Source organism: Cannabis sativa, chromosome 3, assembly GCF_029168945.1.
Source record: "Cannabis sativa cultivar Pink pepper isolate KNU-18-1 chromosome 3, ASM2916894v1, whole genome shotgun sequence".
Taxonomy (NCBI): domain Eukaryota; kingdom Viridiplantae; phylum Streptophyta; class Magnoliopsida; order Rosales; family Cannabaceae; genus Cannabis; species Cannabis sativa.
In genome coordinates, this window is record NC_083603.1 from 15,242,896 (window position 1) to 15,314,984 (window position 72,089).

Here is a 72,089-nt window from a genome sequence, read left to right on the forward strand (position 1 = left end):
GGGGTCATTGTGCGTAACAAGGCTAGATTAGTGGCCCAAGGTTACAATCAAGAAGAAGGAATTGATTATGAGGAAACCTTTGCCCCGGTAGCAAGACTTGAGTCCATTAGAATGTTGTTAGCTTTTGCATGCCACAAGAATTTTATTTTGTATCAAATGGATGTAAAAAGCGCATTCTTAAATGGGTACATTATGGAAGAGGTTTATGTCTCTCAACCACCCGGTTTTCAAAATCATAAATACCCTAACCATGTTTACAAATTGAAAAAGGCTTTATATGGTTTAAAGCAAGCTCCTAGAGCTTGGTATGAAAGATTAAGCACTTTTCTTATTTCAAATGGTTTTTCAATGGGAAAAGCGGATAATACACTTTTTATAAAAAGAAAATCCAAAGACATTATTATAGTACAAATTTATGTTGATGATATTATCTTTGGTGCTACTAATGATGCTCTTTGTGAAGAATTTTCTAAGTGTATGCATAGTGAGTTTGAGATGAGCATGATGGGAGAACTCAACTTTTTTCTTGGACTTCAAATCAAGCAACAAAAGGATGGCATATTCATAGGTCAAACTAAGTACATCAAGGATCTCCTTCAAAAGTTTGACTTGGCAAATGCAAAGTCCATGAATACACCCATGAGCACATCCATAAAGATGGACAAAGATGAAAGCGGTAAGAATGTGGACATCACCAAGTATCGAGGTATGATTGGCTCTTTATTATATTTAACCGCTAGTAGACCGGATATTTTGTTTAGTGTTGGTCTTTGTGCTAGGTACCAATCTTGTCCTAAAGAATCCCACTTAAGTGCCGTTAAAAGAATATTTAGATACTTGATAGGCACAATGAATCTAGGACTTTGGTACCCCAAGAACTCAAACTTTGAAATAGTTAGCTACTCGGATTCCGACTTTGCCGGTTGTAAGACGGATAGAAAAAGTACTAGTGGAACTTGTCACTTTTTAGGAAATTCCTTAGTGTCATGGTTTAGCAAGAAACAAAACTCGGTAGCTCTATCCACAACCGAAGCCGAATATATAGCCGCGGGTAGTTGTTGTGCACAAATACTTTGGATGAAACAAACTCTTAAGGATTTTGATATTGATTTTGAATGTACACCCATAAAGTGTGATAACACTAGTGCCATTAACCTCTCTAAGAATCCAATATTGCATTCTAGAGCCAAACATATTGACATAAGGCACCACTTCCTTAGAGATCATATCCAAAGAGGTGATATTATGCTAGACTTTGTAAGCACCGAATTCCAATTAGCGGATATATTCACCAAGCCTCTTAGTGATGAGAGATTTAGTTTCATTAGAAGAGAGCTAGGCATGACCAACTTAAATGAAATATAAGGTTTGCTAGCTATGAAAAATTTCATATCTCTTTACTTACTTATTTATGCATAATTGTTCCAAATATGATATTAATGAGATTTATATGCATAGATGAGAAAATTTATTGATACTTGACCTACATGAACTATCCTTGTTGAAAAACTTAAAATTATAGGTCAAAATGTGGATTTTTGGTGAACTTTGGACTTGTTTTTAAACAAGTGAACATGTGAATTTTTGCATATTTGATTTTCTTGTGTGTCTATATGCTTGAATATGTGAAATAGAGTGTATTTAGTATGCCTATAGGTTTGCCTTGATTGAAATATGCATGAAACAAATTTTTGGTACCTCACTTGTTGAATTTTTAGATTTTTAGGCCTAAAAGAGTGTTTTTCGCCAAACTCTCTCATTTTTCAACATTTTTCGATTCCGTAAGTTTGTACACCTCACATTTTATTTTATAAAACTGCTGAAAAAAGAATTTTTCAATTTCGTTGCATAAAACTCATTTTTGGTACGGTTCTAGTTTTCTTGGCAATTTTCGAAAAACTTACCGTAAATCGTCATTTTTCATTATTTTTCAGATTTTCTTGTTTGAGCAATTTTGTTTTATCATATTAAAGGTATTAGAATTGGTTTGGGGTCATTTGGGTCAAAATTGGATTTTTTAGCCCACTTTTAGAAATTTTTTTTTGCTGGTCCTGTACCAACCGGAATTCCGGTTGTACCATCCGGAATTCCGGATGGCACAGGATCAGCAAAGGGGGCAGTTTTGTCATTTTATTGCGATTTTTTCCCTTTTTAAACCCTACCACCGAATTTTTTCTCCCCCATTCAGTTTTTTCAACCCTAAAACAGCAGCCACCATCTCCTTCTCTCTAAAATTCTCTCTTTCAAAGCCTCACTCTCATCTTCCAATAATTAAAAAAAAAGAGAGAAGTGTGTTCTTCAATGGCTTCCTCATCAAGAGCTCCCAAGAGAATGGCTAGTGCAATTCAACAAAGGGAAATAAGGGCAAAAGCAAGGCAAGAGCCCACTCTCTTCTTCAATGATGAAGATCACAACAAGTTTGTCAATGATTTCTCCTCTAGGAAAATTCTCAAAGGTAAAATTTGTGATCTCCCTAGCCTTGATTGTGTTGATTTTAGTCATCATTTTGATACCCTAGGATGGACATCTTTTATTCAAATTAATACTCCATTGTATCCTAGGCTAGTTCAAGGTTTTTATGCTTGTATTAAACCTACATTAGAACCTTTAGGTGTTAGAGGAACCCTTAGAGGAGTAGCTTTTGAACTCAATGTAGCATCTCTTAATGACATGTTAGGAGCACCAAATGGTGGCATATTACTTGAACCCAAACTTTCTCTCAAAAATGATGCCATTTTTAACTTTGATGAGTGTTCTAGGAATATTTGTGGTGATGGCCCTTTTATTATGAGACCAAAAAGACACCAACTCACTTTAGAGGCTAAAATCCTCCACAAATTTATTGTTGCAAATCTTGCTCCTAGAAGTGGCCGCCAAGATGAGATCAATTCCATTGATCAATTACTCATGCATCTCATTATAGCCAAAACCACACCCATCAACCTAGGCTATCTTATTTTAAAATTCATACTTGATGTGGACAAGCCTAATATGATTAAGGCACTTCCCTTTGGTTTTCTTCTTAGCTACCTTTTTCCTCTCTTAGGAATTCCTACCCTACATGAAAAGAAAAATGATCCTACCTCTAGTGACATTCTAGGATCCAAAACTTTCAAGGCTATGGGTTACAAATTCCTTAACAATGAATGGGTGTTCACACCCAAAAGAGGGCAAAGAATGCAAATTGATTTGGAGAGTGATGATGAAGAAATTAATTTGCCCGCAAGTGAAAGTGAAGAAGAAGAAGAAGAAGAAGAAGAAGACATGCCTCCTCAAGCTCCTCCAATGCCTACTTTTCCCCAATTCAACCTTGAGGAAGCTTTCACTCGTCTTCACACTTCGGTTGACAACCAATTTCAAACCTTGCGAAATGATCTCAACTCACAACTCTCCAACCTCAACAATGACATCAACACCATGAGGAGTGACATGGTGCATGGGTTTGCTAATGTGCAAGAGGAGATGGCACAATGGAGGGCATACATGGATCGCTTTGGCCCCCCACCAAACTAGTTCTTGCATTATTTTTTTTGGCTTATTTAGTTTCCTTTTATTTTATTTTTTTTTTTGGTTGTGTGCAAAGGCTTCATGCCTTGTGACTTTGTGTTAGTTGGTTTTTTTTTTTTTTTATTTGTTGTTTGCTTGGTGTGTTGAATGTTATTTTGGATGTTATGTTTTTTTTTAATGCATTGGCTTGTTGCTTTGTTTTTATTTTTTTATTATTTTTTTTCTCTTTTCTTTTATTTTTTGTGAATTCCTTGCCACCCTTTTTGATGAATCAAAAGGGGGAGAACAACTATTGATTAATTTTTGGCATCACCTCAAATTTTTTTTGGTATCTAATCCTTTTATCATAAGTAAAAATTGAGGGGGAGTTTACAAAATTCATGCAAGGTAAAATTAAAAGGTAAATTTTTTTCTTGCACACATTAAGGGGGAGCTAATCCAACTTACTTTACTTAAATTTTTTCTTTCCCTTTCAAAATAATCAAATATTTGATATCATCAAAAAGGGGGAGATTGTTAACTCAAACTTTTCGATCTCCTTGTTTTGATGATTAGCAAATATTTGATTATTATTTGTTACTAATGATTTATTGATTTTGTAGCAAATTTAAAAGAGAAAATAAATATTTTGGTATTTTTACCAAACTTTTAAAAGCAACACTAAATGGACTCAACAAGCATGTCAAGAGCAAAAGATTCATCAAGGGATCAACAACTCAAGACCCTATTCAAAAGAGGTCTTCAAAATCCCAAAGTCAAAAAGTCAACCCGAAAGTCAAAGTCAAAGTCAAAGTCAAGGTCAACTCTCGGGAAAAATCAACTTGGGATCAAAAAACATGCAAATCAAGCTAGGAGGCTCATCTACATCAAGACTACTCAAAATTAAATGGTATAAATCTACTTTAGTCTTGTTAAAGTGATTTGCATAGCACACTAAGTTTTTATAAATTTGAATTTTGGCCCATTCACTAACTTGTGCAACAAGTTTTCTCACACGATAGTTCAAAAAATTTTTTGATTGAATTTCTAAATCACATTTTGTTTAACTAAGAGAACAAAGTTGGAATTTCTGAAATCGGATAATCGAGTAAGAAGTTATGCGCGTTTAAGTCCCGAAAAGTGGCATTTTTGCCACTGGTCAGCCATCCGGAATTCTGGTTGGCAACCGGAATTCCGGTTGTAATCAATCCGGAATTCCGGTTCCCATCCGGACTTCCGGTTCATGGCTGACCTCACCTCGGGAAACGTGCTAACGGCTATAAACGGCTAGTTTTTTATCAAACTCTATATAACTCGATTTTTCTTTCAAAAAACAAGTTGGTTGAGCATTTATTACATATATCTAACCTATCTAAGTGAGATTAAGGAGCTTCTAAGTTTGAAATCCAAACCAACACATTTCACACACTTTGAGCCAAAATTTGATTTTATTCATCTTAAGTGTGCTTGCTTTTCACTCTAGGTTTCCATTGTATCATCATATTTCTAGAGTGATTTTAGCTTGTATATCAAACACATTTCCATATTGTGATTGAGGTGAGGTTGGCACCGGTTTTGTAAACAACCCAGAAATAGTGAGATTGGCACTTTAACAATCCGAGAAAGAGGTTAATAGTCCTCGGGGGTGTGAAACTATTGTAAGAGGTTTGGAAATACCTTGGTGAAAATTTCCCGGTTGTAAGGGTTAGTCAAGCCCGTTAACTTGGCTCGATATTGGAACTCAAAGCTAGGTCCATAGCTTTGAAGACCAAGGACGTAGGTGGCATAGTTCTACCGAACCTTGTAAAAATCGAGAGTTTGCATTTTCTAATCCTTAAACTCTTTACTTTACAAGTTTAATTATTTGTCTTAATATATTGCTTGCCATACTACTTGTTTTTACTTGATTAATTGACTAATTGCATAATTTTGTGTTAAAAGTTTTAATTTTCCGAAATTAGTTTAAATTTCCAATTCACCCCCCCTCTTGGAAACATATCTTGGGCTAACAATCTCTATGCCACTAACCGAGTTAACTAAAAAGAATCAGCGATTCATAAGGTCAGACAAATGTGAAGCAAGTTTCCAAGAGTTGAATCAACGATTGATAACAGCACCAGTGTTAGCTTTGCCATCAGATCGAGAAAAGTTTGTTGTTTACTGTGATGCGTCCAGACAGGGTCTAGGATGTGTTCTGATGCAAGCTGACAAAGTTATAGCCTATGCCTCCCATCAACTAAAAGGTTATGAGCAGCGCTACCTAATGCTAATTTAGAGCTTTCTTCTGTAGTATTTGCTCTAAGAATATGGCAACATCATCTTTATGGTGAAAAATACGAGATTTACACTGATCATAAGAGTCTCAAGTACTTTTTCACCCAGAAAGATCTAAATATGAGGTAGATAAGGTGGCTGGAACTGGTTAAGGATTATGACTGCGAGATTCTGTATCACCCCGGGAAAGCCAATTTTGTGGCTGATGCACTGAGTAGAAGAGGTCCCAGGAAAATTTTCACCACCATTATGATAGCTCCTCAACTGGCCTTAGAGATGGTTAATGCAGGAATTGAGTTTGTAGTTTGAAAGTTGCATAACATGGCACTCTGATTGGATTTGTTAGAGAAAATCAGATTGGCACAGTTAGAAGATCCTGAGCTAATTAAGATTCGAGATAAGGTGATGGCTGGTCAGCTTAAAGACTTTTCGATCTCGAATAATTAAATGTGACTATATAAAGCTCGAGTTTGTGTCCCCAATATTGATGAGCTCAAGAAAGAAATCCTCGATGAAGCTCATACCACACCTTATTCACTGCATCCGGGAACCACCAAGATGTACCAAGATTTAAAACCCTACTTCTAGTGGTATGGGATGAAGAGAGATGTGGTAGATTACGTGTCTAAGTGCTTAACCTGTCAGTAAATCAAAGCTGAACATCAAAGGTCGGTAGGGTTATTGCAACCATTAGCCCTTCTTGAGTGGAAGTGGAAGGACATTGCAATGGATTTCGTGGTTGGTTTGCCTAGAACCACGGGAATGTATGATTCAGTATTGGTCATAGTGAATCGATTCATGAAGTCAGCTCATTTTCTGCCAGTGAAAATTACCTATACAGTGGATCAGTACGCTGAATTGTTATGTAAAGGAGATAGTTCGTCTCCATAGAGCTCTTAAATCCATTTTTTCAGACAAGGATCCAAAGTTTACATCGAAATTTTGGGTGAGTATTCAGAGGGCTATGGGTACCAAGCTGAAGTTTAGCACAACTTTTCACCCTCAGACTGATGGGCAATCAAAGAGAACTATTCAGATACTAGAGGATTTACTACAAGCTTGTGTCATGGACTTTGAGGGTTCATGGAGTAGGTACTTGCCTTTAATTGAATTCTCCTACAACAACAGTTACCAAAGTACAATAGGGATGGATCCTTGTGAGATGTTGTATGGTAGGAAATGTCATTCCCCTATTCATTAGACGAAACTAGAGAAAGGATATACTTAGGTCCGAAATTAGTTCAGAGGACCAATGAAGCTATAGATAAGCTCAAGGCTCGGATGCTTGCTTCGCAATATAGGCAAAAAAGTTATGCTGATCCGAAGTGAAGAGACATTACATTTCAGGTAGGAGAACATGTTTTCCTGCAGGTTTCTCCAGTGAAGGGAGTAAGATGCTTCGGGAAGAGGGGTAAGTTAAGCCCTAGGTTTATTGGACCATTTTTGATACTCGAGAAAGTCAGGTAGGTAGCGTATCAGCTAGCCTTACCAACAACGTTATTGATTGTCCATAATGTATTTCATATTTCAATGATGAGAAAATATGTTTCAGACCTGACTCATGTCTTGAGTTACGAACCCTTGAACTAGTGTCAGACTTATCCTTCGAAGAACACCAAGTTTAGATCCTTGATAAAAAGGAAAAAGTTCTTCGAAACAAGACCAACACTTTGATCAAAGTGCTCTAGAGGAAGCCACCTGGGAGTTCAGTTTGACATGTGGACTCAATATCCAGAGATATTCAGGTTAGATTTCGAGGACGATATCCTTTTGACAGGGGGATAATTGTAATGACCGCATTTATAATATGGATCAGTAAAGGCAATTAACAATAATTATTGATATTTTAATAGTCATTTGTGAATTTACTTAATTATGGGTCCCATTATCAGAAATTGGCATTAGAGTTATAATTTTTCAATTCCAGAGATTTTATTAAACTCTAGGTGTATTATTTGAATTATGCAATTTTTACAATTTTTACTCGGCGACAACGAAAAATGTGATGGATTGCTAGTTTTATCACATGGGTAAGTCTAGAACCTTATTTCTTAGTGGGATGTATATTTGAGAAAATAGGATACCGAGTTTGAGCGAGGTTATGCTTTTTGAGCATTTTACCCCTAGACTTTAAAATGCCTTAGTTTAAGCTTAAGGGGTATTTTAGTAATTTCAAAGCGAGGGTTAGGTGGCTGATTTTAGAAGGTGGAAGCTTGCCACTTAGCTGTTTTCAGCCAAACGAATTAGTTTATTCATTTTAGAAAATAATGGAATTAATACAAAAGCCAAAAATCAAGAAAACCTCTCTTTCCCTTCTCTCTCTTCCAACCAGCAATAACTAGGGGGTTTTGCTGCTGATCTTTGTTGTTTCCAGCAAGGATTTCAAGTGGAATTCAAGTTAAAGTAACCGTAGAATCCATAGACTTGTGTTTTTGAAGCTTTTACTTTGGTTGAGTTTGCAATTTTGAGTTATAGGGGCTGTTAGGGTTTGATTTGTGTATGGTTCGAATATTGAGCTTTATTTGAGTTTATTTAAATTCCGAATGCTAGTGTTGATGTGTTGTGATGGAATTGATCAAGTTTGAATTTTTAAACTCAAACTTAGGACTTTAATGGCACATTTTCATTTAGTGTGTTTTTCTGGTTTCTGTTGGTTGAAAAATATTGTGGAAGGTTGTTTTAGGTACTCTGGAAGGTTTGGTGTAAATTGTATGAGTTTTGAGCAAATTCAAAATTCTTTGGGGAAACCTGGTGCAAACTCATTAATCGGTTTGCCAGGTTCTGTAAAATTGGTTAACCGGTTTTGGAAGATTCCCTGAACAACCTGTTTTCTCAATTCTTGCCCATTTCAGTGCCTTAGTGTGGTGTTTCCCTATTTCTTAGGATATTGTATTCCCTATTAGTAATAACAGAACCTTAAGTTGTGGGTTCGAATTTCTCAAATTAGGGTTTTGACATGTGATTTACCCAGTTATGTTATGTGATTAGGGCATCCATCCAGCACCAGACTTTCCGTTCAGGTCGGCCAACTCACTTGAATTCAGAAAGGAGGTAAGAACTGTGTATAATATGTGATATGAATATGCGAATGTATGTATGTGTTAATGTATATGCATGCTTGTTATAATTATTACACTACAAACACTTGTATAGAAATGGTAAGGAGTGCATTGGTATAGTGTGTATTATTAAGGAGTACATTACGGTGTTACCAGCACAAGTACGGGAAAGTACAGGGTGTGTGTGGTATATCACTCATTGGTACTCATGGTACGAAACAAACCCTACCAACACTCGTGCAATGAGGTATGCAGTGTATGTGGTACAGTGGTTGTACCCTAGTATGGAACGTTCTTACTCATCTGTTAAGCCTTGTAAATAGGTGTATGAGCGCCTAGATACAAGTCGGTATTATATGATATGTTATATGCTTTTCTTACTGAGTCTGTTAACTCACAGTTCTACTTCCATGTGTAGGTAAAGGAAAGGCAAAAAATGAGCAGAAGTGAGCCTATGCTGGGATGGGATTGTACATGTCATGGCAGCGCGACCTAAAGTGTTCGGTCTCAGGACATCTGGTTTCTATTTTGTAGTCGTTGTGCGACCTGACATATGTATTTTGGAATATTTTGTAAAAAGTTTAGAAACAGGATCCTGGCTTTTGTAAATAATTATGTAAAGTTTATAAAGTTTCATAATTAAAATAAATGGTTAAATTTGACACGATTTTCGGAGAACGTTCTTTGATTAGCAAAGACAACACTATAATTCAAAAATCAATGTAGTGTGCCTTAGCATTAGGGCGTTACATAACATCACTTAATTAAACCTTATTAAAAAAACTAATTATACGTGCATTTTACGTAATATTAACCTAGTATAAATATATATATGTGTGTGTATAAAGGAGAAGAAGATACTAAAAGAACAGAAGAACAGACACCCAAAGTGCAGTTGGGGATCACCAAAAGTTTCACTACTAGAAAAATGGGCTTTAATCTTAATTTTTAGGGTATTTTATCTCGGTTTTCTCTAAAATGAGAATTGGGATATATGACAATGGAATAAAAAGTCTATATGAAAACCGAGATAATACGTACACTTTTAATCTCGATTTTTTTCTTAAAAAGCGGCATAAAAATGTACCCTTTGTCCTTTTTTTAGAAAAAAAAATAGAATTAAACGTCACCTTTTATCCCACTTTTTTTTTTTTTTAAAAAAAAAAAACTAGGATAAAATGTGCTACATATCCCAAATTAAAATTATATTTTGCTTTTTCTTTTAAATTTATTATATTATTCAATTTTTTTTTGTAAATATAATTAGTAAATCTAATTTTTATTTTATAATTATATGAAATATGTATATTTATATTTTGAATGATATTATGTAAAAAAGTTTAACTAAAAAATAAATGATTAAAATAATTTTTAGAAATAACAGTAGTAATTAGTAACTTTAATTAATAAATAACCTTTTATATTGTGCACATATCTTCAAATACTACACATAATAGAATACTTGTATCTAAAAAAATACAATAAAATACTACCGATCAATGACAATAAATTAAAGAAAGCAATTGACTTAACTACTATTGTTGAAGCGGTAATTGATGTTGTTTCTCTGAATATTTGGATAGACCATCAAACTGTCAAATTAGAAAATTAAAATTAATTAAAACAGAAGTACTTTTATATATTTGTATTTAAAGCGAAGATGAGTATACATGCACTTACTTTTTGTTTTATGACTAAAATAGGAGTTTAATATTGAAGGATATCACGAAAACTATGTATCTATGGTCCCTTTGTGACACATACAATAGTATTCGAGCTAATATTCTTGTATGCACTATTGAAGTTATTATGAGTGAAGCTACTGAAATTTAGTAATCATTATTTAAAAAAATTAGCTTAAAGTTCTAAACCTATATTTCTACTATTGAAACAATTTTTGGCGGGGGTAGTCTCTTAAGCGGTTTAGGAATACAATTGTTCCCAATATCATATATAGCTATGATCAACCTCCAATGTTTGCTAAAAAAATAATAATGTTATTTAATATAAAATAAAATATTATAGTGAAAGCTAAATAAGGTGTAACTCTTTCTTCCATGATAAAATAATATTGTCCAAGTTGATTTATAGTATTTAACCACGTTGATAAGTGATAGTGGGTATTTAATTGTTTGGTACTTTTCTTTTCTTCTTTCGCCAGTGATGGATATGAGGAAGAGTTCCACCTTCACACGGTGGAGATCAAAAACAACTCTGCCGTAATACCTTTTGAAGGAATTACCACTGACGGAACTCAGGAGGAAGTTCCTGGAGGGAAACTTCAGTTGGTTGCTATCCAGAAGTCGTTTCAGAGATTATTTCAAGAGAGGCCTTGGAAGCTATCCCGGAGGAGGATCCATCTGGGACCCCCAAGAAAAAAAAAAAAAAAAAAAAAAAAAAAAAAAAGCTAAAGCTAAGGCCTCACCTGCCGCTCAGGAAGTAAATGATTTTGTCTGAGAGATGGATCAAATAGAGAACTACTTCTGTAAGTATGGATTGCTTAAGTCGTACACTACCTAAGTTGGACTACTCAACATTCTAGGATTAATGTGGCATAGGATGGCCACTATTGAGGAATCTGTGTCTGTGAGCACAACAGGTTTCAGTGCCAGGAGCTAGTCACACATTCAGAGCAGTGCACACCTCCTGCTTAGGACTTACTTCATGGAGCTCATTTCCTGCATCGGGCTTGCCCCATTTCAATTAATACCTCTGTCTTATAAGCTCTTGGTCAAATGGTATATTTTCTGGAAGATTAATAAATTCGAGGTGCCTTCCCTTGAAGAGATATTATTCTTCTACAAAGTGAAGGCTCAGTCGATGAGGACTAGCTGTAAAAAGATAGGTCTTTACAAGTTAGAAAAATATTCACGCCTACTGTCCCACCATTCATACCAAGAACTCCCACGTCTTGAGGGAGTATTGGTTCTTCTCCTCTGTCTTCTCGGTGAAGAGGGTACCCACTCTCTAGCTTGACTTCCAACTTCCAAGTAAGAACTTTTATTCTTTCTTTCTTATCTATTTTCCTTTTTGCACTTTCTCTTGGTTTGGTCGGTGTGCTGATCATACTTCATTGTTTTTATTAGCTGAACCAGTGCCTTAGAGCACCGAAACTAAGGAATTGACCAAAAACGTGGCCCAGTACAAAGCTTTCACGGAGGACCAGCTAAAAGTTGAGGGCTTAGTGACCATATCCCTTCTCCATGAGCATGGGCTTATTACTGAATTCGAAAGCATTGACAATTTAACTAATAGGGGTCAAAGCTAGGATCCTAAGGAAATTAAGGAGGAGATCACCCATGATTTGGCCAAGATCCTCACAGAGGTGGCTAAAGAAGACCAAGCCTTGGAAGCTTGCTAGTTACCTCGCCATCTTTACCCTTTGAATGAAGTTATGGAAATTCGGGAGAGGCACGAAGTAGTGTACTCAAACAAGGGTGCCTTGGGAGCGAGCACTTGTGAAAGAGGTGACAGACCCCTCTGGATTCTTCATGCCCCGAGTCTTCCCCAGGAAGGATGTGTTTGTGACCCCAAAGTTCATGACCCCTCTGCCACCCTCTGATAGGGAAGCTAAAAAGGTCAAGGCGAGTCAAATTAGGCAGGTATCTTTGGGAGGGGACAATGATCTATGGAGAGCTAATGTCCCAACACCACCAAATTTTCCAGCCACAGTCACAATCCGTCAACAATAATAAGTTCACAACAAACAAGAAAAAATTCTTCAACAACAATAACAATAGTAGTAGCAACAAAGACAACAACAACAGTAACAACATTAGCAATAACAACAACTCCAACAACAACAACAACAACAACAACAGTAACTCAAACTCCAACAACAATAATAATTGCAACACCAACAACAATTACAATAATAATAACGACAAAAACACCTACAACAACCTCATTGGGGAGCCATTACCCCGTCGAGGAGATGAAAACCCACTTCTTGCTAGCAATAGGGGCTAGTCATTTCTCTCCCCCAAAATCCCATCGCTTGGCTTCAAGATCCCCCTAAAGCCTTCTTACTCCGACCACGCCACCATAAATACAATGGGGGAGGTTGAAGGCATCCTGAAGTGGAGGCACAAGAAAGAGAAGAGCATTCTCCAAAAGAGGGCCTACAGTCTCTCTACCGTGAAGAGGGTAGAGATTTTTGAAGGCCTTCATGCCACTGTACCGACTGGGTCGAGAATTGAGACTTAGGCCGTGGGGAAACGGTTGGTACCCAGAGTTAGAAGGGAAGTGGGCCCCTTTGCTACTGAGCTCTTAGATCAAGTGGTTGGTAGTGCGTCCGAGTTTTCCTCTAAAAAGTGGGTAGCTTGCAGCAGTGGTGATGCATTTTCCTTAGCCCATGCTACTAAGCAATAGGCGCTGCGGGTAAGTTTCATCTTTTTCACTTTCGTTTCTGTCATTGTATACTATTTTTCTCAAGTTTTTTATTGTGTCAGATGGTGCTGATGGCTGAGAGGACCACGCAAGAGGTTGGCAATTTAACTGTAGAGCTTGAGCAGGCCCATGCTAAATTGAATGGATGTACACCGAGAATAGAGGTTTGCTCACTAGGGTCAAAGAAGCCAAGGTTAAGGCCCTTATTGCGGCGAATGATGCCAAGAAGGAAGCAGAGGAGAAGCTGAAGCAAGTCTAGGCTGACTGTGAGGCAGAGATTAAGCATAGAGATAATGTGGCTAGCGATAAGCATTGGAAGTTGTTCAAGTTCACAAGGACAAAGCTGAACGTGGCATCTATAGCAAGGTAGGCCAACTTGAATCTCGTCTGTCTTCTCTTGAGAAATATCTTGCCAAGTGACAACGGAGAGGGGAAATAAGGAGAATAGGTTGGCAATTCAAGGGGCCACCCTAAACATTAGTATCCAAGAAGTTTCCAACTTTCAAAATGAAGTCCACGAAAAGGAGAGAATCATCAAAGGTGTATTGGATGAAAATAGTGCTTTTCCAAGAGAAAGTTAAGAAACTAAAGAAGGAGGGCGAGTCTTGGAGCATCAAATATGATAATTAGACACTCATCCTTCAGAGTACCCGTACTTCCAGCAAAAACCATAGGCCACTATTGCGAATCTCTAGAAGCAATTAGCCCAAGAACCAGCTAATGGTATAAAAGCTTTTATTGCTCTGGTGGCAATGCAGAGGGCCAGAGAGACTGTTGTGCAATCAATCAGCGATGCCATTAATGCAGAGGCTCACACTAAAACACATAGCATTTGATCCGTGGACATGTCTTACTCAATCTTGCTTCATCGCTTGTGGAAGAAGGATTCTTCCATCCATCGGCACGTTAAGGGAGACAGGGAGGAATACAGCCAGAGGATTCTCGCCATCGATGATGAGTCGTATCTCAAGAAGTACTTTTATAAAGACGATAGCAATGAGTCTAATGAAGAGTCAACAGGAAACTTTGAGCTGGAGCATTTAGCTTAAGTGGTAGTCTTTTTGGGGCCTGCCCAACATCTCCATGGCCCGCCCCAAGACAATCCAGCAAACCTTCTAGCTTTGACTCAGGATGTACCCCCAGTCAAGCCTCAAGAGCATCCCATCGTTCTAGCCAAGGAAGTCCCCTCAAGCTAAGCTCAGGAACAACCGATTGAGTAGACCAACAAATGACTTTATCCAACAACTCCTTCCCTTCTTCTTTTTTGTTTTAATTTTAGTTTTGCAGAAATAATTTTAATCATGCCCTAACTATGGGGTTGTCTATAATAGCTTTAGAGACATCTATTTTTCTCATGAATGCTTACTTCATTTCCACGCTTATCGTTTGCTTCCCTTTTCTACCTTTTGTTTGCTTGTTGTGCCACTTGATGGATTACTTTTTAGAATTTTGTGAAGTTTTTTATTCCAACAGCCAAAACTTGAAATCCTTTGATGTTTCTGTTGGGTTTTATGCCCTAAATAAAACTCATTTCAATATAATCAGATTTACTTATTAATATAGATCAGAAATAACATTTAATGTTGCATGGTTCACATGATTTATTTCATGATTATATGTACATAATGTATGAATTCATCTGAAACCCTTTTCATATACTTGATCCTATTTATTGTGTTGTCAACACATTGAAAAGTAAACATGAGTATGTGAATAAAGATTCCTAGATTTATCAGACATAGGATTTTACTGATATGATAATCTACAACAGAGTTTACTTGCATTTGGAGAAATGCTATGTTCTTTCCAGAGCATTGGTTAAACTAAAGCTCAGGTTGGATGCATGGAGTATGCATCGGAAGGGAACGATATTGAACTTTGACTTAGATTTATTAAACTTACCGTAATATCTATTCAAGTCAATATCGCCTAGTTGATCCTCGATCAAATGATCTTAATCCTGTTATGATTAGGCTCGATCTCGAGAGGCTATTCGTGTTCTTTGATTTGTTAGTTAAGCCTACTTTTAGGTCAGGGTGATACGTACATTTTGGGAACACGGTAGTGCAATTGAGTGGGAGCGCTAACATAAACATGGAATCTATAGCTTCTATGTGGCGAATAGTAAGTAAAGGATGATCTCCTTCGAGCTTGACCAAATGGTGGAGATCTCATTTCACATAAGCTGAAATATCATTTATACGGGGTTAAGTGTTTTAAGGATTAAATACATTATAGGGTGTAACGGTAATCTAATCACTTTACAGTGTAGATCATTGATATAGAGGATCATTGATCAAATTAGGATTATAACAATGGATAACTAATGATGTGTCTATATGGTGGAACATATAAAGCATTCTATATACTGAGAGTGCAATTCTAAGTTCTATGCGTGGATTCAACGAAGAATTAATAAGTTAGTGAATTTAAGTAATAAATTCTTGATCTACTTATTGGAAGCTCGGTTATATAGACCCATGGTCCCCCAACTAGTTGAGATAATATTGCTTGTAAGACTCATATAATTTGTTTTGATTAATCAATTATAATTCTCAAATTAGACTATGTCTATTTGTGAATTTTTTCACTAAGTAAGGGCGAAATTGTAAAGAAAGAGTTTTAGGGGCATATTTGTTAATTATGATACTTTGTATGGTTCAATTAATAAATATGATAAATGAAAATATTATTTAATAATTATCTATAGTTATTAAATAGTTAGAATTGGCATTTAAATGGTTGAATTTGAAAATTGGCGTTTTTGAGAAAATTAGATGCAGAATGGATAAAACTGCAAAATTACAAAAAGTGAGGCCCAAATCCATATTGTATAGGGCCGGCCACTTTTATAGGATTTATCATCTGATATTTTCATTTTTTTTAATGCTAAATAATTCAAACCTAACCCTAATAGAATGCTATAAATAGATAGTGAAGGCTTTAGGAAATTTACACTTAACTTTCTACTTTTTCCTTCAGAAAAAAACCTGAGCCTTCTCTCTCTATACCTAGCCGCCACCTTCTTCTCTTTCTTCTTCCTTGAAATTTCGAAATCTCTTTGTGATTAGAGTAGTGCCCACACACAGCAAGTGATACATCAATCATAGTGAGGAAGATCGTGAAGAAAGACTTTTAGCAAGAAGGAGTTTCAGTACTAAAGAATCAGAGAAAGAGATCCAGGTTAGATATCTAAACGGAAGGAGTCGTATTATTCCGCTGCACCCAATGTAAGGTTTACTAAACTTTATATGTGTTTATTTCATCGTTTTAGAAAGTTCATATTTAGGGTGTTAATCAACATACTTGTGAGTAGATCTAAGATCCTGGTAAAATAATTTCCAACAACTGGCCTCAGAGCCATGGTAATTGATTTGCTTGCAAGAAATTTGGACTTTAAAACGATTGTTTGATGTTTTGGATGGTATCATGTTGTATTGAGTGTTATTTGATGATTGATTGATGTTTGTGAATTTTTGTAAAAAATAATTGAATATCTATTTCTGGAATTATTTTTATTAGATAGTATGGAAAAAATTAAGCAAGTTACTTTTTTACAGAACTCAATTTCAATTTAATTTGAATTAGTTATGATTTTTTGAAGTTTCGAAAAATATCGAAGTCGTGCAACTACAGACGCGCGCGCGCACGAGGCTTGTGTTGGTATTATATTTATCCAGGATCTTAGATCTATTTGCAAGTATGTTGATTTAACAACCTAATATTGAACTTCTAAAACGATGAACTAAACACATAAAAGTTAAGAATAACTTACAGTGATTGCAGCGGAATTAATGTCTCCTTCCACTCAGATCTCTAACCCTTGATTCCTGTCTGTAGCAGAGTATAATCAAGATCTGAGCCCGAAAGTTCTTCAGTTGGATGTGATCCTTCACAGTCTTCCAAACTATGATGAGATACTGAATGATGTGTGTGGGCACACCTCTCTCACTAGGGATTTCGAAATTTCTCTCTTGTTTTCTCTCTTGATTTCGTGTGACACACTTTGCAAAGCAAAGTTTTCTCAAGCTAGCACACACTCACAAAGAGAGGAGAGGGGCGGCTATAAATAGGAAAAGGGAAGATCACAACTTTCCAAATAAACAGTTTCCTCTTTTACTGTGTAATTGAATAACTGCCTTATTTAGTGTGATTCACCACTTTCCTATTCAGACTAGGCTTTGATTAGCAATTAAATGACAAATTAAATTGAAAATAATAATTGGGAAAAAGCAATGATGTGGCCGGCCATGGTGTGAATGGGCCTCACATGGATTTTGCAGTTTCCTCAATTTTATTTCTATTTCTCCAAAAATGCAATTTTTCCAATTCTAATCATTTAAATGCCAAAACTAATTATTTAATAACTAAAATAGATTATTAAATAATATTGCCATTTAAAATTAATTATTAATTCAGACATGCAAAGTCTCATAATTAATAATTAAACCTAGAAACCCTCTTATTGACAATTTCATCCCTAAACTGTGAGAATTCACAAATTAGACATAGTCTAGCTTTTAGAATTATAATTGATTAATCATAAATCAATTATAGAGTCTTACAAACAGTATAGTCTCAACTAGAATGGGGACCATGGATCTATATTCTGAGCTTCCAATAAGTTGAACCAATTTACCAAGTAAATCCCTAACTTATTAATTCCTTGTTGAATCCACTCTTAGAACTTGGAATTGCACTCTCAGACTTATATAGAGCATATCATATGTTTCACGATATCAATATGCTATCTCATTTAACCATTGTTATAATCTTAATGTGATTTAGAGATCCTCTATATAGATGATTTACATCGAGACGGGACCAATATACCGTTTACACCCCTCAATGTATTTTGCCCATTTGAACACTTAGTTACCTGTAAATGATGTTTTAGTGATCTAATATATAGTCACTGAAACAAGAGCTCATCCATTTACTTCTATTTAACTAAGCTCAAAAGGAATCATCACTTTACTTCTATACACCAGTAGAAGCTATAGATTTCCATATTTATGTTTAGCACTCCCATTCAGTTATGTTATCATGTTCCCAAAATATATGTATTATCCTGACTCAAAGCAGGCTTTAACTAATAAATCAAAGAACAAGAATAGCACTCCTGAGATTGAGCCTAAGCATATCAGGATTTAGATTCTCTTAATCTAAGATCAACTTCTGACATTGACTTGGAAAGATACAACGGTAAGTTTACAATATCTTTAACCAAGTTCAATATCGGTCCAGTCCAATGCATACTCCATGCATTCGAAACCAGTATAGTTTGCCAATGTTCTGGAAAGAACATAACACTTACTCCAAGTGTAAGTATACTTCATCGCTGATTATCACATCAGTGTAAATCCAAAACACTGATGAACAGGGACCAAATCTTTTGAATCATATAATCACAATCACATTCCACTGTATTGACGATACTATAATTGTGAATAACTATATGTTCTGGATTTAACTGATTTTGTGCATATATCAAGTATATGTATTAAACCATAAACATGTAACATACATCTAAACATACTTCACTTCTAAATTGATAACTAATCAGATTGTAATGAGTTTTATTTAGGGCATAAAACCCAACAGCTTGTCCCTCGGACAGCACGCGCGCAGACAAAGATTTTGTCTGAATTCTTGGGGTCCGCGCGCGGAGGGGCTGCTGGCAGCCTCCTGCGCCGAGTTCTCTCGCCCATGCACTCCCTGTTGCGTGCGCGGACAGTATGCAATGCATACTGTCCGTACAGCTCGCAATATTTTCGTTTTTCTTCGATTTTTCATGCTATTTCATGGATTTAACTTCTGATTTTTTGTGTAGTTCTGTATTTATACATTTACTATTCCTAATTCAATTCTAATTATCATAATTAAATTAATTAATATTTTTTTTAATTTAATTCATGATATTAGTGTAATTTGAATTTGAAAATAGTAAATATCTATCTTTTTGCTTAATTATCTATCTTATTTTTAAATTTGATTATATCTTATCTTATTTTTAAATTTTTTAAATTAATTTTTTTTTTAAATAATTTGACCTTATTTAAATTTAAAATAAGATAACTATAATCTTTTATTTTGAATAGATGTAAGATATTTTGCTAACTTTTAAATTTTGTTATTTTATTTATTTAAATTACATTTAAAATCTAAAAAGGATATTTATTTATCTTTTTTAATTTTTTATTTAATTTTTATTTATAAAATAACATTAAATTTTTAAAAGTAGTTAGCAAATTTTGAAATGATATTTAGGTTGGTTGAAACCTAATTTTTCAAAATTGTAGGTTTAATTTTAAATATTTTTTTATTAATTTCGAAAATTTTTAAATTTTATTTTATTTTATAATTTTCGAAAAATAAATTTTTTATTTAATTATTTAATTGAAATTATTTATTTAAAAATTAAATAAATCCTACATCCAACTATCTAGCTAATTTTGTTGCAGGAATATATGTTTTAGCTTGTTTGTAAGTTTTTAAAACCTATTATTGCTAGATTGCAAATAGCCATGGTTAACTTGTTGACAGATCCAATGATCTGATTTTAACTCATGGCTCCCTTAGTCAAGTAAATAATTTGTAACAGGTATATTTACAATCTTCTTTCATCTGTGTATGACCTAGCAACATGATAGGATCCATCCAAATTGTATGCATGTGTGAGCCTATGTGTTTAATTTCATTATAGATGCATATAGGTTGTTGTTGCTAAATAAAATATCATAGTTTTTAATAGATTTTATTTAAGCCCATTTAGTTTTTGGGCCTATTCAATTAATAACAGTTGTTCATTTTAAGGTTAAATTCCTCTATTTTGGGCCTTGTGTGAGTGTTGGGAGCCATATAAGTGGGTACGACATACTGAACCCAGCACCCCCTCACATGAACCACCCCAATTGTGAAGGCCCATTTGCCTAATTTGAATAACTGTACTAGGTTAATTAAATTAGTTTAACCTAATAAAATTGATTAGCAACATAATTAATTTCATTTATTTTGAAATTAATTTAAGAAAACCATAGTTTAAAGAATTTTTTATGCTAAGCTAAACTATATGTATTTTCTTGTATTTAATTAAATATAAAATTATAACCATCTAGATTCTTTCTGAAGCTTAATTTAAATTTTTCATTAAATATTCCTATTTAAGTTGATATTTAGTTATCTATAACTAATCAACTTAAATCTGAATATCTTTTGGATTTAAAATTTCAAAATTAAGTTGAGAAATTTTAGGAATTGGTTATTAAGATTCTTTAGATATTTTTTTTTAAGTTGATATTTTTTCGAATATTAACTTAAAATGGAATATTTTCAAATTAAGTGGTTACAACTTAATTTTTGATATTTAATAAATTTAAATTTGAAAATATTTAAGTTCTAGATTTTTCCTAATACAACTTAAATTAGATTTTTTTTAAAATTTTGTGGAAAAGATACTTAGGCAAATAAAATATTTTCTAGATAGTTATTTGTAGACTACTTATTATTTCTAATATTAAATAGGAAAATATTATACATTGTGAAATTAATTATTTAAATAATTAATTTTGGTACAATTTATTTTAAGTATATTTTTTCCTAGTATTAAACTAGAGATTAATAATTAAGCCTTCTTTGCACTTAATTATTTATTTCTTGAATTTAATACATTTAATTAAATTAAAAATTAAATATCTAAGTTGATTTTCATCATGATACTTAAATATTTCTTTTTCATGACATTTAATCAAATAGAAAATTATTTTGAGTTGAAATTTATTTTTTTAACTTAAATTTAAATAATTTTCAAAATATATATTTTTTTTATTATATTAATCAAATTTTGAAATTGCATTTCTTAAATGCTGGAATTTCGAATTTTATTTGAAAATAGATTAAAGTTGTAAATTATTTATTTTAATTTTGGACCAACTTAAATCAATGATTTTTTCATTTAATGATTAATTAAAATAAATAAAGTAAAATATATTTAATTAGAAAATGAATTAATTAGTCCATGAAAATCTAGATAGATATTATCTGTTTTTGCTTGAAGTATTTTTCTAGAGTATTTAATTAAATAGAAAATTAATATTTAAGTTGATTTTCATCATCATACTTAAATATTTGAAATTTTTCTTATATATTTAATTAAATAGGAAAATTATATTTTTTGTTCTAAATTAATTTTATTAATTAATTTTGGGCCAACATTAAATTAGAATAATTTTTCCAGGATTTATTTTTTATTTTAACAAGCAATTTCGAAAATTGTATTATTAAATACTTCAATTTTTTGAAATGCAATATATATTCATAGAAAATTAAATTTGAGTTGTAAATTAATTTAAATTAATTTTGTAACAACTTAAATTGAATATTTTTCTAAATATTTATTGGAAATTATTACTAAGATGGAAATAATTCATATTATTTTCATATCCATCTAAGTAAAATTTATAAATATTAAATTAAAATTTATATTAAGAATTTTTCATTCTAAATTGGAAATTTTAACTAAATAAATATATATTTTAAAATAAATAGATTAAAATGAGAATCAAAGAAAATACAACTCTCTTGAAATAATGAGCTTTATTATTAAGATATTCAATCTCCATTGTTGGTTTTACATCGCGTTTGTTTTAGTGAGTAATCCTCCCTAATGGAGGAACGTTCATTAGCAATTTCGCACCGTTTAATCTCGAAAGATAAGTAGTTTGTAAGTGTTTTATTTGGTATGGATCACCCTAATGGTGGAAGCTCATAAGATAGAATTGCCTTGACTCTCGGATAAACGGGACAACGCTGAATTCCAATCTTGATCGAATGAAAGGTTGCTAGAATGTTTAACATTTTAGATGAGTTGACAACTCTATTCAATGGATGGTAGCTTTGACTCTCGCCTAAACGGGACACTGATATCAGTTTGTTGAAAACCTTGGAAATTATTTAGGATTGTATGTTTTAGTATTTTCACTTGTCATTCCTACTTGCTCTATGTTTAATAATTTCTGAATTGTGTATGAATTTATATTGAACCATGCTATTTTCTGTTATTAAGTTGTAGTTTAATTTCGAATCTTCATTGTTGGTCTAACTTGGTTTGTTTATCTAATGAGATAAATCCCTAATGGATTTTCACCATTAGACATACATAATAGTGTTAGATCTCGAAAGATAAATATTGTATATGCAACATCTAGCTGTTCATCAATGGATGACACCTTAGACTAGTATTTTTACAATATGAAACAAGAAGATTGTATAAATAATATTACTTTGACTCTCGTTAATCGAAGCATCATTGGATTCTTATTTATAAACGAAATTATCCTAATTCCTCTTAGCTTATTCATTTCGAATTAGCTCAATAACATATCATTGGATGAATGGTCTATATATCATTTCATGTCATTCTATCTCTTAAGAAATTGAATGACATTTTTTTATTATTTTCCCGAAATTTGATCCCAAAATGATATAAATCCTCAATTTTAGATATCTCCTACTTGTATGGGCAAATCAAACTTAGAATTAGTAGTGGTGGTCCAAGATAGAATTACTCATTATATTTGGTATAAATTTAAGTCTTTGATTTTCTTATATTTCTAATTCCAGGATGCAATACAGTTACACCTTCACAAGTGTTTAATATCCATCTTCTATCAATGGATGCAAACTGTATGGAATATGAGTTTAGTATTCTGTGACCAAGATCCACTTGCAATATTCTAAGAACTCTTTGATGTAACTAAACCTAAGTCATCAAATAGACACAACCACATTTTTATTAATCTATGGCATTTGTATCTTGTTCATAGTGGTTTTGACAAGGTCAATCTCTGCAAAGAGTTAATATGCCTATATCCACTGAAAGTAAGTTCATCTCATTCGTAGATGGATGTACATTCAGGGGTGGATATGAGTTTTTCGTTGTATTCTTAAAACGATAATCTAGATTATACCTTATGCAAAGAAATTTGAAATGTTTGAAAATTTTCATTAATTTCTAGCAATGGTTAAAACCATTAAGGTAAGTGGTTAAAGATCTTGCGAATTGATAGGGGTGGAGAAATAGTTAGTAGATATGCAGTTCAAAGATCATTAAATTGATTTTTGAATTATATCTAAACTTACCTCCCCAGAAATTTCGATTTGCATATTGATGATTAGTTACTAGTTGTTGCCTAAGACCTTCAATGGTAATACAATTTCAGAATGATGTAATGGTTGTATACTTAATGTAAATCATTACTAGATTCATGGATGACCTAATCAAAATCTTAAGAAAAGCTAGAACTGTTAACCATGGTTTGTTAGCTATTCTAAGTGATTAGGGGTGGACCATCCCATAGTCAATAGATAAGAAAATATTTGTTTAAACAAATATTACTTTTCTAAGAAAATGACTAAGTCTGAAAATAAAGTAGAAAATAAAGGAGATATTTTTCTTGATTCCAAAAGTGTTCTATAATCTTATATGACCTATGATGATCCCACTGCCTCTGTTGTCTTATCACAACCGAAGAGATCGATACCATTTAGTTTTCTTAGACATAATTCACGGTACCTTGTTGTAGTGGGAGAGTTTCTAGGAACTCACCTTCTCATGACTTGGGAGACACTAGTGATTAAAATCCATTGTAAGTTTAAACAAGTAATGGATTGTCAAGATAAGAAACTAAGAAGAAAAGCCAATAGAACTATGGTTTAATCCATTCACATGGAGCAACCTAAAGTTTTCTATTACAAGCACATAAAAGGAAATTTTCGTTTATAAGTCTATTCAATGGACTTAACAAAACTTCCTTGTTCCTAGTATTATAGGTTTGAGTTTATCTAAACCTATGGCTTATGGTATACCTGGTAATTACTTACTCTAATGCAAGTAACTTACTTTAGTAAGATGCTGAAGCATTTTCTTTCTAATGGCAATCTATAGAAGCTTCTCGACTTCTAGGCATAGATTTTATTTATCTAAGGAAAATTCTCAACTATTCCAGAAAAGATAAAGCCATGAAAGAATTTCTTAAATCAACAGTGAGAGGTCTCAGATATGCTTTAGTATGCCTTAGACCAGACACCTGCTGTTGAGTGGGAGTAATGAGTAGGTATCAGATTAATCCAGGAGAGGAACATTGGAAGACAATCAAGTAAATCTTAAGATTAAGAAGATGAACTATATGTTAGCTTATAAGGGTGTGTTTAAAACTCTTAGACTACACCACATCAAATTTCAAAATTTGCCTTTGTGCTAGAAAATCTTTCTGATAAGATGGTAATTACTCTGGGGGTGGAATAGTGATTTTGGAGAAGTGTAAAAACCTATCTGAAGTCTCTAGGTCTACCAGTAAGGGACTGAATGTTAAAGTTGCAGGAAAGGTACTTATTCAGTCTAAGGAAAGTTCTATACATCTTTGGCACCATTCCAAATTACCTTAAACTACTAGTGTTAATTTCCTGATTAACCAAAAGTAGTTGCCAAAGGTATAGAATCCAGTATCCCAAGAGAGTAGACATATAGAGAGGAATTTCACATTATCAATGATTTTGTGATTAAAGGAAGAGTAATGGTGGAGAAAAGGTTGTGTTTAATTCAACCTTTCAGATCCTATTACGAGGAGTTTACTACTACTACACTTGATTTGTATATCAAGGTGTTGAGATTATTTAAAACGCACTTTTTGTTTTATATTAGTGCAAGTGGGAGTTTGTTGGGTTTTATGCCCTAAATAAAACTCATTTCAATATAATCAGATTTACTTATTAATATAGATCAGAAATAACATTTAATGTTGCATGGTTCACATGATTTATTTCATGATTATATGTACATAATGTATGAATTCATCTGAAACCCTTTTCATATACTTGATCCTGTTTATTGTGCTGTCAACACATTGGAAAGTAAACATGACTATGTGAATAAAGATTCCTAGATTTATCAGACATAGGGTTTTACAAATATGATAATCTACAACAGAGTTTACTTGCATTTGGAGAAATGCTATCTTCTTTCCAGAGCATTGGTTAAAGTAAAGCTCAGGTTGGATGCATGGAGTATGCATCAGAAGAGACCGATATTGAACTTTGACTTAGATTTATTAAACTTACCGTAATATCTATTCAAGTCAATATCGCCTAGTTGATCCTAGATCAAATAATCTTAATCCTGTTATGATTAGGCTCGATCTCGAGAGGCTATTCGTGTTCTTTGATTTGTTAGTTAAGCCTACTTTTAGGTCAGGGTGATACGTACATTTTGGGAACACGGTAGTGCAATTGAGTGGGAGCGATAACATAAACATGGAATCTATAGCTTCTATCTGGCGAATAGTAAGTAAAGAATGATCTCCTTCGAGCTTGACCAAACGAAAATAAATGGTGGAGATCTCATTTCACATAAGCTGAAATATCATTTATACGGGGTTAAGTGTTTTAAGGATTAAATACATTGTAGGGTGTAACGGTAATCTAATCCCTTTACAGTGTAGATCATTCATATAGAGGATCATTGATCAAATTAGGATTATAACAATGGATAACTAATGATGTGTCTATATGGTGGAACATATAGAGCATTCTATATACTGAGAGTGCAATTCTAAGTTCTATGCGTGGATTCAACGAAGAATTAATAAGTTAGTGAATTTAAGTAATAAATTCTTGATCTACTTATTGGAAGCTCGGTTATATAGACCCATGGTCCCCCCACTAGTTGACATAATATTTCTTGTAAGACTCATATAATTAGTTTTGATTAATCAATTATAATTCTCAAATTAGACTATGTCTATTTGTGAATTTTTTCACTAAGTAAGGGCGAAATTGTAAAGAAAGAGTTTTAGGAGCATATTTGTTAATTATGATACTTTGTATGGTTCAATTAATAAATATGATAAATGACAATATTATTTAATAATTATCTATAGTTATTAAAGAGTTAGAATTGGCATTTAAATGGTTGAATTTGAAAATTGGCGTTTTTGAAAAAATTAGATGCAGAATTGATAAAACTGCAAAATTGCAAAAAAGTGAGGCCCAAATCCATATTGTATAGGGCCAGCCACTTTTATAGGATTTATCATCTGATATTTTCATTATTTTAATGCCAACTAATTCAAACCTAACCCTAATAGAATGCTATAAATAGATAGTGAAGGCTTCAGGAAATTTACACTTAACTTTCTACTTTTTCCTTCACAGAAAAACCTGAGCCTTCTCTCTCTATACCTAGCCGCCACCTTCTTCTCTTTCTTCTTCCTTGAAATTTCGAAATCTCTTAGTGATTAGAGTAGTGCCCACACACAGCAAGTGATACCTTAATCATAGTGACGAAGATCGTGAAGAAAGACTTTCAGCAAGAACGAGTTTCAGCACTAAAGAATCAGAGAAAGAGATCTAGGTTCAGATATTGATAATGCTCTGCTACAGAAAGGAATCAAGGGCTAGATATCTGAACGGAAGGAGTCATATTATTCCGCTGCACGCACTGTAAGGTTTACTAAACTTTATATGTGTTTATTTCATCGTTTTAGAAAGTTCATATTTAGGGTGTTAATCAACATACTTGTGAGTAGATCTAAGATCCTGGTAAAATAATTTCCAACAGTTTCTTGCTTTGTAACTTTTTTGTTGAACTTTTTGAAGTATGCAAAACTACAGATTCTTTAGGTACCAACTTTTGTCAAAGTTCTCATCGTAGAATTTCTCGAGGTCTTCGTGAACTAACTTACGCAGAGGAATTGTAATCATTGTTTCAGATCGCTACAAGAGTCGTGGAGCTTACCTTCTGTCTTTGTTTTTTCTAGTTAGTTGCCTTAGGCAGAACACTGCAACAGATCTATGTTATTTAGATTGGTGAGGGTAGGTGTAAAGACCGCTTAGTTTAATTTGGAAATTAGCAGTTAATTATGATTTAATTATAGAAAATTATTTATAGATATTTAAATAATTATTTATGCTGTTATTTTAGAATTTAGAATGCATTTTTATGTCATATAGTGAAATTTCATAATTTTGCTTTTTTAGTGCCCGACAACATGGAACTCGGTGTTTGGCTCAGTAGAATCATAACTTAGCATGTTAGTACATTGGGATAGTTTATTAGACTTTGGAAATGTCGGGATTGGTCGGGAATTTAGAATTTTCCAAAAATACCCCTTAGTACCCCTTTTATGTTATTGTAGTGTAGAGGGGCAAAATGGTTATTTTGCCCCAATTATATTTTGTCCTTTTGTGGACTTATTATTTGTTGTGAATATGATTTATGTTGTACCTTTTTGGCTGAAATAAAGATTAGTTTTCTACATTTTTATCATTTATTCAAAAGTTAGAAAAAATCAAGAAAAAGCTAAGCCATTTCCTCTCCCCCTCTCTTTCGGCCACACTTGAACCAGCTGAGATTTTTGATTCTTCCTCATCAATTCTGTATTTTGCTTCAATTCCTAGTTCATATCAAGCTAAGGTATCTCTTGTATAACCCCTTTCTTTAGTTTTTTGGAATTTCATGAAATAGAACTTTTGCATGCTTGATGAGTTTGGTATTGTGGCTGCTGTGTATGTTTGTTATTGTTTTCTTGGGCTTGATTATGTTTAGATGAATGGTTTAGATCAGGTTGTGGTGATCCTTAGTTGTGTTTATTCAAAGTTTAGAATTTTGGCACAAAACTATGATTTTCAAAGTGAAATGATGAAATCTGTTGCTGTACTTGTTGTAGATGTTTGTTGTTGTTTTCAGAGGCTATAATATGCATGTTTGGGTAGATTCAAGCAGGTTTGGATGCATGTTAGTGGGGTTTAACCAAGTTTGTTTGAACTCAAAGCTTCGAGCTTTAATGGTGGTTTGTGTATTTTTGCATGAAGCTCGATTTTATTGCTTTGGAAATGTTTAGTGGGGTATTTAGATCAGGTCTGGAGAGTTTTGTAGAGTTTGGGTTTGAATTGAGTGAGAAATGGATTTTTGAAGTTTCCAGCACTGAACCGGAATGCATCATCCAGTCTATCGGATGGGGCTTCCAGGAATTCCCAGAACCGGAATTCCGGTTGTAGAACCGGTCTACCGGTTGGGGAAAAATTGGGAACCCTAGTTCTTCCCATTTTTATGTTGTTTAGGGTATTGCCATGCTTTTTATCGATAGGAAAACTTCTAGTTTCTAGTTTAAGTCCTCGAGAAGTGATTTAGCGTATCACTTATCAGTGTTGTGATTGTCATGGTTTAGGAGCCTGTAAATCACCGTGCAGTTCGTTCCACTCAGGTTGATCGGCACACCTGAATTTGGAATCGAGGTAAGATTAGTATAACAGTATGCATATGTAGTTACATGTTTAGCGTGCATGTTAGGAAGCTTGTTAGATTACATTAGATATGTATGTTGGTTTCGTACCATCCGACTGTATCACATCGGTTAGGCTAGAGTCTGACTAGCAGCTGGAGTATGACTAGTGTACCGAGTATAGGCTGATACTGTATCACATCGGTAAGGCTAGAGTATGACTAGCAGCTGGAGTATGACCAGTGTACCGAGTATAGGCTGATACTAGGTTTGGTGGTATTGTACGGTTTGGCTGTATCACATCGATAAGGCTAGAGTATGACTAGCAACTGGAGTATGACCAGTGTACCGAGTATAGGCTGATACCATAACACATCGGTAAGGCTAGAGTATGACTAGCAGTTGGAGTATGACCAGTGTACCGAGTATAGGCTGTTACTTTGTCAAAAGTACCGTCGTACGAACGTTCGGGACTCAGTATCGTGTGGGACACGGCAGTTAGGGTTATGGTCAGGGGTATGGGCGTCTGATCATAACCCGGGATTTACGTATGATTATGATTTATGCTTTTCTTACTGATTCTGTCGACTCACAGTGCTATGTTTATGTGTAGGTAAGGGCAAGGCTAAAGCTGAAGAACCGTGAGGACGAGCCGATGAAGATTGTACATGTCGGGGCGGTTAGGCCTGGAGCGTACGATCCTCGGGACAACAGCGCTTTTGTAGTTAGTCGCTGGGCGACAAGTATTTTGTAATAGACAATATACTTTTTATAAAGTATTTTGTAAATGGGATCCCAATGTATCTTGTATGAAATATTGTATAAGTTTAATTAAAAGCAAAAATTTTAGTTAATCACGATTTTTATAAACGTCGTTGATTAGCAACGATTTGTACTGTACGTTTAAAAATCACTTAACACACCTAGTCTAGTTAGGGTGTTACAGTAGGGGGCCAAGCATGCAACAACATCCTAGCAAAGTTCCTTTCAAGGAGATGAGGCTTAGGTTTGTGCTAGCACTTTGATCATCCTTCCTCGATCAAAGTAGCAAAGCTAGCTCAACATTAGACAGGCTTTTCCTAAATTTGTGATAAGAGAGATGCTAGGAATACAGAGGGCTCCTAGACGTGCTTCTTTTTTCTCACTCCTTGAAGGAAACTTGTCTGTGTGGTCAACAGACCAAGGTGACTGCAATAGTATTTCAAACAATGTCCTCATTTGAAGGATCATGTTGAAAGCATATTATTTGTGCCTTTTGTGAGAAACAAGTTAGACATGTAACAAACTTCAAGCAGTTCCTCCTTCTAGGAAGGGGGGTTAGAAATGTACTAGAATCCAAATAGTGGCTTCTCTCCAAAGAATAAAGGTGAAAACTAAACTGGACATGCAATATTCTTCAAGCAATTCCTCCTTCCAGGAAAGAGAGTTCAAGATATATCGACGCCCAAGAAATGTTTCCAATGAACAATTTGAAATTTTTTTAAGTAAAGTACATGTACAAAATTAAATGCAAAAAAGTACAAAATTACAGAATTTATTTCATTAAACTAAGTGTAGGTTTTTAAATTAATTTTAAAATAATCTAATGAAAAATAAATTTCATTTATTTTAAAACTAGAAAACAAACCGCAATTCGCGTGCGGTTGTATCTTGTTTAGTTTCTAATTAAGTTATAAAAGTATATCAAATTTTAAATTTTGATATTTTTTAATATATTTTTTTAATAAGAGAAATGCTAAAGGGCACCAATGGTGCCTAGCACCGTCTTATGTGTCAATTATCGCTATTGGTTCAACTAAGTATCGAGTCCCACATAATTTAATATAATAGCTTTTAGAGAGTATCGCTAGCCAATCGCAACGCGACATGTTGAGAAGGTGCTAGGCACCACTGGTGCCTAATAGCAATGCTCTTTTAATAATATAAGTAACTATTCTCCTAATCTTTCATTTTTCACCTTTAATAATATAAGAAAAATAAATTAATATTGTACAAATTATTTTGAACTTAGGAAATAATAATTTAAATATTCATACTACAAAAATCACTATAAAATATAGTCATAAATAAATAGTAAACTAATTTTTAATTTCTAAGTCTAAAATTAATAATTTTCTAAGATTTAATCTTAATTTGTGTAAAAAAATAAATATTTTAACTATTAATTTGAATTGATTTTTTAATTAAATAAGTAATTATACTAAATTAAAGTCTAAAATTAATAATTTTTTAAGATTTAATCTTTGTGTAAAAAAGTAAATATTTTAACTATTAATTTGAATTAATTTTTTAATTAAATAATTGAATAAGTAATTATACTAAATTAATTTAATAATAATTAATACGTGATATATAAATATATTAATTTAATTAGTTATATATAAAAAAAAATGTTTAAACTAACTTATTTATAAAATAACTCAATTTTTTTGTTTTGCATGTCGTGAGATATTTTTATTTTTTTCAATTAAAAAAAATAGAGAAGTTAGATAAATACATTTATAATGATTTTAGACCCTCATGTCAAAAAAATAATAATAATTTTAATAAGGAAAAAAAATTACAAACAAGAGACATAATTAAATCATTTAAATATCACTATTTTATAATGTGAAAATTTGACCTCCAAAAGAAAAAATAGGTATGCATAATATACTGATACAACAACTGCTGCAACTAAACTAACTGTTTAGTTAGTTTTCTGTTAAAACATTTATTACTGTTTGCTTGTAACTACTTTTATAACTACTTATGTTATTCCTTTCTTGCTTTGTCAATGTATTCTCCCCTATATAAATGAAATCATTTCTAAAGGCTAGTTAGCTTTTGCTAGTCTTGAATTGCAATCTCATAGATTGAATTCGGTTAGATTCTCAGCATAGATAAACTCCTTCATGGTATCAGATTACCTCTGACTAACGTCTCAAATGGATCCTCATAATCCTGAAATTCAATCTCGTTCCTCCGCTCCAACAGCCACCACCACCGCTGCTCAAGCTCCGGCCAATCCTCCATGGAATCCGTTCCAGAACTCCCTTCACTCTTCTCTCACTGTGAAATTGGACCGATCCAATTTCCTCGCCTGGAAATCGCAAGTTATACCACCGTTATTGGTCACGGTCTAGATGATATACTTCTTGGAGGCATTTCTCCACCAGAAAAATTGGTTAATGGCCAATCCAACCCCGAATTCACTATCTGGAAGAGAAAAGATCAGCTTCTCCTCAGTTGGCTTCGTTCGTCGATGTCGGAATCTGTTCTTGGATCGCTTGCTCATTTCCAAAGCTCCTACTCTGCCTGGCGCGCATTAGAGCAGAGGTACGCAAGTCAATCCAAAGCACGCATTTTACAGATCAAGTCCCAACTCTCTACAATCCAGAAAGGAAATCTTTCAATTTCGGACTACCTTGATAAGGTAAAACTTCTTGCTGATTCTCTTTCAGTTGCTGGTACTCCTATGGAAGAAAGTGATTTAATCATGCACTTGCTCAATGGATTAGGCCCTGAGTTCGATCCCGTTGTTGTTCATGTTACTAGCCTTGTTGATGACCTTTCTCTTGAGTCTATTCAATCTTTATTACTAACTCATGAGAGCAGATTGGAAAGACACTTCACCATAGTTGATTCCAACACCAAGATCTCAGCAAATCTTGCTGTTGGTCCTAACAGATCTGCCCATGGACCACTAAATCGATACACTCAATCTGGCAGAACCTCCAACTACCAGTATAATAATCGTGTTCCCCCCAGGAATTTTGGCCGAGGTACTTCCTCAACACCACGATTAATTTGTCAAGTTTGTCACAAACTTGGACACACGGCAGCTGTGTGTCATTACAGGTTTGACAAAGGGTTTGTTACCCCAAAGATTGGTGATTCTCGTGCCTTTCTGACAGAACTTGACGAATCTGAAGAACATCAGGCCTATACATCCTCCATGATCCCTGATTATGCTCTTGATCAAGAATGGTATGCTCATACAGGTGCAACGAATCACATTGCTCTTGGCATGGAAAATCTTGAACATGAACAACCTTATTTTGGTCAAGATGCTCTCACTGTTGGCAATGGTGAGAAACTTACTATATCTCATCTTGGTACTCACTCAATTCCTACTGTTTCTCAACCTCTAAAGCTTAATTCAGTCCTTAAAGCTCCTGACATAAAGAAAAATCTTGTTAGTATCTTAAAACTAACCAATGATAATAACGTTTTTCTTGAATTTCACTCAAAATGTTGTTTTGTTAAGGACAAACTCACAGGGAATGTCCTACTCAAAGGGAGAGTTAAAAACGGTTTGTACATGCTTCCCCAACAACATACTTCAGACCCCGATCTGGAACTTCAATGTCACATGGCCACTACTTTGTCATCTGCCTCAGACTATACTGAGTCCAATGTCCCTAGTTTAGAGTCTAAGAGTTGTAGATCTCATTGTACTTCAGCTGTTGCAACAGCTGCCCCATCATGTAATCCTACTGCTATAAATAAAAATGAGATAAATTCTGATGCTCCCCTTTGTCTTTACACCAGTTCTAATGGAAATACTGATGTTAATATATGGCACTCAAAGTTATGTCACCCAGCACCTAAAATCTTGGCCAAAATCTTGTCTAAAATAAATATATCCCACAACCTCAAAACTCTTAGATTCTGGGAGGCATGAAAAATGGGAAAAAGTCATAAGTTACCTTATTTTCAGTCCAATTCTCGAGACTCTCAACCACTTGAGTGGCTCCATACTGATCTTTGGGGCCCCTCCCATGTCACTTCTATTGAAGGATACAAGTACTATATCATCTTTGTTGATGATTTCAGTCGGTTTACATGGATCTTTCCCTTAATAGTCAAATCTCAGGCATTCTCTATCTTCCTAGAGTTTAAAAAGCTTGTTGAAAAACAGTTTGAACTTCCCATTAAAACTGTCCAATCGGACTGGGGAGGTGAGTACAGGATTTTTGCTAAGTTTCTTACCCAACATGGCATCTCATTTCAACACCCTTGTCCCCATGACCATGAGCAAAATGGTAGGGTCGAGAGAAAGCATCGACACATCACAGAAACTGGACTCACTCTCCTTGCTGAATCTGGTCTTGACTTAACACACTGGTGGCTAGCTTTTCAACATTCTGTATATGTCATTAACCGGCTTCCTACACCTGTTATTAATGATCTCTCACCATATGAATGTTTATTTCACAAGGAGCCTGACTACAACTTTCTTAAGCCCTTCGGATGTTCTTGTTATCCACACCTAAGACCATATCAATCTCATAAACTCGAGATTAGATCAGAAAGGTGTACATTCGTGGGCTATTCGATGCAGCACAAAGGATATTTGTGCAGAAGTCCAACGGGGAGAACGTATATTGCTCGCAATGTCATTTTTAATGAGCATGATTTTCCCAACAAACATGCATCAGCACATCAACAGGTACAACAATCACCCTCCATCTTATTTCCTACAACTTCATTTTATACTCCTCCTCTGGACAATGTTGTAACTAACTCTTTTGTTACGGATGTTGTTACACCTACTGTTGGTGTTGTTGCTGCAAGAAATCCCAACAATATGTCTCCTGCTCCTGCAACCATACATTCCCCAGCTGCAACCATTCATCTGCCACATGAACCCACTGCCCCAGATGCCACCATAAATGAACCCAATGCACCCAATGTTTCAGCTGCCCTCTCCACCAATCCCATATCCCAAGCACCATCTTCATTCTCCCAAATCCCCACACCTCCCATTCTTCCCACTCCTACTGAGATATCCGCCCCTACACCACCCACAAATTATCACCCAATGACAACAAGATCCAAAAATGGAATCACTAAACCGAAAGCCTACCTAGCCACCAATTATCCTTTACCTGAATCTCTCACCATCACTGAACCTAAAACACTCAAGCAAGCTTTAGCCGATCCTAAATGGTTTAAAGCCATGAATGATGAATACATAGCTCTCAAGAAAAATGGGACATGGACCCTGGTTCCTTATGATTCCTCAATGACATTGGTTGACAACAAATGGGTGCATCGGGTGAAACTCAATTCTGATGGTTCAGTCAACAAACTCAAGTCCAGACTTGTAGCAAAGGGCTATCTACAAACCCCAAGGATTGACTTCACAGACACATTCAGTCCGGTTGTCAAACCAGCAACAATTCGCATGCTTCTCACCATTGCTGTAACTAACAAATGGCCAATCAATCAGCTGGATGTTTCGAATGCCTTTCTAAATGGTTCACTACAAGAAACCGTGTATATGCCCCAGCCCCCTGGTTTTGTTGATGATGAAAAGCCCACTTATGTCTGCAAGCTTCATAAAGCACTGTACGGACTCAAGCAAGCACCCCGTGCCTGGAACGATACTCTCAAACAAACTTTATTCAACAAAGGTTTTTCAGCTTCTAGATCTGATTCATCTCTGTTTATCCGAGGCTCTGCAAGTGATTTGGTTGTGCTTTTGGTGTACGTTGATGATATAATCATCACAGGGCCAAACACTACTGTCCTACACAACCTTATCAAGGAGTTGAATCAAGTGTTTTCCATCAATGATCTTGGGCCATTACACTACTTTTTGGGAGTTGAGATTGCTCGAAACAACACTGGCATGTATCTATCCCAGACGAAATATATCTCTGATTTGTTAGTGAAACTTCACATGGATGGTGCTAAGCCTTCTCCAAATCCAACAAGCTCTGCCCATAAGCTTTCACTAACCGAAGGAGAACCATTTATGGATCAAACACTCTACAGAAGCACCCTAGGGGCCTTACAATATCTGACTTTAACTAGGCCGGACGTTGCATTCATTATCAACAAGTTGAGTCAGTTTATTCACGCCCCAACAACAGTTCATTGGGAAGCTTGTAAACGGTTATTTAGATATCTGAAAGGGACAATTAATGAAGGCCTACTCATCAGACCAGCACCACGATTTTGTCTTGAAGCATACTCCGATGCTGATTGGGCGAGTTGCCCAGATGATAGACGATCCACGGGTGGATATGCAATCTTCTTTGGAGGAAACCTAGTGTCTTGGTCTGCCAAGAAACAACCTGTTGTTGCAAGATCGAGTACAGAGAGCGAGTTTAGAGCCCTCGCAAACACAGCTGCAGAAGTACGGTGGCTCTGCTCTGTTCTTAGTGAACTCAAAGTACCTCTGCCTACTGCACCAATAATCTGGGTTGACAACTTAGGTGCAGCCTCTCTAGCTGTGAATCCTGTCTTTCACGCTCGATCAAAGCACATTGAAATTGACCTTCACTTTATTCGTGACCAAATACTAGCAAAACAAGTTGAAGTCCGATATGTGCCTTCATGTGACCAAACAGCCGATATCCTCACAAAGCCACTGTCAACTGATCGATTTCATTATCTCAAGCACAAGCTTCAAGTGTGCCCAACACCCTTTCGCTTGAGGGGGGATGATACAACAACTGCTGCAACTAAACTAACTGTTTAGTTAGTTTTCTGTTAAAACAGTTATTACTGTTTGCTTGTAACTACTTTTATAACTACTTCTGTTATTCCTTTCTTGCTTTGTCAATGTATTCTCCCCTATATAAATGAAATCATTTCTAAAGGCTAGTTAGCTTTTGCTAGTCTTGAATTGCAATCTCATAGATTGAATTCTGTTAGATTCTCAGCATAGATAAGCTCCTTCATATACCACTAAGTTAATTTTAATAGGTGTATATATATATATGGGTGCATTTTTAATGAGTATTATCTATTTATGGGTAATATTATGAAAATTTGAGTTTTTATGCTTAATGTTTTATCTAATTAAAATAATTTCTTATTTTTACATTAAGAAAAAATGCTTTTCGGAAAAAAAATAAGTTAAGTTTGACTTAATTATTTTGTATATAAATATATATTTGATATAATATAAAAAGTAATATTTTTTAATTAAGCATATAGATTTAATTTTTTTTTATTATTTGTCAATAAATTAAAATTAAATAGTTTAATACTTTTAAAATTAATATTTATAATTAAATTATTTAATAATTATACGAGTAATACTTATTAAAAAGTGTTCCATATATATTAATTTGTGTAGTTTTCAAAACCTGTGTCGATTTAGTCTACACAGAATGCTAACTACATGTAACAATATAGCTTCCAGCTAGTTGACATTTTGGTGGGTTCTAGTTGAGTATTAATTGGTCCAATTTAATATTCATGTCCTCTTTAATTATATAATATTACATCTATACTTTTATATATAAATTTAATGAATTGATTAAATATGCTTACTCTCATTGGTGCGATGTGGAAGCAAATTTGGTCTCATGAAGTCATTTATAATATATTTTTTTTTGACAAATTATTTATAATATTATTGTTTGTAGACATTATTATGTATAGAAGTTTCCCTTGCTGGTATTTGGTTTTTATTTTAATTTTACAATACATGGCACGATTTTTTTTTTTTTCACACACCAAAATTGAAAAACTTTACTATCTTCATGGTGACATATCAGTCTGAGTAGGTAAGTTCCAATAATTTAATTATTATAATAATGTTATATTATATATAATAATTTACCCAAAAAAAAAACACTACTTAAATTTTTATGAAGAGAAAAATTAAAAATTATTAAGAAAGGGAAGCATGTTAAATGAAGGGGTTTGGGATTTAGGAAGCTATTGCAACTCTTGAAAAATATAGATGGGCAGTAGCTACTAAACAAGATACATTGAGCTCGTTTGGAACGTAGTATTAGGTCGTATTGTATTGTATTGTATTATATTGAATTGGATTATATATCATATTTTTGTATAATACTATGTTAAACTTTAATTTATACTAAAATATTATATATTTAGGTGTCTATAAAAGTTAATACCACATATAGTTTTACATAAAAATATTACATAAAATACAATTCAATATAATACAATACAATACAATACGGCCTAATACGGCGTTCCAAACGAGCCCATTATGAATTAAATAGGCACAATGTGTACATCAAAGGTGGGAATTTGGTGGGACTAGTACAAGGCTATCCCCACATAGTAGTTGGTATTGGCATCAAACAGTACAAGTGAAGGAGAAATTCAAACAAATTTTTAGCCTCCAACAATTCGTGATGTGTAGATATGCAATTAAAAAAGAATGTAATGCTTTGGTTCCTGAACAATAGGTTAAGACATGGTATGGTGAAGTTTGGGGTTGTTTTATTATTCCAAACATTGTTTGGTTGGCTGTAATAAACAGGCTTTAAACTATTTGTTTATTTCAATTCAATATTATTGATAATGAAGAATGCTTGATATGTGCGCTGTTGGATTGAAATTCTATTGTGGACGAACCCAGAATTTTTACTTTGTGGGGCTTATTTATCATTAAAAAATATTTATACATACATTATAATCACTGTTACTAGATTTATTTAATTTTATGGGGGCTTTTCTATTATTTTGGTCTATAATTATCAAATTAAAAAAATTATATTTAATTTTTTAAAAGGCAACATTTTTGTTAATGGGGGATATAGCCCCCGTATTGTTACTTGTGGGTTCGTCCCTGCATATGTATAATGTATATGCTTTTATAAAATGTGATATAAAATTAGGTGACCAATTATGTTATGGATATCAAAAGGGTATTAAATTGTCATGGAAATAATGTGTAGATACCATAAGTTAATTTATAATTTGTTCAGGGGCCAAATTATAAATACTCAAAACTCATTATATAATGAGCCTATAAATAGGTAGTGATCCCTAAGAAACACTAGGTTTCTGTATTCTCTCCTTCCCCATCAGAGATAATACTTTAGAAAATAGTGTATTCTTAGAAGATCAAAACATTCTCTGTAATCTCCAATAATGACTTCAGGTTAGTGCTTCCGCTCATCTTTTATCATCTTCTTCTTCTTTAATTTAGCAAAGGTTACATAAATTTATGATTTAGGGTTTTCTATATTCAAGCACTTTTAGTAATATATTTAGATCTGTGAGATTTATATTTCTTAAGTGTTTTATAAATCCTATACATGCGCAACAAAGAAAGAGAAATGAGCATATCTTTTTTTATTGTTATTACAGTCATATTTGCTTGCAGAATATTTTGGTCGGGCTAGGGTGGATGACAAGCCATTGAAAAGTGTGCTAGGATTGAATAAAAGGTCAGGTGTACCAATTTTAGAAGACAAGTATATACTTCAGCAGTGGTGTATCATGTTTGGAAGGAGAAAAACGAAGTGTTGTGGAATCAATCTATGCCTATTTTGAATACTTTGATTTGTAGAGTGAAATAGGATGTTAAATGTAGAGTGGTAGGTGTTTTTTCAAAAGGAGTATCTAAACTCGATAGAGATATTGATTTGATCATTTGTAAAAAAAAAAAAAAAAAAAAACATGTTAAGTGAAGAAAACTTGTAATATAATAAAACATACAATCAAAACAAAATAATTAATTTCATGCAACGCTATACAATTAATAAATTTTATGTTTTCATGATTTGGGTTTAGGATTGGAGAGAAGATAGAATAATTAAGTTCGTGGTATAATTTTTTTAAATAAAAAGATCTCCAAAAGTTGTTCTAGTTATGGAAAGATAGATGACATCCGAAGGGTATCCCCAAAAGTCTAACTTGTCTATCACGGAATAAGTATTGTGAAATGAAGGATGTAATCCAGAAGGGCATTCCCGGATGTTTATCATGTCAACCCGGACAGTGTCTTCAGAAAAGCTATTCTTCTTTCGGAAAGAAGTTGTAGATGGCTAGTTATTTCCTTCTGGAAGGGAGTCCTGGATAGTCAATTCCAATTGGCTCTTTTCTTATTCGAGATGTCCCTTCAACATACACTTCGATCCTCTGTCCCGAAGCATATATCTCACCCGGTAGCACTTTGTCTTATGCTAATGTGGAGATATTATAAGGGAAATTTCATTTTTTTATTAAATATTTATTATGTATTAATTAATTTCTCTTTATTTTGCAGGTGTTTTACTAGTGGTTCGGAAGTGACAACTCTCAGTTTTGAGGTTTTCTTTTCTGATATTATGGTTTTATTGTCTAGCTCTCCTAGGGTATCTCTGCATGCTCTTAGGATAGACAATAAACTATTATAGATGGAAGAAAATTCTCCTCTGGTTGTGTAACTTTGTTACCTTTGTTATTTTAACCTGTATCGGTTACCCTACAAAAAAAAAAAAAAAAAAAAAAAAAAAAAAAAACTAACTTAACAACTTAGTTTATTTTAGCCACTGACTTTATATCCTGCACCTATAAATATCACCAACTCTTAGCATTTACTAGAAGAGGTTCAGTTAAGTCTCGAGAGGTGATCTTGAGAGAGAAAGATTGGGAGGTAGAGAGAGAGAGAGAGAGAGAGAGAGAGAGAGAGAGAGAGAGAGAGAGAGAGAGAGAGAGAGAGAGAGAGAGAGAGAGAGAGAGAGAGGTACAAAGAAAAGATAGAGATTGGGTTTGGGATTTGTATGAAGAATCTTTTGTAGACGAAAAAGATTCTTGGGTAAAAGTGTGAAAGTAAATACTTTGAGAGAATCCAATAGAGAATTAATCTCAACTATAGCTGTACCATATTCTTGCTCAATCAATAAAGAAGATTTGGTGGTGTTCCAAAACTTGAGTACAACCATTGATGACATCAAAAGTGTCAAAACTATTGACATGAAAATAAATAGTGGATCAAACAAAGCACAAAATGAATATGACATTCTAATATAATTTGCCACCCCTACTTTAGGACTTGATTGAAAAGAAAATATTATCTCTCTCGATCATAGGTAAAAATAATGGTGTTTAATAGGTCTAATTCTTGTTAGAAATAGATCTAAAAATACATATGGATCTTCTCATATTTGATTATCAAATTTACAAGAGAATCGATAAGATGACATATCTTGTTCCACAGTGTTAGATATGAGATGAGATTGTGGGGTATGGTCTTCCACAGACTTATTTTCTCTCTAGGAATTCTTACTCAATTAATGGGAATGAAGGAAAAGAGTATTAAAAATTAGTCTTAGGAACCAAATCCTAAAGTTCTTTATATAGCATACTAACTAGAGTCTTATAAATCCTAATTAAGTTAACTATATTAGGTATTACACATTACAAAAGCTAATACCAAATAAAATAATTATTAGACTCATTTAGTTTGATCACTTATTCAGCTCAATTCAAAAAATTAATTTAAATAAAATATCTTAATTTAAGCTTATATATTGGATTATTGAAAATAACCTAACAACACCAAGCAAAATTGAGTTGGTCATAGATCTGTTATTATGGATCTCAGCATGTAAAATGGAAAAAGAATATAATTAAAACTTTCTATTTTCTTGTCAATGTTTTTGAGTTATTTGAGATATATATCAAATATAAGAATTAATGGGGATAAGGAAAGAGATTGGTGGTAGTGTGATTAAGAAATTATTAATAGCTTTTATTATTTTTGACGCCCTCAATGGCAACTACTTTCTATAGCAAAATGACATATTTACATACCTTTTAATTTTTTTTTTTTAATTACTTGAGAAAGTGCTCACCGTATCAATTTATGGGTAAATACCATTTTGAATCCTCTGTTTTGCAAAACTTACAGATTGGACCTTCTGTTTTGTTAAATGATAAAATAGACCCTATATTTTCAAAAATGGTAAAAATAGGACCCTAAGCTTAATTTTTTATTACTTTTTTTTTAATACAACCAACTTGAAGACAATTCCTAATAAGAACAATTACAAAAAATGTAAACAGTTTTGGAAGCAGATCCTCTGTCTAGAGAATGTGTCCAATTCTCTGTCTAACATATAGTATTAGGACATGTGTTAATATAATTAATGTGCTATAAAACATTATTTAATGGAAATAAATTTAAATAACTTTGAAAGGATAAAAAAAAAGTCTGAATTAACAAAAAAAAAAAAACAATCCATCAAAATATTTATAATGTAAACAAAACAGGTTAGGACATATATATATAAATATTGCTATAAAAAAATATATTATCTATATATATAACGAAAGGATGCAATATAACTATTTTACTAATAATTGGACATGAAAATTAATTAAAATAATGAATAATTTTAAAAAATAAAATAATAACTACTTTTTAGATTTTTTTTTTGAATTTTTTTCTAATTATATATGATTTAAAATAATCCATCACCATTTTAGATTCATTTTGTTCATTTCAATATTTTTTAAAAGAAAAAAATAAAAATAAAACCATTTAGATTACTAATGACGCACATTATTTTTCCATTAAAGAAAATAATTTTGCAGTATTCTTCTTTTTTTTTTCCCTCACAAAAGTCTAGGTTAAAATAAGAGTTTTTTTTAAAAAAAAAAAAATACAAAATAAAAGGCATCATTATTCATCTAATTTTTTTTTTTTAAATAATAGTTGATATATGATAATAAATATTAGTTTTCCTAAAAAGAATACTATTATAATTAGCAAATAAGAAAAAATAATATAAAAGTTGTAACTTTATTGTTAATTTATTTGGAAATATGAATAATTATATGTTTTTTTTTTTTTAAAAAAAATTATGAATAAGTATATGTTGATTTTGTTTTATTTACATTATTTTTTTTAGAGTATTAATGTTCTTTTTTTTTCCTTTCCGAGTTGTTTTTTTCTTTCATTAAATAATTCTACCAAACAATAATTATATTGACACATGTCCCAATACTATATGTTAGACAGGGAATTGGACACACTCTCTAGACAGAGGATCTGCTTCCAACAGTTTTGTCATAACACTTTTAGATCGGATTATAATTAAACTTTAAAAATCAATTTAGGTCCTACTTGTACTATTTTAAAAAATACAGGGTCCATTTTGTCATTTAATAAAACACGGGGTCCAATTAGTAACTTTTGCAAAACACAAAGTCTAAAATGGTATTTACCCTCAATTTATTTGGTCGTAAGATCGAATGCTACTAAAAAAAAAAACAAATTACCCTTAGAATACTATTTCAATCACAACATTTTTTTAATTATTACTTTTTAGTAACAATAAAAAATTATTTTTATCCTGCAATTATTGAATTAGCTTCTCAAAATATTAATTCACTCTTTTTACAGCATTAACATAATAATTAACCACTAACCATCCAATACAAATCGTTTAATTATTGAGTAAAGATAAAATAAAATCTCAACTTTATTTGCCTTATTATATATCACCCTATATATAATGATGTGAATAATATATTTTGTCAAGAAAAGAAATGGGAATAACATAATTTTTTTTTTTTTGAAAATGGGAAAAAAATTAATTAAACATACATAAGCATACAAAAATATATATTAAACACTCATTAAATTAAGGTAATTCCTCTTTATAAATATTAAAATTTATGTTTATGTAATTTTATATATTATTTTTTAATTTTTTTCTTCATTTTTACAGTGTAAGTTGCTCTAGTAATTATTGCGTGAGTTGTGATTTAGATTGCTCTTTGTATTTCCGTATAAGTGCAATTTTTTTTTTAAATGTATAAATAAAAGAGAAATTACTACATATACTATTTTGTAATTTTATTTTTTTTCTAATTTACGGTTTGCGTTGCTCCGGTGGTTTCTTCAGTAGTTTCTATGTAAGTTGCTATGCAAATTTCGGTTGCAATTTAAGTTGCTCCATTAGTTGCTATTGTTGGAATATTATATTTTACTAAGACCTAGATTTAGTAACAAGTATGTTTTTAACATTCTAAATATGAAATTCTAAAACAATGAAACTTAAACACATATAAAATATATGAAATCTTACATTAGTTACAGCGGAATTAAATGACTCCTTCTACATCTCAAATCTCTAACCCTTATTCATTTGTGTCGTAGAGTATAATCAAGATCTGAGTCCGACACCACTACAAAAACTGCTACTTTTAGTGACAACTTTTTTGTCACAACTCACTTTTTTTGTGACTAAATATGACTTTTAGTCACAACAAAATATTACTTGTGACTAAAACATAGTATTTGGTTACAAGTTGTTACTAATTTAGTTTTAGTCACAACAAGTACTGTAACTAAAAATACATTTAATCATAACAAATTGTAATTTTTGTGACTAATACTTTTATCCATGGACCTTTTAGTCACAACATAGGAATCATGATTTATAATTAGTCACAATTTTTTTACTTTCAGTCATAAGTTTTGTTGTGACGAAAAGTTAAATTTTTTGTAGTGCACTCCTTCAGTTGTTTGGATTCTTCACAGTCTTACACTAACTATGAGTAGGCATGCACTGAATTACTAAAGCTCGAAAATATTTGTGAAGAATACTCTTATGATTCGAAAATAAAAGAGAGAAAGAAAAAGAAGAAGTTTCAAAAACACTAGTTGTCTAACAGAATGGAAACTAAGTTTAAAGTAATTATAATAAGACTATTTTTTTATATATATACTAGTTCTTGAATTATATGAAATAAAAAATAATAAAATAATAGAAAAATAAAATTAGATCCTACACTTATAATAATAATAATAATATCCATGCATGCATTACAGCTGTTGACCACCTCAAAATTAATATTGTTTTTACATCTACATATATACTATAATTGTTTTATTTAGATTATTAACTTCAACAAGAAAAAAAAGAAAAAAAAAGATTAATTATTAAAACTTTTTCTGAAACGTGCGTACGTATGCATGCATAGTATATATGCACTCATATCATGATGAAATTTCCCTATTGGGTTATATATACCAACAAACTTCCATTTTTATATATACATATTATTATTATTATATAAAAACCCCCTGCAGGTGTAGATATATTGAAAAACGAATGCTTTATTTTTGTACTTAGCCATCTCTTGTTGGACTTATTAGTTGTAAAAGATTAGGTATAAAATCCACATCATTCGGAAAAAGGAAAATAACTTTTAATTTTTAGGATTATGTGTAATGTTAGATACACATTTGAAAACACTTATTACATGTGATGTTTAATAAATATTAAGCATTTATAATTTTAGGGGAACGATTTCGTCCCGCCTGAAGTTATCTCGTTGGTGCAAACGTGTGCAATCACACAGGTCAATTTATACTCATCCTGAGCATATAATTTTTTAATTTTTCAGTACCAACTCACATTTATCATATTAAGTTCGTTTTTCTTTTCTCTTTGTTTGGCTAATAGACTAAAATAACTTCTATTTATTGGGTAATATTTATGTGACACGTGACTTAACTTTTCTTTTTTTATTTTATGCAATCGCTATTAACTTAAAAGTATTGTTATTGGGCACTAATAGTGCTTAATACTTTCTAAACATATTTTCTTACGATTGTTTAGCAGTAATTGTTAAAAATTATTATATTAAATTATAGAGTAATTTGTGATGTAAATATCTAAATTTAACTTTAAACTGCAGATAAATACCTAAGTTTAATTTTTTTTATAATAATAATACATAATTTATATTTCTATTAGAACTTTCGTAGGTACTTTAATTCTAAAGTCAAAAGTTGTACATTTGACATTGGAGATCTCGTCTTGAGAAGATTCATACCTGCTTCGTAAGAATCAGGAGTGGGAGTCTTAGGACCTAACTAGGACGGACCCTATGAGATACAACATAAAGTAGTAAATAGAATATTCAACTCAAGAGAATGGATGGCTCAAAAATCCCTCGCCTGGAATGCAGACCATTTAGGTCATTATTACAAATAGAGTGGGAGTGTCTAGGTCTAACATATCCGCAACAAAAATACTCTAATTTAAGTTGGTCTAAAATTAATTAATTTTAAATTATGATTAAATAGATTTATATAAAATTAAATTTGAGATAAAAATTAATTTTTTAATTAATTTTGGACGAACTTAAATTAATTAATTTTTATAATATTTATTAAAAATTAATATTAAGGATGAAAAATAAATTTTACTTATTTTCAAATCTACCAAAGGTATAATTTTATAAATGTTAAATTACAATTTATATTTAGATTTATCTAAATATTAATTTGAATTAAATAAATATATTAAGAATACTAAAATAAATAGATTAAAATTGATATCAAAACAAAAATACAATATCTTTTAAAATAATGAGCTTTAGTTTTAAGATATTCGATCTCCATTGTTGGTTCTTCATGATTATTATTTTTAATGAGATTCATCCCTAATAGATGTTATATTCATTAGACATTTTAACACCTCAGAACTTTGAAAGATAAATATTATTATAATTTTTTTATTCTTAATAACGATCACTCAAATAGTGACTGCTCAGAATAGGGTTTACAAAATATAATAAAATTGTAGAAGCTCATAAAATAAGAATGACGTTGACTCTCTCTAAAAGAGACAACATTGGGTTCTTATTTTGATCGAATAAAAGGTTGCTAAAATAGTATTTATTTTTGAGGAGCTGACAACTCTATTCAAGTGGTTCGCCTAAACAGGATATTGTATATCACTTAGTTGAAAACCTTAAAAAATATTTGAGATATGTTTATTTTTGTATCTTCTCATGTCTTCATTACTTGCTAAATGTTTATAAATTTCCAAAAGTTATGAATGAATTTATATTGAACCTGTATTATTTTCTGTTGTTGATTATGTAGCATCAACTTTGAATCTTCATTGTTGGTCTAACTTGGCTTATTGTTTTTAATGGGACAATCCTCAATAGATTGTCATCCGTTAGACAACATAATAGTGTTAGATATCGTAAGATAAATATTTTGTAAATGCTACATCTAGTTGAGTCATTCCTAATAGATGATAACTTAGAATAGTGTTTACAATTCTAAAACAATGAAGATGTTTATAAAATAAGAATAACTTTGACTCCCTCCTAACCGAGACATCATTCAATTCTTACTTTAATCAAAACTGTTCTTTAGCTTTCCTCTTAGCTTTTTTATTAAAAAATTGCTTAAGATAGTATATCATTGGACAAGAAAGTTTATAAATCATTGTATTCCAATGATGGTGGTGTCCGAAACATTCCCAAACTTATATGGCACAGGATGTCCGTCCTCGAGGAATCTCTATCCCAAAGCGTGGAAGGTTTTGGAGCATGGAATTGGTCATATATCTCGTGTGGAGCCTGCCTTCCTCTCAGAACATATTTTTTCCAATTTTATGTTAAAGTTGGAATTGTGCATTTCCAACTCCTTCTAGTCTCATACAAACTTCTTTCTGGATGGTTTGTATTTTGCCAATCTCGGGGCAAGGCTACTTAACCCCAGACGAGATATTGTATTTTTACGAACTGAAGTCACTGCTCATGTGGGGGCACCCTACAAAGGTTAGGTTTTATCACCTCTAGAAGTACAAACGCACATGCTATCAAACAAGCACCTCATCACACTGCCCATATCTGTGAGAATACTAGTTCTTTACCATAGGCTTCCCTCTGAAATGAGTCCCAGCTTGTTCATTGGACTTTCAAATCCTAGGTACGATACTCATCGTTCTACAACTTTTTCTATAAGTTTTAACTAAAGCTCTATCTTTGTCCCTGACTTTTCTTATTTCTTATAGAATCGTCCCCAAATCTAAGCTAACAGACGAATTGAAATAGTGAACAACCTTCTATGAAGCTTTTTCAGAGGAACTAAAAGTGGAGGATTTGGTGACCATTGAGTTGTTGCGCCAATACAGATTGATAGCAAATTTCTAGAGCTTCCACGGTGTTTGTCACACCCTAACTAGCATAGGCGTGTTAACGTGCTTTTTAAACGTACTGTGCAGCTCGTTGCTAATCAACGAGATTTATGGAAATCGTGATCAATTAAAAGTCTGCTGTTTAATTAAAACTTATATATTACATACAAAATATTTCGGGATCCCGATTAAAAAATGCTTTACAAAAGTTTACTAGTTCTTTACAAAATATTTGTCGCCCAGCGACTAACTACAGAAGTCCTGATGTCCCGAGGATCGTACGCTCCAGGCCTAACCGCCCCGACATGTACAATCTTGATCTGCTCGTCCTCACGGTCCCTCAGCTTTGGCCTTGCCCTTACCTGCACATAAACATAGCACTGTGAGTCGACAGACTCGGTAAGAAAAGCATAAATCATAAAACATACATATATCCCGGGTTATGATCAGACGCCCATACCCCTGACCACAACCCTAATCCCCGTGTCCCACACGGTACTGAGTCTCGAACGTTCGTACGACGGTACTTTTGACAAAGTAACAGCCTACACTCGGTACGCTAGTCATACTCTAGCCGTACCGATGTGTTACAGTATCAGCCTATACTCCAGTATGTCAGTCATACTCTGAGCATACCGATGTGATACGGTCAAACAGTACAGTACCATCGACCATAATATCAGCCTAAACTCGGTACGCTAGTCATACTCTAGCCGTACCGATGTGATACTGTCGGATGGTACGAAGCCAACATACATATCTAATGTAATCTAACAGGCTTCCTAACATGCACGCTAAACATGTAAATACATATGCATACTATTATACTAATCTTACCTCGATTTCGAATTCAGGTGTGCCGGTCAACCTGAGTGGAACAATCTGCTCGGCGAATTACAGGCTCCTAAATCATAATAATCACAACACTGATAAGTGACACGCTAAATCACTTCTCGGGAACTTAAACTAGAAACTAAAAGTTTCCCTATCGATAAAAAGCATGGCAATACCCTAAATAATACAAAAATGGGAAGAACTAGGGTTCCCAAATTTTCCCCAACTGGTAGACCGGTTCTACAACTGGAATTCCGGTTCTGGAGGAAACATAGGAAACCAACCGGAATTTCGGTTCATACAGGCCATTCTGAACCGGAATTCCAGTTCAGTGCAGGAAACTTTAAAAAAATTTATAACTCATGCAATTCAACCCCAAATCATACCAAATCCTCCAAACCTTCTATTTAGACCCCCAAAGAACATTTCCAAAGCAACAAAACTAAGCTTCATGCATAATTACAAAAACTACCATTAAAGCTCCAAGCTTTGAGTTCAAAACTCAAGCTGGTTAAATCCCACTAACATGCATCAAAACCTGTTTTAATCTACTCAATCAAGCATAATTAAGCCTCTGAAAACAACAGCAATCAACTATAACAAGCACAGCAAGTGATTTATCATTTTACCATAAAAACCAAAGTTTTGAGTCTAAAGCTTTACACATGGTTAAATCCCACCAACTAACAACAAAACCAGCTTAGATCACCTTAAATAAAACATATCTAAACTTCAGAAAATAACAACAACCATACACAGCAGCTACCATCATCAAAATCACCAAGCATGCAAATATTTTTCCTTACAAAGAAAAATTCCCAGCCCTAGCAGCCCAAGCAAAATTGAGAGAGAGAGAGAGAGAGAGAGAGAGAGAGAGAGCTTGAGAGGATGAACTTCCTTATTTTCCAAATTTTCTAATTTTTGAATAAATGATAAAAATGCATAAATCTTTCCTTTATTTCAGCTAACATATATCAAATAAATCACATAGTTACATAACACTAAGTCCACTAAAGGACAAAAGCTTATGGGGCAAAATGACTATTTTGCCCCTCCCACACTAAAAGGATTAAAAGGCACTTAAAGGGTATTTTGGGAAATTCTAAATTCCCGACCAATCCCGACATTCCCAATGTCTAAATAAACTGCCCCACTGTACTAAAATACTAAATTGTGATTTTACTGAACCATACACCACGTTCCACGTTGCCGGGCACCGAAAATGCAAAATTATGAAATTTTACTATCTGACATAAAAATGCATTCAGAATTCAAATATAACAACATAAATAATTATGTAAATATCTATAAATAATTTTCATAATTAAATCTCAATTATCTGCTAATTTCTAAATTTAAACTATGCGGTCTTTACAACTATCCCCTTAAAAGGATTTCGTCCTCGAAATCTAACCTGAACAACTCCGGATACTGGATTCTCATATCATATCTGATTCTAATTCTCAGGTGGCTCCCTCCACCTTGCTGTTTCTCTAGAGTACCTTAACCAAAGCTATGGTCTTATTAGTCATAATATTTTATATTTTAGTGAGAAATTTTGTTATGATTAAAAGTAAAATTTTTGTAATAATTATTTTTCGGACATATATAGTTAACGATATTTAATAATAAATGTTAAATTGTATGTCACCAATAGCAATATTTCATTTTAGCGTTTCTGTTACGAATGGTACACTATTTTTTACTTTACATGCAATCGAATCTATTTTACTTCATATTAATGGAGAATATCTAATTAATTATAGTTAACTTAATGGCATCTTTTAAAAAGGCATAAGGGATATATATATATATCCTGAATCATACAATCTTAAAAAGGTGATCATACATACAATTTTTTCAAAATCAATAAAATCTGCCGTACTCATTAGATTGGAGTACTCCCTAATCGTGAATTATTTTTTTAATTATTAAGTTTGTAACAACCAGTCAAAAACGGTGTGAACAATTATGAGCAACCCAAAATGTGATATGACTCACTCTTGAATTAAGATCATTAATATATTTTATAATTTATTGAGACCCCTAGTGACAAAAACTGTTCACGTTCATGATCTAAAATAAATAAAATATATTTGTATTTTTTCACATCTTTGTGTAAATTGTAATAAATAATAAGCTGTCTTTTCAGAAAATTAATAATTAATTAATTAAAAATATTTGTATATCATACATAATAAGATGATGAGAGGGGTCTCATGATCATTATATAGTAGTTCTTTATTTACCACATGTAATATCTTTTAATTAAAGTAATAGATACATATAAAAACTTTTATATATATATGGCATATCTACGATTTAATAAAAACATAGAGTAGTGGACGTTCTCGATTGCAAAGAAATTTATATATTAATATTTAATAGTTAAGACCAAATAAAGGAAGGGGACCCTTCTGATCAATATATATGAGCTGCAAGCCCAAACAATAAAGTCAGCCGTTGCATCCTCCCATATATTGAATATTATTAATTTCTAATTCATTAATTATGAATATAATTATATTTTGAAAAGTATATACATGTATAGTATAAATATAATAAAAATAATTCAACTTATGATCACCATCAGTAATAGTTAGCTATATAGGGGTCCTATGAATAAAATTAAGAAGAAGACAAAGCCATAACAGTTGAAATTTTTTATAGAAATGGTATAACCCCAAAATGATCAAATGACCCAACCAAGCTGTGTGAGCTGACTGAATAATTAAATTTAATTTATTATGTCAACGGTATTTTTCAAAACCGAAGCCGGTTTTAATCAAAACTTGCTACTGTTTCATTCTGTTCTAGCTTACCTTCAATTCCTCCACACCACTATATATATACATATATATGTGCGCACAATAAACTACCCAAATTATCAACTCAACTTGCTCATTCTTTTCCCTCTTTTTTAGTCCAAATTATTATTCCCCACCACCCCTTTTATTATCTCTCTCTGTCTTTTATTTCAGGCAAGTATTTATACATGCATATATATATATATATATTATTTATATAAATATATATTTGATATATATGTGAAATAATAACATGTGTTGGTTTTAAACTAGCTACTTATTCCATAATTTCAGGCGCCAAGCTACTATTATTACTATGTCTCCAGCAATAGCAATGCCCAAGACTACTGCTGCCACTCATGATGATGATGAAGTGGGAGAACAACGATCACTAAAGTACTACCAGAAAGGAGTGAAGCATCTCTACGAAAGTGGCATAACTAAAGTACCTCACAAGTACATTTTACCACTTGAAGAACGACCCAACATTTTCACACACAAAAATCATCATAATCAACCAATTACAAGTACTCCAACTCCAACTACTACTACTTCTCCCAAAGACACTAAGAATCTTATTAAGTTGCCTGTCATTGATTTCTCTGAACTTATGGAAAGTTCCAAGAGACCCCAAGTCCTTAAATCCCTCGAAAACGCTTGTCAACAATATGGTTTCTTTCAGGTACATATATACCAAATTTGGTCCTATATCTATATTAACTATTCCAATACATATATGTATGTATATGGGTTTGATTAATTATTATTGTATGATGAATTAATGTAGGTTGTAAACCATAACATTCCAAAAGAAGTGATTAGAGAAATGATGGAAGTAAGCACAAAATTCTTTGAGCTTCCACATGAGGAGAGAGCTAAGTACATGTCCTCTGATATGAAAGCTAAAGTGCGATATGGAACAAGCTTTAACCAAACTAAAGACAAAGTCTTTTGTTGGAGGGATTTTCTCAAGCTTGTTTGCAATCCCATATCTGATGTTCTTCCTCACTGGCCTTCTTCACCAGTAGACTTTAGGTACCTACTTATTTTTCTTTATTATTATTAATAATTTATTTATATATCTCTCTCTTCTTCTTTCCACCTTCTTGGAATTCTGTCTCTGTTTTTTTTTTTTTTAAATACAAATATTAATAATTTAACTTTCAAATTGAAGGCCACCTTTCAATAATTACACCAAAATTAAACACATTAATTAATTAATTTTGTGGTTTATTATTTTAACTTTAAACAGAAATTTGGCGGCTACCTACGCAAAAGAAACCAAAAGCTTATTCCTAATATTAATGGAGGCAATTGTGGAAAGCTTAGGAATTGTGGGAACCACCACAACCAATGAAACTACAAAAGATGATGATGAATTATTATTACATAATGATATTGATGATATGTACAATAACAAGAAGAAAGAACAAGAAATAGAAAAGGACAAGAAGGACATCATGGAGAAATTTAAAGATGGAAGCCAGCTAATGGTTGTGAATTGCTATCCACCTTGTCCACAACCTGATCTAACCCTAGGAATGCCTCCACACTCCGACTATGGTTTTCTCACTCTTTTGCTTCAAGATAAAGTTGAAGGCCTTCAAGTTCACTTCAAAGATCAATGGCTCACCGTTGATCCAATCCCTGGCTCTTTCGTTGTCAACGTAGGCGATCATCTTGAGGTATATATATATATAAATATTATATATATTTTTTGAGCATTCCTATTAGGCACCGGTGCTGTCTAGCACCTTCTCGACAAGTCGCGTTACGATTGGCTAGTAATACTCCGACCCGATACTAAGTTATACCAATAGCGATATCGATTCATAGGAGGCTGCTAGGAAGCGCCGGTGCCTTTTAGTTTTTCTCATATTTTTTATATGGTTGACTTATAATATTTATAATTATTAAATTTTAATTATTGTTATATGTTACAGATATTTAGCAATGGAAAATACAAGAGTGTTCTTCATAGGGTTCTTGTAAACTCAATGAGAGGTAGGATTTCAGTAGCATCATTGCACAGTCTCTCATTCATGGACATGGTTTCACCTTCACCAAAACTCATCAATGAGACCAGTCCAAAGCGTTATAAAGACACTGATTTTTCAAGCTTCATGGAGTACATTTCTTCTCGTGAGCCTAAGAAGAAAAATTTCCTCGAGTCTAGGAAAATTGACTTGATGAATTTTGGAATAAGAGAAAATATTATTAATAACAATAATCATAATGATGATGATGACGATGAATTAATTGATATTAATCAATCAAGGTAGTAAGACATATATAAAAAATATTAATAATATGAACGCATGGGAGTTGACTTTTTTTTGTACGTACCAAAATTGTAACACATTATTAAATTAGTTGGATTAAATATTTCCTCTTTTGTTTGGGGCCGGGGTTTTTAGAATGAAATAGCTGGAGATATTGCAAAGGCTAATTAATGAGTCAAAGCCTATAAAAACCTCAGCTACTCTTCTATTAAACGAAGACTTTGGCAGTCGTGTAATTAATAAAGGCAAAAAATATACTTTGAAGCAAAATATCTAGATTGCATTATTAGTATATGTAATTGATTATTATTTATTTTTTTGTTTACTTCCTCTATATTTATCAATTATGTCCTACATTATTCTCAACGTACACATGAAAAATGAGCCTTTTTCTTGTGAAGGAAAAGTTAAATTGATTCAAATTTTATTTAGTAGTATATATAAGGTAAGTTATTTGGCACAATTTTTAGAAAAATAAAAATTGTTTTTCAAAAAAGTTAAAAAAGTTGTGATAAAAAAATGTTTGGTCAGTAGTTAAAAAATAGCTTATGAAAGAATTTAGGGATAATCACATAAAGCACTATTTTTTATAAAAAAAAAAAAATTACATTTTTACGTTTAAAGAATTTTTTTTTTTTTTACATTTTTACGGTTTTCTATAGAAACAATACGAAAATAACAATAAAATTACATAAAAGTAACATGAAAATAACATCTAAATAACATCAAAATTACAAAAAAAAAAAAAAATAACATACAAACAAAAAATCAACAATAAATTAACAAGAGTACAACATAAACCGCATTTTCTTTAAATAAATTAAAAAAATCATAAAAATATTTTAAATTTCGTAAAACCGTATTTTTGCATTTTTTTTTTTTGTTTTTGTGTATTTGTGAAATAATCCCAAGAATTTATTGAAAAATTATAGCTAAAAGCTAAAGCTGTTACAACCCAACTTTTAAAAAAAAGCTATTTTGATTAAGAGACTCTATAATAAATTAATTTTTACTAAAAATTTATTTTATTATATATATTTTTTTGATGAATCAATGAGTGTTATTACAAATTAACTATTTTTGTACAACCTAAAAGCACCATGACAATCATGCCATAGCCTTCAATCTTCTATACAGTTTACAAAGAATAAAACCACTCTTCCTCTTTTTTACTAACCTTCTTAGGCCACACTAATACAACTCTTTGCTTTACATTTTCTTTTATACAATTCACTATACTATTCCAATTAGGCTCTTTACCTTGCCACATGGCCTCATTTTTGATCCTCCATAGGTTGTACACTAAGCTAGCAAGACAAGCAGCCATGATCTTCTTCTTAAACTTACATGCCTTTGATCTTTGTATCATTCTGGTGACACGAGTAAGTGTGGTATCAATTGTTTTCCATCTCATCCAAAGCTGCAATCTCACCAAAACACCCTCTTATTTTGCTGCAATTAAAGAACAGGTGTTCATGTGTTTCATCCTCCATGTTGCAGATAACACAGGAAGCATTTTCACAGATGCCAAACTTATTGTGTAATCTATCTTTTGTCCTCAATCTTCTCTGCATAGCAATCCACAAAATAAATCTATGTTTGGGGGTGTTAAACCTCCCCCAAACTTGCTCACTCCACCTCTGCTTTTGCTGAACAGAACACAACAGTTTGTAGCCATCTGATATTTGGTATTTTTCTGTTATAAACCTGTGTGCATCAATAAGAGATTGCCAAATCTTATTTTTAAGAGCTACAAGTTGCCTCCAATACCAGCTACCTTGAGTAGGGATATTATAGCTCCACCAGCTCTCTTCCTTGATGTAAACACTATGTATCCACTTTACCCATAGATTTTCCTTTTTTTAGCCACTGACCATATGTATTTAATCATTGCAGCTTGGTTCCATTCTCTAACTTTTTAATCCAATGTCCCCTGCTATCTTTGTTTGGCAAACATTGTCCCATTAAATAGCTCCTGCTCCTTGAAACATGGATTGTCCCCTCCACAAATAAGCCCTACAGATAGCTTCAATTTCTTTAATAACTTTCTTAGGCAATAGCATAACTTGGCTCCAATAGGCATGGATTGTTAACAAAATAGAGTTTATTAACACTGCTGTGCCAGCAAAAGAGATATGCCTAGAACTCCAAGTTCTTATGCGTGCAGTCATCTTTTCAGCAAGTATGGTGCACTCCTTGCTAGAAATCTTTTTAGCACAGATTGGAACACCTAGGTAAGTGAAGGCAGTTGTTGTTGGGTGAATCCAGATGCATCAAGTACTCTAGTAACATCCTGTCTTGGCATGTTACTACAATACATAGCAGACTTTGATGCATTAGGAAATAGTTCAGATGTTTGAGAGAAGAGCTTTAGACACTGAAGAAGATATATCACACTTTTATATTCACCATTGCAGAACAATAAAACATCATCAGTAAAGTTGAGATGGTTTAAATGAAGTTGGTCACATCTGTCATGGAATTGAAAGTCTGATTTCATACCCACTCTTTTCAGTATTCTTGTCAAATATTCCATTCCCAATACAAAAAGTAAAGGGGATATGGGATCTCCTTGCCTTAGCCCTCTTCTTGAAGAAAAAAAGTCCATGCATTGAGCCATTAAACATGATAGAGAATCTAGGGGTTTTAATGCACTTCATAATAAGCTTTATAAACTGGCTAAGGAATTTAAATGCACTTAGAACCTCTTCAATGAACTCACACTCAACTGTATCATAAGCTTTCTGCTGGTCTAGTTTTATCATACTGCTAGGCTTATTGGATTTCCTTCCATAATGCCTAATAAGGTCCTGACATATCATAATGTTGTGCCCAATGTATCTTCCTTTGATGAATCCCCCTTGGTTTTGAGCCACGAGATCAAGAAGAACATGTTTAAGTTTAACACATATCAGCTTTGATGCAATTTTATATACCACATTACAACAAGCAATGGGTATGATATCTTTCACTGTGTTGGGGCATTTCAATTTAGGGACCAAAGTTATCACACTTGAATTTATTTCTTTCAGGATTTCCCCTGTTTCCAGAAAAGAAATGACAACTTCACATACCAAATCCCCCACTGTGTCCCAATTATCTTGATAAAAGAAACTACATTAGCCATCGGTACCTGGTGCTTTGATGCCTGGTATGTCAAAAACTACTTTCTTCACTTCATCTGGAGGGATTTTTGTTGCCAGTAATTCCTCATACTGCATTGTTATCTGAGGCCCCAGGTCCATGACTTTTGTTAAGACATGCCTTCTATCATGCATCTTAGTTCCCAGTAGCTCCTTATAGTAGTCAATAAATGCCTCTGAGATTTTATCCATTTCATTCACTCGAGTGCCATCAAGTTGTTCAATTGACAGGATACAGTTTTGCCTCCTCCTCCCCTTGATGCTGGCATGGAATAGAGCTGTATTTTCATCCCCATTTAGGACCCATGAGAGTTTAGCCTTCTGCTGCAACATAGAGAAATAATCTACCTGTTTCTACATTAGTGTGTTCCTCGCACTGAGCTCCTCTGAGTGCAACTGAGTGTTTGATGGATCTGAATGAAGGGCTTTCTGACATGTCTCCAAGTTTTCTCTGGCTTTGATTGTTTCTGCAGGGAGATTGCAGTAACCTTCCTTGTTTATCTCCTTAAAAACCTGCTTAAGACTCTTCAATTTTCACACGAGTTGATACATTTTTGTTCCATGATGCTGTCGAGTCCACATTTCCTTAATTCTTTGTTCAAAATCTTTGTGAGATCTCCACATTCAAAAGTACCTAAAAGGCTTTTTCCCTGTTTGGCATTCTGGATGAATGTGGAGCAGGGCTTGGGAGTGATCAAAGGTGCCCTTAGTTGCAAAAAGCACTTCAGCAGTAGGAAAAGCATTAAGCCATGCTTGATTTACTAATACTCTGTCTATTTTGGACCAGATTCAATCCCCACCTTGCTGTTTGTTGCTCCATGTGAAAAAACAACCAGTGTACTTCACATCCTCTACATTACAAGCCTCAATGCACTCAATGAAATCTCTGTCAGCTTGATATTTAACTCAATTTCCAATTCTTTCCTCCTTTGCCAATGTATGATTAAAATCACCCATTAGCATCCATTTCTCAGTTGTGTGGTACCCCTGTATTTCCTTCAACAATAATTTCCTTCCTAATATATCATTAAAAGCATAGACTAGGGTGATGAAACAAGAAAAAGTTCCTTCAACTGATTGAACAACCAAGTGCATAGTCTGGCTGGAGTAAGCTATTATATTTACATGAAATACAATAGGGTTCCAAGCTAGCACTATTCTCCCACCTTTATGCCATGGTAAGTTTGAAGAAAAACACCATCCTAGAAACACATTTGAGTACAAAGCTCCAAGTTTCTGAGCTTTGACTCTTGTTTCGAGGAGCCCAACCAGACCTACACCTTGAGCCATAATAAAATGTTTAATATGGTTCTGTTTGTGCAGGCTGTTAGCCCCTCGAACATTCCAACATAGCATTTTATCCATTGACAAGAGAGGGCCCTCCCCCCTCTCCTGTCTTAACACTTTGAGGCATAGTACTGCACCCATCATTGTGCCTTATGATCTGCCCAGTATTCTCATCTTCCTCTAAAACTTGAAAATTGTTTCCAGTCTGTGTCATAACCACATTAGAGGAGTCTTTTGCCTTCTAGCCCTTAGTAACTTGCTGGAACCCTTCTGTATCTATTTTAGGAATCCCCTGTTCCATTACTTTTCCTCTTTTGTCATCTTTTACAACCCACTATTTTTTTCCTTCACTTTTCTTCCTGCATTCCTCTGTAGAGTGACCCAAACCAGTACAATGTTTACATGTGATTGGCTTCCATTCATAATGGACTCCAACATCTGTATTGGACCCATTTTCATCTCCAAAATTGATCATATCTAGCAATGGTTGGTTCATTTTGACTTCAATAAGTATTCTAGGATAACTCGATCTCTCTCTTTCCTTGGTCACATTATCAACCATGACAGGTTTCCAACCTGACCAATGATCTTGAAGAGAGAACGTTGCCCCCAATACTTAAGCTCCAAATCTAATAAGTGCACCCAAATAGGTACTGTATGAATATCCTCTTTTTTGAAGTTAGTATTTGGATCCCAGGGTTTCATGATTGTAGGTCTTTTGTTGAAAAATATGTATCCCCCATTAAGCACTTCATCACGAAACTCACAGCTCTAGAATCTAATTATGAATATGCCATGTGATAGGAGTTTAACTCTGTCAATTTTCCCATTCCATACCCTATTTGTAAAGCCTTCCAGTATCTACAAAGGCTGATTTGAACCAAGCACATAACATATAATCGAGGGTCTCCAAAATTTGACTTCATCTTCAATGTCTTCCATGGTTATTTTAACCTTGGTAGACTTTTTAGTACTAGTAAAAGAAGTCTTTAGTCTCCTAATCACAGTTCTGGATCTTAAAATTGGAGGCTTCGGATTCTTACCTTGCAACAAATCACTGTTACATTGGTCATTTGCAGCGAGAAACCTCTCGAAGTCCTTCCTAGCATCTTCATGTTGTTCAATTACTCTTAGAGATGATTTTGGGGATAATGGAGGTTGGAAGACATCAAGAAGCATTGGATCAGATGCTGACCCCAAATGTTCTTGATGTGCTTCGTCTTCGTCATCCGAGAACAAAGCTGACTCTATTCTCAGTACCTTATTCATTGATTTTGTTTTCCGTACATCCCTAGCAGAGTCTGGCCCTTTCTTCCTCACTTTTTTAACTCCAGATTGTTGTTTTCCCCACCCCTTCGACCTAGTCTTCGCCATGGCAGGAGCTTCAAAAATTGATAGGCTAGAGAGAAAAAGCAGAAAAAAAATCTACTCAAACATTATTTATTTAATTATATTTATTATATATTACAAAAAAATAAAAAAATATCCTTTTAAAAAAATTATTTAAAATAAATAATATTTAAATTTCTAATTTGTTATTTTGTTTTAAAAAATATTTAATATTTATATTTATTTAATATTTATATTTATATTTTTATTATTAACAAACAATATTAACCTAAGTTTCTTATAAATTACACTTTTTTCTTTTACAAGTATTAGAAATATTAACAAATTATTTTTATCAAATGCATATAAATTTATACTATGGAAAAAATAATTAAAAAATTTATATAACATATTCTTTTATATATATATTTGTGATTATAATGAACTAGATTAAAATATTATCATTATTATAATAGAATCTTAACAACTCGCAACACTTTAAAATTTATAATTTACCAAACACTCAGGTCAGCTTTTTTGCACAATTCTACTACAGCTGTTTTTTTTCCACAGCACAGCTATATTTGCTTTTTCTCACAGCACAGTTACAACTGCTTTTTCCTACATCACAACTATACCAAACTAGCCCTTAGTTATTTAGAAGAAATAAACAAAATTTTCTTTTCATATAAATAAATTTATTTATGAGAATATAATTTCAAAATAAGAAACGATTTATATTTGGTTTAAATATTTGGAAATGTAATCAATAATCATAAATCTAATGGTAGCGAGCAAATATAATTTTTAGGATAACATTTATGTGGCTTAGTTCCTTCCAATGAAAAGATCTTCAAAAGTTATTCTGGTTATGAAAAGTTAGATGACATCTAGAAGGGTGCCCAAGAAGTCTAACATGTCCATCACGAAAGATGTCTCGTGGAATGATAGGTACCATCCGGAAGGGTGTTCCCGGATGTCTATCGGCAGAAGGATTCTCAAGGAAAGCTAGTCTTCCTCCAAAAAGGAGTTTCAGGGTGGCTAGCTGCTCCCTCCTGGTAGGGAGTCCTGGATAGTCGACTCCAGTTGTGTTTTTCCTATCTGAGAAGTCTCTTTAGCATGGGCTTTGGTCTTTAGTCCCGAAAGCGTATGTCTCATCCGAAAACACGTTTCTTGTGCTAATGTGGATATTCTATTTAAAGGAGTTTGTTAAGTCATAACTAACTTGACAACTTAGCACTTGCAACCACTGACCTTAGGATTCATATCCCGCATCTATAAATACCACCCACACTTACTATTTTTTAGAGGACAAAGAAGGACAAGGAGTTCCGACGAGTTTTGAGAGGTGATCGCGAGAGAGAAAGATTGAGAGGTACAGAGAAAAGTGAGAGATTGGATTTGAGTTTTGTATGAGGAATTTTCTCTGTAGATGAAGAAGATTATTGGGTAAAAGTGTGAAAGATAAACACTTTGAGAAAATCTAACAGAGAATCGGTCTCAACTGTATTGTACATTGTTCTTCCTCAATCAATAAAGAGGATTTAGTGGTGTTCTAGAACTGGAGTCACTACTACAAAACAACATTATAGAGGCTATTTTTTCTGCAAGTTTTATAGTAAGGGAAGATAAAGGGTGTATAAATACTCACCTATTGAAAATTGATATTTAGAGGCAGTTATTTATAAATAAAAAAAAAAAACGTAGGTATAGAATTGGACTATACCATTTAGAGTCGGTTGGAGGATTTTTATTTTTGAGGGTGGTTTAATAACCCTATCACATCGGTTATTAGGAAATAATCGATGGCATAGGGTACACACGATAATTGACACGTGTACCCTATGTCGTCGATTATTTCGTAATAACTGACGGGATAGGATTATATAAAAACCTTATCAGCTTCATTTTCTTCATCTTCTTCCTAACGAAATAAATAGCAGCAAAGAACAAACACCCAAACTCTCGCCACATTCGCCAACCACCTCTATTACAGCCTATATCTCTACTATTTTTTTACTATTTGAGCCTATTTTTTTAAATCTTCTATTTTCGATACCTAAACACATTCACGAAAAAAGTTTTTATTTTTTTCCCTTTTCACAGTAAACTAAACCCATACAAAGAAAGTGACAGTTTTACCTCTGGCCACCGATTTAAGGATTTTTTTATATTATTAACATTGTTGTTGTGTATGTGTATAGTGGCTGGACTTTTTACAGAATTAGTTACCGCATTATGCTTATAAGGTAAAAATATAAACAGTAAATAGTACATACATGTGTATTTTGTGTTTTATTGAATATGTACTTATATATATGTATTGTGTGTATATTATTTATGTAAATATTGTAATTGTATTGTATATATTCTATGTAATATATATGCATGTATATTTATGTATTGTGAATGAGAACGAGACTGGAAAGATTTAATTAGTTTAGAATTAAAGTTTTTAAAATTTTTTTAGTGTGAGATATAATTTATTATATATGTATGTATGTGTAAATTTTTCAAAAATTAATGTATATAATTTAGTGACTAGTAACTTGTTACTTTTTTTTTATAACTAGTAAGTAATTAAATTATGAAAATTCTAATTTTATTGTATTTCATTATATTGAAGGTTGTGAGCTAATTTTTAAGGTTTGGAATAATTTGGTATTGATTGGATTTTAATTTGATATAGGTATATACAATCACCAACTTTCTGTTATTATAATTAATTATCAATGCATGCTTAGTGGAGTTTGATTATCTTAAATATTCATCCGTAGTGAAGTAAGTTATGTGATATATTGTACTGCAATAGAATGAGTGTAATAATATGCATGATTGTTGAGTTTATGCATGTATACACCATTATATAATTTAATCATCACATATTCTATATAATTATTTATGTTTAACTATATAAAAGCTACAATTGGTAAAACTCTAATAGTAAAATTTTCTTTACATTTGAAAAAAGGTACATTTAGCATAATCTAAATAGTATTAGAAAGAAATTACTTTTTACCTCATTTTGTTTTGAAAAGACAAATTCTACTTCCACATGAATTACAGTTTCAAATGAATAAACTTTCCTATTATTAATGTCAAACTAAACAAATGAATGAATTCATTTTAAGAAAAATCATTCCATTCGCAGATCCATTCCAATCAACTAAATATTGTTGGGTTTTGTGCCCTAAATAAAATCCATTACAATCTAATCTGATTAGTTATCAATTTAAGAGATTTGAAGTGATTTATGCTTATGGTTTAATATATGCACAAAATCAGTTAAGTCCAAAATATATATTCATTCACAATTACAGTAATGTCAACACAGTGGAATGTGATTGTGATTATATGATTCAAAAGACTAAGTCCCTGTTTCATCAGTGTTTTGGATTTACACTGATGTGATAATCAACGATGAAGTGTACTTACACTTGGAGTAAGTGTTATGTTCTTTTTAGAACATTGGTAAAGTATACTAGTTTCGAATGTATGGAGTATATATTGGACTGGACCGATATTGAACTTAGTTAAAGATACTATTATACTTACCATTGTATCTTTCCAAGACAATATCACTAGTTGATCTTATATCAAAAGAATCTAAATCCTGATATGCTTATGCTCAATCTTAGAAGTGTTATTCATGTTCTTTGATTTATTAGTTAAGCCTATTTTTGGGTCAGGGTGATACGTATATTTTGGGAACATGATAGTATGACTGAGTGGGAGCGCTGAACATAAATATGGAATCTATAGCTTCTACAGGTGTTTAGAAGTCAAGTGATGATTTCCTTCGAGCTTAGCTAAATAGAAGTAAATGGATGAGCTCTTGTTTCAGTGATTATATTTTAGTTCATTAAAACATCATTTACAGGTAGCTAAGTGTTTTAAGGAGCCAAATACATTGAGGGGTGAAACGGTAAAATTTATCCCTTCTCGATGTAAATCATCTATATAGAGGATCTTTGATTATATTAAGATTATAACGATGGTTAAATGTGATAGCGTATCTATATCATGGAACATATAGAGCGCTCTATATATCTGAGAGTGCAATTCCAAGTTCTAAGAGTGGATTCAACAAGGAATTAATAAGTTAGGGAATTTACTTGGTAAATTCAGTTCGGCTTATTGGAAGCTCAGTAATATAGGTCCATGGTCCCCATTCTAGTTGAGACCATACTGCTTGTAAGACTCAATAATTGATTTATGATTAATCAATTATAATTATAAAATTAGACTATGTCTAGTTTGTGAATTTTCACTAAGCAAGGGCGAAATTGTAAAGAAAAAAGATTCTAGGTTTATTTATTAATTAAGAGACTCTATGTGTCTAATTAATAATTATGTTAAATGACGATATTATTTAATAATTTATTTTAGTTATCAAATAATTACTTTTGGCATTTAAATGGTTATTGTTGACCGAGGTTTTCGGCAACTATTAAAATATATTTTTAATAATAAGCTGTAAGAAAGCGAGATGAAGACTTTTTACGTGGTTGGGGCGTTAATGAGCCTTAGTCCACGAGCCACTGCTATTAATGGATGTATTTAATACAGATTTTACACTTGAGAGAATGTTTTTCTCTTAAACACAGAGAATGTTCTTGGTGAGTTTTTCTCTTCTTGCTCTTTTGCAACCAAGATTCTCCGACCCCATTAAATGAGCTTTGAAGGGGTATTTATAGTGTTTTGGTGGGGTAATCCCTAGAATTGCTCTTACACATATATCTGTAAGTATCCATAAAGTTGGGCATTTCCGATGAATATACCATGGGTGATGCATGGTCAAATCCCTAGGTGCTGTAGGGCTTTTATGGAGAATGTCCTTTTTGTCTTATGATTGACGTGACTCTTCGCAGAGTAGCCGTCTCTAGACTTAAATGATCATTACTGTAGTGCTGCTGTTTGGGGGTTGTGCCGTCAGACTTTATTGCGTGTTACAGTCCCAACACGCTTCCTCCCATGCAGCATTAAATGCGACTTGATTTCTCGGGAGAGACCTGACACATCCCGGAGAGCCTTCACGCTATACTAGCTTCCGGGAGTAGCTTATACTCCGGGTGTCTCCTCCGGGACCCATGTTAATAGCGCTTCCTGGTGGCATAAAAAGACTTAGCAAATCTTTTCAAGTTATCTGATCCACATGTTCCCTCTTGACTGGTCCACGTATATTGGGCGAATTTAGGAGCAACATTTACCCCCCAAGCCTTGTTTACTTAGTAAAAATAAACCAAGGCTTGTTCAAGTGTCTCCAGTTGGCCCCTCGTTTCCCTAGCTCGAGCCTCGAGCGCGTGGGGGCACATTAAATGATGTTATTTAATGCGACAATATGCTTGTTCGCAGGAATGTTTCCAGCCGCCTCCTCGGTCTTATGATACGACTTGGGGGCGCGTGAAGGTGTGCCTAATAATGGCATTAAATGCGGTGATTCACTTTTGCAGAGGTCGATTCATTTCACGCCCCATGATTGATGCGGCGCATTGATGGTGTCAGACGGATACTCAAACGTTTCCACCGCCTTAATGGTAGATTGATCTAGCCCGTTGATCTTTTGGGAATTCGAATCGTGCGTTTCCCCCACCGTACGATTGGTAGGTGAAGACGCCTGTTCCTCATGCACTTTTGCCTATAAAAGCCACCACCTTTCCTTCATTTCGGTTACTTTCCATTCCTTGCCATTTACGCTCGAATTTCTCGTAGAAAATTTCTCGAAGTAGCACGGTGCTTTAACACTTAAACACTTCTTTTAATTTTCCAAAGTGTTCGGTTTTGCCGGTGCCTCTCAACTCTCACTCAACCATTCCCGCACTCCCCGGTTCAACAATCAACCGTAAGTTTCTTGCATCTTTAGATAATAACATGCTTACATTTACTTTGTTTGTTTTTACGGGTTCGTACTTAGAGACTTCGGGTGTGTGAGTGTTTGAGTTCTTCGAGTTCGCTTTATGTTTCTTGTGTTAGTTGTAGAGTCGCCGTTGTAATGCCTCTGTTGTAGGCGTACAGCTTTGCTTGAAGAAGGCCATGTGTTCTTCGATTAGCACTTGCTTAGGGCATAGGAAGACTTTTCTCTTTTCTTTTCCTTTTTGCAAAACCACTTTTCTGCGATTTTACTGCACCCGACACTTGTTCAGGGATTCTCTCTTGAGTTTCCTGTGCGACACGTGTCCGGAGGGGCCTCTTTCCGGCGGTTAGGGGACCCCACTCCCTTTTTCGATTTAGGGTTTGGTACGGGGCCTAACTCGCCGGGTTTTTTCTTTTTGTTTTTCTCGTAACATAAAATGTCCGCTTCGGCTCGAAATCTTCGAAGAAGAAAGGGAAAAACATAGCCACCCCGGAGGAGGTTTCTCCGGGACCTGTTGCCCGGGAAGGGTACAAGTCCCGTGCCACCTTTGGGAAGCGGCCGAGCTTCGATCGACCCTAACTTGCCCTCACCACCGGAGAACATCATTAATGTGGCTGGGATCAAACCCTCTACCTCAGGGACCTTCCACCGGCCTCCTCGCGATTCGGAGACGCCTAATCACAACTATGACGGCTTCGGGGCTTGGAGTCAGACCCATTTGATGGCCGGTGCCATGCTCCCGCTCCAGGATTATTTTGTTAATTTTCTTGTATTTGTCGGCCTCGCGCCATACCAACTTATTCCTCAAGCTTACCGCCTGCTTTCAGGCTTATTTATTTTTTACACCGCCGCGCTGAGGGGCTCCGGCCGGCGGAAATTTTATATTTTTATGAACTTGTATCCGTCCCCAAGAAAGGGGACAAACTTAAGGATGGTTTTTATGGGTTCCGGATCCACCCCCGCTAACGAGGGGATGGTTCCATATAATAGGCGTACTCATGTTAAGGAGTACGGCCACCGATTTTTCTTCTCGTCCGGTTCGGGGCCGTGGAGCACCGGAGCTTCTCACGCAGTGGGTGCGGATCCCACCTTACCGGCGGACGCTCACCACTCGGGCTTTCCTTCGAAGGGCCCAAGCCTTCGCCTCCTATGACCACGCCGATCTTGATGTCGGGGGCCTGGTCACCACGGAGAATTGTAGAAAGGCTAAACTTATCCTTTCTCATCAATCCGTGGATGACTCCAACCTCTCCAAGGTCATCTGCCCTAATGTGAGGGCGCCGGTTGCGGAGAAGGCCTTCCGGGATGAGCTCATTGCTACGGCAGAGAAGAAGTACCAAGACTATCTCTACCTAAGGCCCAGGAGAAGGCGTATTCTAAGGCCCATGCTGCCTCTGGGAGAGGGCTTCGCGTGGGGAGTCCGGTGGTGCGAAGGAGCCAAGCCATCGGCGGGAAGTCCGAGGCAAAATTTTTTGACAAGATTCTTCAAGAAGAGATTGGGGGTCCTTCCGCCGGGGGGCCCCTTCGTCTTGAAGGTTCTTCGAGAACCGGACTTCCGGCCTCGGCCTTCGGCCCCGAACCAAACTCGGGTGCTCCGTGCTAGCACTTCCGTGTCGGTGGTAAGTCTCCCTTGATAATTCACTATGTCCCTTCCGTTGATGAATATACCAGTCGTAGGCCCATAGGGTTCGACGAGCGTCTCCGTAGGTTTAAGATGCCGTCGACCCGGTGGGGGGATCATTTGAAGGAATTTTATTTTACAAACTTAGGAGATTACCTAGGTCGGTCCCGGATGGGCCCCGGCCCTCCGGAACCTATTCCCTTAAGTCCGTCGACTTACATAGCGTCCAGCTGGTTTCGGCCCTCGGACAGTTATCTTGGAGATGATGCTGCCAGCATTAAAGTTCGGGACTTTGCTAGGGCCGAATTAGGAAGTCCGGGTAGGAGTAGTTTATTTGCTGCACCTTTCGTAAGCGGTTTCTCACGAACTTCTAACACTTGCTTATTTTATTGGAACAGGTACCTCCATGGATGCCATCCTGGAACAGCTTGCGGGGTCCATACTCCGTGGCTCCTCCGGCTTTCACCCCTCTCCCCGGCCCCTTCCTTGAAGGTTTCTTCCGCGCTCCTCCCGAAACCATTGACTTAGTGGATGACGAGGAGGTGCTTCCGGAGAAGGCCGAGGAAAGGGTGGGACTTCTCGGAGGAAGCCGCCGAGGGTGCTGGAGAGCCTCAAGCCCTTCCAGTGGTAGCAGAGGAGGACGAGGAGGAGCCTGAAGTGGCTCTGATTCGCAAGCGTAAGGGCAAGATGATTGCCCAGGATGAGCCGAAGAGGCCTCGGAGGGCCGACACTCCCGCTCATGGTCTAGACGGCGGGGTTTCTCCGATGGAGGAAAATCCTGCTCCTCCTCACATTGAGCTTACCCCGATTCCGGGGGATGAGGTGAGGCAGGAGCTTCGCATAGCCAAACACAACTACGCTATGGACGAGTACTCCCGGGGATATGCCGAGGTGGAGGCCCTTAGGAGGATTCTGCGAGCGGAGGTTGAGGCGAGCATCAGCCATCCGGACTATCATGATCCGTGGAACCTCAACCTGGATCCTTTAACGTATCGGTTCCGTCCCCTGTGGCCCACTTTGGCTCCCTTTGCCGCGGAAATGACCGGTGAGTTTGCTTCTCAGCTTACACGCTGTGCACCTAAGCGGTTTGCCACTTGCGCTTCCCTGAACTCCATCTTCCAGGTCCAGGACCTCAGCCATTCCCTCACAGTGGTAAGTACTTTGCAATTTCTTGCGTTTCCCTTTTTGGTGTTTGTGTTTTGTTTTCTTCCTTTGAGAAATTTTTCCTTATACCCCGTTATGGTTCAACTTGCAGCTGAGGCTGGTCGCCTCTCCAGGAACATTATAAACCACGGCTTCGCTCTGTCCGACTTTGGGGACATGAACGACGTCAAGAAGGTCCTCCAAGACCTTACAGCGGAGAGGCAGATCTACCAGGAGGCTGCCGAGCGCCAGGAAGCAGCGGCCAAGGCCAAGGAAGAGAAGGCCAAGGCTAAGGAGGAGGAGGCCATCCGGAGGGAGGCTCAGGCGAAGGACATGATCCAGGCCGAGGCTCGGCAGAGAGGTAGGATGGAGGCCCATCATCAGGAGGAACTAAGGGCTCAAACCGAGGCTGCCGAGAAGGCTAGGCGAGATCTTCGGGAGGCCAGGGAGGCTTTGGATGAAATGGCCGCCAAGGTGAGGTCTCTAGAGGAGACTCACCAGTCGGATATCGAATCCAAGGCCGCTCTAGCTGCGGAGTTGAAGGAGCTTCGGGACTACAAAGATCAGTCTATCAGGAAGGCCAAGAGGGCCGAGCTCCTTTCTCCTTTCTCCTGCGCCCGGTGCCCGAAGCGCTTTGATGATGGTGTCTACATGGCTTGGGCCACCAATGATCAGAGTATCAAGCTTACTTTTTATCCCAAACCCGAGGACATGATTGCCAAATTTCGGGAAAAGAAGAAAAGGCTTGATGCTGAGCTTGAGGCACGGATCGGACCTCGTCTTCCTCCGCGGGCTGACTGAGCTGCCATATTATTGACCCAGATTTTACCCGTTCTTTTTATAACTCTTTTTTTTTTTGTTTGTACATACTTGCTGCTGCCTTAGAACAATTTGCATGCAGGCGGCAGCTTTTATTTGAAGGGGAGACAATTTAAGGCCTGTCCCTGGGCCCTTTACATGTGTATGACCTACCCTTCGGGCTAGGATATTTTTTTTTTATATATATATATATGCGGTCTTTTTTCACACTTATATATTTCAACCTGTCCTTTGGCTCAGGGTTTTTATACTTATGCTTTTTATTTTTGCGCATATTTTTTGACCTGCCCTTTGGGTCAGGATATTTTACTTAGCTTGACCTGCCCTTAGGGTCAGGATATTTTACTTAGCTTGACCTGCCCTTTGGGTCAGGATATTTTACTTAGCTTGACCTGCCCTTTGGGTCAGGATATTTTACTTAGATTGACCTGCCCTTTGGGTCAGGATATTTTACTTAGATTGTTTTTGTTTGTCCGTGCGGTATACCCTAGTACCCCCCTGAGTGGCATAGAAACTTTATTTTTAAGGCACTCAGTTTTATTTAATATAGAGGAGGCATACATTTGGACGGTACAAACCCTTTGAACAAAATCTAAGTCTAATTCGCTACTGGTAATATTTTCTGAGGTGATCGGCATTCCAGGCTCTTGGGACAGTAGTTCCGTCCATTCTTTTCAGTTTGTAAGTGCCAGAGCCGATTTCGTCCTCGATTTCATATGGTCCTTCCCAATTCGGTCCAAGTACCCCCACTCCGGGTTCTTGGGTGGTTGGGAAGACCCTTCTTAGGACCATATCCCCAATAGCGAATTTTCTGTTTTTAACCTTGGAGTTAAAATACTTGGTCACCTTCTTTTGATAAGCGGTAGGGCTGATCATGGGTTGGGTTGGCCGGGTTGAGGATATTTTTGTGGGCCAACCCAATTAAGTCGGCCTATAAAAAACTAACCCATTCAAATCACATCATATGTATAACCCAACCCATTTTTTACTTTATGGGTTGGGTTGGGTTGGGTCGGGTTGGGTTATAACCCTTATTTCATAATTAAAAAAAATTAGATCTGAATGTCATCAAAATACATACAAGAAACAAAAATAAAATAATCATACATAAAAAAAAATCATATGAAGTTACATCCCATTATTAAGTGTAAAACTATTAAAATTTTCCTCAGTGATTACGAACTGAAATAACAGTCTTCACCTCCAGGAAAATGCTGTGTGTTTAGGATGATTCCCTGCAATTCTAAAAACAAAATTACTCAATGTATTATAAATAACAAATTACAACACCAAAACAGTTGCAATTGAATCTTGTAAAACATTTGCATTACAATATAGAAAACTACTATCAAAGTAAAGCCATCATTAATTACAATTTGCAAAGACTAATCTATCACTGAACAGATGAGAACTAGCACCACAAACTTTGCAAACTGCAATGAAATTTAAGCAACGAACCCTATATATAGGGTATAAGCAACTGAGTAATCAAAATTAAATTAATTTAAACTTGGATTTATCACTTTTGATAGAGCACCTTAACAACCTGTCAATTCGAAACCTATAACATATGTCAACTCCATAATAATCAAATGTATTACTAACTCTAACTCTATAAGGAAAACAAGCTTTGCTGTAATATAATATTTTGTTCAGATTTTTAGGACAATTACAAAACAAGAAAAATCAAATACAACCAAAAAAATAAAATAATAAAAGTAAATAAAAAAAATAACTATTAACCTTTTTTTTTTGGAAAGCTTTGTTGAAGGACGTCAACATAGGGGTCCCTACCACCAGATAATCTAGTTCAAAATAAAAAATATCATCTCACAGATTCAATGTAAAGAATAGCATTATCACGGATTTAATACTAAAATTAACAATATCACAGATTCAATATCAAAAATATTATTATTACAAAATTTAATCATTATTTTCAGTACAAAACAAATAAGGTTAAGACCTGAGGGTGAGAAGTAAGAGTCGACGGTAGGTAGGGTTGCACCTAAGATTCGACGGTAGGATGTGCCAATGATGGTCTGAGAATCTTCCAGAAAACCAAATAAGAAAAGAGACAGAGAGACAGAGAGAATGAGACTGAGATTAGATTTAGTGTTGAGAAAGAATAGCAATAGCATTTATCAAACAAAAGGAAAGAAATGAGAAAAAAAGAGCAGAGCAAAAAGATTAGCATACCTCTTTGGTGAATGATTTTCCTCTAGAGATGAGGAATGTCACCGGTCAGAGAAGCATGGTGGCTTGGTGAGACTTTTGCGTGCGTCGAGGAGAGAAGAGGGAGAAATCGCAACTGAGAGGGGGGAGGCGGCTGAATTTGTGTGTGTGTGTGTGTTATTTTGTGTCTAGGGTTAGAAGTTAGGGAAATGGGAAAGGGAAAGGTAATGGGCCACGTTTAATGTAAAGCCCAAATATATATATATACATGTAATTTTTTATAAATTTATGGTCGGCCCGGTTTGGGTTCATCGGGCCATAAATGACTCAACCCCATTCCGACCCAAATTAAATGGGTTGTCATTTTTCCAAACCAATTAACTTTCGGCCCATAATTATACAAGTTGGTCGGCCCATTTTCGGGTTGGGTTGGCCGGGTTGGTCGGCCCAACCCTACCCATGATCAGCCCTAATAAGCGGCCATCCGTATTTGGGACTCATCCCGGAGTTCTTCGACTTGATCCAGAGCTTCTTGGAGCAGGGCCTGATTGGTGGCCGGATCGTAAGTCGTCCTCCTGTGGGATGGGAATAATGTTTCCACCGGGACCATTGCTTCACAACCGTACGCCATCGAGAATGGCGAGTGACCGGTTGTGGTTCTGGGGGTCGTTTGGTAGGCCCACAATACCCTTGGCAATTCTTCAGGCCAGTTATTTTTACAGGCCAGCAGCTTCTTTTTCAAGGTGACCTTTAGGATTTTATTGACCGCTTCCGCCTGGCCGTTTGTTTGAGGCCGGGCTACCGCGGAGAAGCTTTTCACTACTCCGTGTTGGTTGCAGAAGTCAGTAAATTCCTCGCAATCAAATTGCTTTCCATTGTCTGAGACTATTTTGTGAGGTAAGCCGTATCGACACACTATGTTTTTGATAACAAAGTCCAACGCCTTCTTAGCGGTTATTGTCTTCATAGGCTCAGCCTCTGTCCACTTGGTGAAGTAGTCCACTGCTACTATTGCATACTTTACTCCTCCTTTTCCCGTAGGTAGAGACCCGATGAGATCTATGCCCCAGACCGCGAAGGGCCAGGGGCTGGTCATCAGAGTGATCTCATTTGGAGGAGCTCTCGGTATGTTCGCGTACCTTTGGCACGAGTCACACTTTTGGACATAGTCTATACAATCTTTTTTCATTGTTGGCCAGAAGTATCCTTGCCTCAATATTTTCTTTGAGAGGCTGGGTCCTCCCGTATGATCTCCACAGAACCCTTCATGGACCTCCAGCATAATTTGCCTAGCTTCAGGGTCCGATACACACCTTAAATAAGGCATGCTGAGTCCTCTTCGGTAGAGAATTTGATCCATCATTACATAACGATGAGCACGATGCGAATCTTTCGAGACGGTGCCCTCTCTTGGGGCAACTCACCGTAGTTATGTATTTTATGATGGGGACCATCCAATGGGTTCTTGCCCAACCGTTTGTGTGGTCTCTTTTATTTTGATGCTTGGCTCTGCCAAACGTTCCACTGGTACTACCCCCAGCTCTTCGATTTCGCTGTCCGAGGCTAACTTAGCCAGACAGTCCGCGTGAGCGTTCTTTTCTCGGGGGATCCTTTCTATTTTATAGTCCGTGAACTCGTGGAGCAGTTCTCGGACTATTGTTA

At 34.5% G+C, this 72,089-nt stretch overlaps 1 protein-coding gene and 1 long non-coding RNA gene across 3 annotated transcripts; one reads left to right on the plus strand and one right to left on the minus strand.

Annotated features, from left to right (window-relative positions):
* The first annotated feature begins 50,838 nt into the window (after positions 1-50,838).
* On the plus strand, positions 50,839-53,346 carry LOC115721689 (probable 2-oxoglutarate-dependent dioxygenase SLC1). Its single transcript, XM_030650752.2, has 5 exons — positions 50,839-50,948; positions 51,069-51,456; positions 51,562-51,809; positions 52,027-52,459; positions 52,718-53,346. The coding sequence occupies exons 2-5, from the start codon at positions 51,091-51,093 to the stop codon at positions 53,054-53,056; spliced, it is 1,386 nt and encodes a 461-aa protein (XP_030506612.2). The 5' UTR covers positions 50,839-50,948; positions 51,069-51,090; the 3' UTR covers positions 53,057-53,346.
* Positions 53,347-69,269: 15,923 nt separating this feature from the next.
* On the minus strand, positions 69,270-70,620 carry LOC133035648 (uncharacterized). Of its 2 annotated transcripts, none has more exons than XR_009686781.1 (4): positions 70,452-70,620; positions 70,219-70,302; positions 69,996-70,057; positions 69,270-69,487 (listed from the first exon to the last, which is right to left on the minus strand). It is a non-coding gene; the product is annotated as an uncharacterized LOC133035648 (long non-coding RNA). The 2 variants fall into 2 exon arrangements; XR_009686782.1 differs by having other exon boundaries at positions 69,270-69,495.
* Between the last annotated feature and the right edge of the window lie 1,469 nt (positions 70,621-72,089).

Coding starts and splice junctions, on each gene's coding strand:
- LOC115721689 (XM_030650752.2), top strand. CDS start 51,091: ATGTCTCCAGCAATAGCAATGCCCAAGACTACTGCTGCCACTCATGAT. Junction 51,457..51,561: donor AACAATATGGTTTCTTTCAG/GTACATATATAC, acceptor GAATTAATGTAG/GTTGTAAACCATAACATTCC. Junction 52,460..52,717: donor ACGTAGGCGATCATCTTGAG/GTATATATATAT, acceptor TATATGTTACAG/ATATTTAGCAATGGAAAATA.